This window comes from Equus asinus, chromosome 3 (genome assembly GCF_041296235.1).
Source record: "Equus asinus isolate D_3611 breed Donkey chromosome 3, EquAss-T2T_v2, whole genome shotgun sequence".
Taxonomy (NCBI): Eukaryota; Metazoa; Chordata; class Mammalia; order Perissodactyla; family Equidae; genus Equus; species Equus asinus.
In genome coordinates this window covers 107616203-107671308 of record NC_091792.1, presented here as the reverse complement: position 1 = coordinate 107671308, position 55106 = coordinate 107616203, and the positions used below count along the sequence as shown (strand labels likewise).

The 55106-nt window shown below is 35.3% G+C and overlaps 1 protein-coding gene across 1 annotated transcript; it reads left to right on the top strand.

Annotated features, from left to right (window-relative positions):
• The first annotated feature begins 16233 nt into the window (after positions 1–16233).
• On the top strand, positions 16234–43689 carry LOC106826096 (UDP-glucuronosyltransferase 2C1-like). The gene is made up of 6 exons (XM_014833251.3): positions 16234–17019; positions 22575–22723; positions 28425–28556; positions 35399–35486; positions 36846–37065; positions 41191–43689. Exons 1-6 carry the CDS (start codon positions 16296–16298, stop codon positions 41468–41470), a joined length of 1593 nt encoding a protein of 530 aa, XP_014688737.3. The 5' UTR covers positions 16234–16295; the 3' UTR covers positions 41471–43689.
• The last annotated feature ends 11417 nt before the right edge of the window (positions 43690–55106 follow it).

Here is a 55106-nt window from a genome sequence, read left to right as displayed (position 1 = left end):
CTGCATCAAGGTTGGCCTCAGCTGACACAGTTTCACAGAGGCTATGCTGCTGTTCCCTCCCAGGAACCAAGACACTGCACTGCCAGCACTCTCACAGCCACCTTCAGGTGAAAATCTTCTCCCACTGAAGCCAGTCTGAAAAGGTTGGAAGAGGTGACTACTCCTTGAAGTGCATAGAAATCAATGCAATGCCATCAGAAACATAAAATAAAGCAAGAAAACATGACACAACCAAAGGAACAGAGTGATTTTACAGTAATTGATCCCAAAGAAGTGGATATCTGTAAGTCATCAGAAAAAGAATTCAAAACAATTACTTAAAGGAAATGCACTGAGATTTGAGAGAACACAAACATACAATTCAATGAAATCAGATAAATAATGCATGAACAAACAAGTAGTCCAAAAAAGAGGATAGAAATTCTAAAAAAAGAACCAAACAGAAATTCAAGAAATGAAGAATACAATGAATGATGAAAAGATGTTCAACATCACTAATTATCAGGGAAATTCAAATCAAAACTACAATTAGATATCACCTCACACTCGTCAGAATGGCTATAATTAACAAGACAGGAATAACAAGTGTCAAAGAAGCTGTGGAGAAAAGGAAACTCTCATACACTGCGGGTTGAAGTGCAAACTGGTGCAGTGACTATGGGAAACAATATGGATATTCCTCAAAAAATTAAGAATAGAACTACCATAGGATCCAGCTATTCCACTCTTGAGTATTTATTCAAAGAATGCGAAAACACAAATGCATAAAGATACGTGCACCCCTATGTTCATTGCAGCATTATGCACAATAGCCAAGACTTGGAAGCCACCTAGGTGTCCATCAAGGGATGAATGGGTAGAGAAGAAGTGATATATATACACAGTGGAATAACAGCCACAAAAAAGGATGAAATCTTGCCATTTGGTACAATGTGGATGGAGCTTGAGAGTATTAGGTTAAGCAAAATAAGTCAGAGGGAGAAAGTCAAATACTGTATGATCTCACTCATAAATAGAAGACAAAAACAACAACAAACACATAGAGACAGAGAGTGGATTGGTGGTCACCAGAGGGGAAGGGCGGAGGGAGGAGGTTGAAAGGGGTGATTAGGCACATGTGTATGATGATGTATTATAGTTAGTCTTTAGGTGCTGAACATGATGTAATCTATACAGAGATGTTATATACCATTGTTACCACAATAAAAAATAAATAAATAAAATAATGTCTACTGCAAAAAGGAAATAGACTTGCTGTTTTAGGGGAAGGTATGCAAATTAGGATAGTCCTTAATTATAGACAATTGATAAAAATTTGAATGCTCATGGGTAGTTGTTTCCAGGGAAAGAAAGAGAAAAATCTAGACTTGAAGTAGATTGCCAAAATTTGTACAATTATCTATACCTCTGTTGACACAAATAATCCATAACCAATCTGCAAATCAAAATTGGGGTGAGTTTATTTCAAGCCAAAATATGAGGAAGGAAGGGCACCAAAGAAGTGGGGTGTGCAGAGTGGTTATACACTCTCAAAGAGTATGTTTTAAATATAATTGAATTGTCCCTTTTACAATAGTCACAAAACTGCTCTGTGGCACAGTGATTGATGGGCACAGCAGGGAGTAGATCTGCTGTCTTAGTAGACACAGCAGGGTGGCAGATCTATTGTCTAGAACTGGGTGGTCACAGGTGAGCACAGCAATCAGTTCCTAGCCTAGAGAAAGATGCTTATCCTTAAGGAAATGCCAATTTGGGGGAAGTTGCACCCTTATCTTAAGGCCATTTGTTCTTGACTTTGGGACATATGAAATGCTTAAAGCAGATGTACAATGCATATTCAATGGCAATGTCAGGCCTTTTTTGAAAAACAAAGTCAGGCCAAAGTAGGTTTACACCGAATTTCCTCATATACTCCAGTATATCCTATTGCTTGCCATTTTTATTTGTCACCTCTTTGTCAATGTGTTCCTTTGCAGTGAGACTTTGCAGTTCCTTCCATCAAAAGGAGGCCTATCTCTCTAGGCTTTATGACTTTCTTGGGGCAGCAGTCACACACAGGACTTGGTGTGTGTGGCAGTTCATGGGTATTCATATAACTCCATCTAGACTCAAAGGAAATTGATACATTTATAATATACAAAGTGAAGATGATTTGCCACATTCCTCCATATAGCATTTACTCATCTGTTGAAATTCAGTTTCACTGATTTTCTTGTGGAAAATTCTGCCCATCCATAGCAAATTGGTATTTATGTCTTTTGGAGTTACTTATGCTTTTCCAAGGTCTTTTTTCTTAACACCAGCCTTAAAAGCTATAATTCTACTTTATGACCAATATGCTTTCTCTCATAAAGAAAAATAACTTAGGAAAACCTCATAATTTCTCTCCATAATTAGATGTTTTCATCTATCTCAATTTGGTTGGCTTCATCCTCCTGGCGAAAGTAAATCAGCAACTCTTACACCATGTGAATGTGGATGCCCATGGAAAAGATATATGACCTCGTAATCTTAAAGAATCCTGTTAAACACCCTCTGGCAAGAAATATCTTTTCTTGAAATTAATAAGAATTTGCAGAAAGTATGATTATCTGAACTTACTCTGTGCTTTGAACAAATTTATAAGCAATATTCCCAGTTTCTCAGGTTCCCACTTAAGAGGAATTGAGTGGTTCCATTGATTGTCCTTTTGAAGATGGAATCTCTGATTCATTCACTAGATTGCATCAAAATGCATATCACACACTGTTTAGGCCCCTCCTACACTCCTTTGGCCCACTCAAGTTCACTTGCTGCTGTAAAGCAAGAAAGCTTGTCAGCGTGCTAGTATCTTTACACATCCCAGGTATGGGCATCTCTTCTCTGCCTGAGGCTTTCTTTGTTCCATGTGAACTTACTTGACTGCACACAGACAGGTATTAGGGTTATGAAAATGATAGTTTCTGAGGGTACTCCTAAAACAATGGGGCATAGCAGTTGGTGGGTAAATGTTGCAGTCTCACATACTCAACAAGGTTGATTCTGAGTGTTCCACACAGCTTCTCAGAGATTCCCCCAGGAGTAGTGAGCATAACCTGCTCACTAATGCCCCTGTGGGTGGCTTTCCTACCTTCCTTGTCTCATTTCCCAACTCTCTCGTTTTTATTTTTTAGGCCCATGTCCCAAATAAAGCATGTGATTAAAAAATAATAATACATAAAATAAAATGGCCATCCTTAATCTTGCCCCTCCAGCAGGATTTGACAACCTCCTACCTGGATCCCAAAGCTTCCATAAGAGCCCTTTTGTCCATGGTTGGCTGTCAAATTATTTTTATTGTGGGTGGACATGAGTGAGAGACTTCTTATTCTGCCATCTTGCCAACATCGCTTGCCTAGCTATGCATATTATGATAACTCTAAAATTCGAACAGAGTTTCTTAGATAGATCATTTTTTAATATAGCAAACAATAGCCCATTCTATTATGTATTGAGAAAACTACATCTCCAGAATCATGTTCACAGCTAAGTTCTACAATCAAAAATTATGTTTAAAAATAGAATTCTATGTAGATCAGAATTTCTTGCTGCAAAGAAGATTTAGAGTGAGAATTTATCTCAGATGAAAACTATTGGTAGAGATATATGAGACATTATCATGAAGAAAATAAGTGTTTGTGACTGAAGTTTGAAGCTTATCTGTCATGAGGATATGTTACAGAATGCATTTGGAGAAAAGTTGTTAACCAGCATAGGTGTACTTTATTCTCAAGCAATTTTTGTGATATTTATGGTTTGAAAAAATAAAGTTAATCTTTAAGAATGTGACGGCAGGTCAGCGTCATGGTGGAGTGAGTTTGCCCGGGACTCTTTCCCTTCCAACATACAACAATAAGGAGCAATAATACTCCAACAAAAAAATATCCTAATAGCACAGGAATCCTCGGAGACCCACAGCAGCCAAATGATGGAGGGCGGAGAGGCTGGACCTCCCCCTCAGAGGAACTGGAACGGGGTGAGAGAGAACTCCACTCCCTCTCCTAAAAACTGGGATCGCTGCCTTGGGAGGCTCCATCAGGGAAGGAGTAGGGGAGGGTCTGCCCATCTGAAGGATCACCCAGGACTCCCACTGCCATGCAGCCCAGACAGAATCCCTCTAATGGGGGAAAGCTTTCACATGGGGTGATCTCAGCAAGCCAAGATCCCGGGAGAGTAGATAGCAAGAGCTTATTGGGAAACCGGGTCTGTGTGCAAGAGAAGGTGCCCCTCCCTCCTCCAACCTTTGCTGTGCCAGGAATCTTGGCTGAAGGCAGAGGGCTCAGAATATGCAGCTCTTGACCCACATATAGTGGTGACAGGCTGTAAATGCAACCAAATAATAGCACTATGTGCAAAAACTGTTCTTCTGGCATCAAACAATTCATAAAAACTCCAGACCAGAGGGAAAATAAACACCCAGAATTATGCCCTGAGGACTCAGAAATAAGTAAACTAAACAAAAATGAATTCAGAATAGCTATAGTCAAAAAACTCAGTGAGGTAAAGGAAAATATAGAGAAACAAGTCAATGAGTTCTGGAATTACTTTACAAAAGAGAATGAAACTATAGAGAAAAATCAATCAGAGATACTAAAGATGAAAAATACAATGAATCAGATAAAACAGAATACAGATTCCCTGAGTGCCCGTGTGGATATCATAGAGAAGAAAATCAGCATAATTGAAGATAGACAGGTTGAATGGCTCCAGACGGAGGAAAAGAGAGAATTAAGAATAAAAAGGATGAAGAAAATCTCCAAGAAATAGCCAACTCAATGAAGAAATGCAATATAAGAATAATCGGAGTCCCTGAGGGCATCGAAAAGGAGAATGGAGAAGAAAATGTGCTCAAAGGAATAATAAAGAACTTCCCAAATCTAGAGAATGAGAGAGAAATATGTGTGGAGGAAGTTTTCAGGTCTCCTAGATATGTCAGTGTAAAAAGACCTACTGCAAGGCATACAGTAGTAAAACTGGCAAAAGAGAATGACAAAGAAAGAATACCCAGGGCAGCAAGGCAGAAGAAAATAACCTACAAAGGAACCCCTATCAGACTTTCAGTGGATTTCTCTGCAGAAACCTTACAAGCTAGGAGAGATTGGAATGACATATTCAAAACTTTAAAAGATAACAATCTTCAGCCAAGAATTCTCTATCCAGCAAAAATATCCTTCGGATATGTGGGAGAAATTAAATCTTTCCCGGACAAACAAAAGCTAAGTGACTTTGCAGCCACGAGGCCCGCCCCCCACAAGAAATTCTCAAGAAGGCTCTCATACTTGAAAAAAGGAAAAAAGGGAGAAAGGGGTTCATCTTTTTTCTTTTATTTGATTTCTGGTTTCATACATTGTGGTCGGAAAAGGTACTTAATATTATTTCAATCTTCTTTCATTTATTGAGGCTTGTTTTGTTTCCCAAAATATAGCCTATGCTTGAGAATGTTCCATGAGCATTTGAGAAAATATTCTGCTGATTTTGGATGGAATTTTATATATTTATTAGGGCCATCTGGTTTAATGCTTCATTTAAGGTCACTGTTTCCTTGCTAACTTTCTGATTGATCTATCCATTGATGTAAGTGGAATGTTAAAGTTCCCTACTATTATTGTGCTGCTATCAATTTCTCCCTTTAGTTCTGTTAATAGTTACTTTATATACTTTGGCGCTCCTGGGTTATGTGCATATATATTCATAAGTGTTGTCTTCTTATTGTAATGTCTCTTTTATCATTATATAATGCCTATCTTTTTCTCTTGTTATCTTTTTTCTCTTGAAATCTGTTCTGTCTGATATAAGGGTGACCACATCCACTCTCATTTGTTTGGAGTATCATCTTCTCTCTGAGCCTACACTTGTCTAGAGCTGAGGTGTGTGTCTTGGAGGCAGCACATTGTTGTGTCTTTTTTTAATCCATTCAGCCATTCTGTGTCTTTTGATTGGTGAATTTAAACTATTTGCATTTACAGTAATTATTGACATAGGAGAGCTTAATAATGCCATTTTATCTTTTTTTTTTCTGGATGCTCTACATTTTCATTTTCCTTGTATTTCTATCTGCCATTTCAATTTGTTGGTTTTCTGTGATGGATTTCTCAGTTTTCTTTTCATTTATGGTTTGTGACTCTGCTCTTACTTGTTGTGTGGTTACCATGAGGTTTGTATAAAAGATCTCAGGGATGAGATAGTCTTTTTTTGATAGCCTCTTATCTCCATTATCCTTAGCAGATTCCATCCTTTCCCTCTTTTCCTTCTATGTTATTCTTGTCACAAATTATTATTTTGTATGTTGTGAGTTTGTGTCCAAATTGAAGTGCTTATAGTTATTTTTGATGCTTTTTCCCCTTTATCCTTATGTTAGAATTAAGTGTTTCCTAACCTATTCTAATAGAGGGTTTTAATTTTCTAATTCTATTTATCTCCTTGCTCAGAGCTTTGTTAACCTTTGCCTTTTTGTTTCAGGTAGGAGGGCTTCTTTTAACATTTCTTGTAAGGCAGGTCTAGTGGCAATGAACTCCCTCAGGTTGCGTTTGTCTAGGACAGCTTTTATTTCTCTGGAGGGTAATTTTGCTGGATAGAATATTCTTGGCTGATAGTTTTTGTCTTTCCATATTTTGAATATATCACCCCACTCTCTCCTAGATTGCAGGGTTTCTGTTGAGAAATCCACTTAAAGCCTGAGGGAGTTACTTTGTCAGCTATTTTCTTGTCTCTTGCTGCTCTTAATAATTTTTCTTTTTCATTGACTTTTGACAATTTCAATATTATATGCCTTGGAGAAATTGTTTTTGAATTGATGTCATTAGGTGTTCTGTTAGCTTCATGTACTTGCATGTCTAGTTTTTTCACCAGGTTTGAGAAGTCCTCAGCTATTATTTCTTGAATAAGCCCTCAATCCATTTCTACCTTTCTTCTCCTTCTGGGATACTTATAATCCTTATGTTACTTTTCCTAATTGAGTGGAATATTTCTTGAAGAATTCCTTCTTTTTTAAAAAATTTTAGTGCTCTCTCCTCCTCTATCTGAATTATTTCTATGTTTCTACCTTTGTGCTCACAAGGTAGGCTTTTTTTAATATGCCAGAATTTAAGGGATAAGTGCCTCTTGATATATCTCAGGAAATCAAGGAAACAACAACAACAAAAACTCCAAAATGCATAAACAAATATTTGTCAGAGAACAAAATGATAAAAACAAAACCACTTAGGAATATATAGACTGAGGTAAAACACAAATGACATCATTATATCCATATCATTACCAATCAAAAGCTGCATGGCACTAGAAATTGTGGTCATAGACAAGATATGTATGTTACAAGACTTAAAAATGTAATAATGATAATACATTAAGCAAAAGTTAAGATGTGAGGTTTAAGAAACATGGATGGGAGGTTGAGATGCGACTTGCAAGTGAGAAGTCATTCTATAGAGACAAAAATTGGAAACATTGTACAAATAATTATTCTATTTTCTAATGTCACTATTTATTGATGGATTTACATTTAATAATGAGTAAGTGACTTTTCAATTAAAGAAATATTTATCCAAAGCCTGACAATTCTTTTAGTCTTATTCCTATTTTCTCTAAATATATTTATTTTGTTTATTTAAAATAAAACAACACAATTGATGTAATCATTTATTGTTGAAAATTTGTTTATTTATGATCACTGTTATTTTTATTTGAAATGAAACAGTATTACCAAGTAACGTCAAAATGAAAATATTTTTTCTGGCATTAGTGAGATATAATTGAAATATAATAATGTGTAAGTTTAAGGTGTGCAATGTGTAGAGTTGATATACATATATTGTACTATGATTACCACTGTAACATTACCTAGTATCTCCATCATGTAACACAGTTACTGTTTCCTTTTTGTGGTGAGAACACTTATGATCTATTCACTTAGCAACTTTTAAGTATTTAATACAGTTTTATTAGCTTTAATCACCATGCTGTACAGAGATCCTTAGAACTTATTAATCTTTTAATTGGAAGTTTGAGACCAAGTGATGGTACTCAATAATCAGAAGTCAAGTCATCACAATGATCACAATGAGCAGTAAGATCAGAGTGTCAGCCAGTCAGGCCAAACCCTTGAGAAACTGCAGATATGGTTATAGAGGCTAGGACTTAGACATATTTTGGAGGAGACCACTATTCAACCCACTATATCCTTGAAACAGCTTAGTCACAGCACTCCCCTGACTTTTCAGCCAAAGTGCAAATAGAAAATAATATCACAGTTCTGAAGATAGTGGAATTTAAAGATATTAAAGATTTAAAAGATGCAGGATGATAGACTCTATTATATCTCCAATAATTAACAGTCTGGCCACTGTAAAACCAACAGATCCTGGAGACTGATAATAGACTCTCGAAAACTCTACTTAGTTGTTGCTCCACTCTCACCCTCTATGCCAGATGTAGTATCTTTGCTAAAGCAGATTAACTCATCCTAATGCACATACCTGGTATGAGGCCATTGTTTTGGTGAATGCGTTCTCTTCCATTCCTATGTAAAAGGAGAATCACAAACAGTTCTCATTCTCTTGAAGCACACAATGGCATACATTTACAGATTTGCCTCAGGACTATATGAAATAAACTTTCTTCTCTTCCTTCGTAAGATAACCCAAAGACATATAGATTCTCTGGATATCCTTAATAAAATCACACTAACCCACTGCGTTGTTGATATCATGCAAATCAGAAAAGATGAACAAGAAGTGGCTAGTATTTTGGAGGCTTGTGAAGACACATGAACTCCAGAAAGTGAGAGATAAAGTCTATGAATATTAAACTATCTGCCACATCAATAAAACTGAGATCCAGTTGGTCAGGGGTATCTATCACTTCCAAATAGAGAATAGGTTTTCACATTTTGCCTGTCTCTCCACAAAGAAAGAAGTTAGTGAATTGTAGGCCTTTTCAGGAATCAAAGGAAGTATATTCCATACTGTGGCTCATATACCAGGTAACACAAAAGACTACCAGCTTTGAGTGGGCCTAGAGCAAGAAAAGAATCTGCAGTAGATCTAGACTGTGAAAGGCTGCGTTACCAGGTAGATATTATGGTATTAAAAATGTCAGTGGTGAGAGAAGATGTTGTGTGGAATTTATGGCAAGCATAATAAGAAAATTATAACTCAACAAGACAATGCCATCTGGAGTGCATTTGGAAAAGCACATCTTGGCATGCTACTGTCCATGTTAGAGATGAAACAGTCAATCATGGGACACCATGTTAATGCTCACCAGAGAACATCCATCACAGGATAGGCTATAAACAATATATTACTAAACAACAATAAACTGACTCAACCAGTTGACATTAGCTAGCCTCTATCATCAGCCATCCCAGTTCTGGCCCCAAGGGAAAATTAACAAAGTGTCCACTGTGGCAGAGAGTGGGGCTGTGTATGGACTTCCATTTATCAAAGCTGATCTAAGTACTCCCAATGCATGTATCTAGAATATCAAGTCTGCTAGCAATAGAATCAAACACTGAGTACTTGGTATGGTACCATTGTTTGGGTACACCAACTGGACACTTGGGGGCACAGTTTCCTAAATTGGATCTCTTTCACTCTGGATATTTACCCTGAGAAGAATAGACACATATACTGGGAATGCCTTATTATCTGCATGGGCTCTGTGAAAAGGTCACATTGCTGGAATTATAGCAGTTTAAACAGATGACGAGGCTGAAGGATATAAAAGCAATATTAAAGAGAAAATAGTTTAAGACCATGTGTGAAAATTGATTTTAACCTGTCAAAACAAAGCACTCTCTGAGTAGCTTAATTTTTCAGTAGAAAATATTGTGGGCTATTTTGAATTTTTAAATTATGCAGATCCTATTCTAGAAATGTAGTCTCTTCAAACTCCACTTTCTTTTCCTCATACAGCAATACCCTCAGTGTCTAATGGAGACCTGTTCCTTGCAATATAACCTGAGAAGTGGCTATAGTCAGAAAGCTGGAGTGATCTTAGGATTCACTTCATTAGTTTCCCCTCTCTTAGTTATCATATTTCTGTGATGTCTAATGTTCATTATCTGAAAACAATGTTTACATATAATTTGTCTAATTTTCCAGTTGTTTATGGTAGAGGATTAGTCTGGCTCCAGTTACATGATAATGGCCAGAAATGGAAGTCAAAAACTTAATTCTTAAGCATTCCAAACAACTTTAAACATTCTTTGGGTAGACAAACTAAAGAGGAAATTTCGGCCAGCTCAGTGGAATAGTGGTTGAGTTCAGTATACTTCACTTTAGCAGCCCAGGTTCCTGGTTATGGATCCCCAGCTTGGACCTAAACCACACCTCAGCCATGCTATGGTAGTGACCCACATGCAAAACAGGAAGATTGGCACAGATGTTAGCTCAGGGCTAATCTTTCTCACCAAAAAGAAAAGATAAAAAGAAGCAGAAACTGAGAAAGCTTTGTAAAAAGAAAGGAATTTTCATAATGTAGACATATAGTGAGTACTAAGGTCATATCGAAGACACAGTAAACCCTCTTATATTACCAGACTTACTAAAATTATGAGAACAAAAATAAGCACCATTTTTTTCTAATGAACAACAAAATGGTTAACACCCAGACCAGAATGTACTCAATAACATTGAGAGAGTGAGTGTCAAAATTCTTTAGCACTTCTGACGTGCATAACAAATATAATTTAGAAGAATGCTTGACTTAGGAAATTTTTTAAATATTCTGGCATTATTTTATAATCTCAATTTTTTTCCAGCTTTATTGAAATATAATTAGAAATGCCATCGTGTTATTTTGAAGCTATTTGATATATATTTCAAATAATTTCTACCCTAGCATTATTTAACATCTCTATTATGTCACATAAATACATTTCTTTTTTGTAGTGAGAAAATCTAAAATCTATTCACTTAGCAACTTTCAAATATGATATAGTATTATTAACAATAATCATTATGCTTTGCATTATATCTCCTGAATTTATTCATCTTATAACTGAAAGTTTGTACCGTTTGACCAGTATCTCATTTCCACAAACCCCAGTCCCTGAAAACCGCTATTCTATTATATATTTTCTGTGAGTTTGGCTTTTTTAGATTCACATATATGTGAAATCATACAGTATTTGTCTTTTTTTGTACAAGTTATTTCACTTACTGTAATGTCCTTAAGGTTCATCCATCTTGAGGCAAATAGCAAGATTTTCATCTTTCTCATGGCTGATTAATATGCTATTGTATACACATATCATATCAATTTTACCCATTCATGTGTTGATGGACACTTAGGTTGTTTCCATATCTTGGCCATTGTGAATAATGTAATGCTGTAATGGACATGGGAGTCCAGATATTTGTTCCATATCCTGTTTCATTTCCTTTGGATAAATACCCAGAAGTGGGATTGCTGGATAGTAGATTTAGTTTTAATTTTTTCAGGAAACTCTATACTATTTTCAATGGTTGCTGTACCAATTTATATTCCCAACAACAGTGCACAAGTGTTCTCTTTTCTCCACATCCATATTAACACTTGTTATATCTTTTCTTTTGATGATAGCCATTTTAACAAGTGTGAGTTGACATATCATTGTGATTTTGAGTTACATTCCTGTGATGATTAGTGATGTCAACCACATTTTCATGTATCTGTAGGCCATTTTTACATATCCTTTGGAAAATGTCTATTCAATTCCTCAGTCCATTTTTTAATCAGATTTTTTCTTTTTGGCTATTGAATTGATATGAGTTCTTTATATATTTTGGCTATTAACACCTTATCAGATATAAGGTTTGCGAAAATTTCCTCCATTCCATAAGTTCCCTTTTCATTTTGTCGATTATTTCTTTTACTATGTAGAACTAATTAATCTGATGTAGTTCTGCTTGTTTCTTCTTGCTTCTGTCACTTGTGGTTTGGCGTCATATCCAAAAACTGATTGGCAAGACAAATGTCAAGAAGATTTTTTTCTGTTTCTCCCTAGGAGGTTTCCAGTTTTTGGTGTTACATTTAAGTCTTTATCCATTTTGTGTCAATTTTGTGAGTGGTGTAGTATAGGGTCCAGTTTCTTCAACATGCGGTTATCCCATTTTCCAACCCCATTTATTAAAGATACTATCCTTTCCCCATTGAGTATTCTTGACTCCCTCGTCAAATATTAGTTGGCTGTATAGTCTAGGGTTTTTTTTTCTGGGCTCTCTATTCTGTTCCATTGGCTTATGTGCATATTTTTATGCCAGCACCGTACTTTTTGATCACTATAGATTTGAAGTATGGTTTGAAATCAGGAAATGTGATGCATTCAACCTTATTCTTGTTTCTCAGGATTCCATGGTTATTTGAAGTGTTGTTTGTCTCCATACAAATTTTGGTGTTGTTTTTCCTATTTCTGTGAAAACAACTTGGAATTTTTATAGGGATTGCATTTAATTAGATGGCTTTGGGTAGTATGGGCATTCTAACAATATTAATTCTACTGATCCATGTATATAGACTATCATTTCATCTTTTCTGTCTTCTTTCATTTCTTTTTAATGAGGCAATATATTCTGAGAAATGCATCATTCTGTGATTTTGTCATTGTTCACAAACATCACAGAGTGTACTTACACAAACCTCGATGGTATAGTCAACTACACATCTAGGCCATATGGTACTAATCTTATGGGACCATCATAGTATATGTGGTCTATCATTGACCAAAATGTTGTTATGGGGTGCATGACTGCATGCAGGTCTTTCATGTTACTTGTTAAATTTATTCCTAAGCATTTTATTGTTTTTGATGCTATCACGAATGGGAAGGTTTTCCTTATTTTTTTCTTAGATGTTTCATTAGCATACAGAAATGCAACTCATTTCCACATTGGATTTTTTTTTGCTGAAAATTTACTGAATCCACTGATAAATTTTAACAATTTTTTGGTGGAGACTTTAGTATTTTCTGTATGTAAGACATATCATCTGCCAACAAAATAATTTTACTCTTCCTTTCCAATTTGGATGCCTATTATTTCTTTTCTTTGCCAGATTGCCCTGGCTGCACTTCCAACACTATGTTGAATAAAGTAGAAAGAGTGGGCGGATGCCTTCTTTCTAGTTTTAGAGGAAAAGCTTTCAGCTTTTCAACATTAAGTATGATGTTAGCGGTGGGCTTCTCATACACGGCCTTTATTATGTTGAAATATGTTCCTTTTATACCCAAATTGTTGAGCATTTTTATCATGAAAGGATGTTTTATTTCTCAATTATTTTTTCTGCATATATTGAAATGATCATACGATTCTTAAAATTCATTCTAATAATGTGGTGTATCAAATTTATTGTTTGCTTCTGTTGAGCCATCTTAGTATCCCAGGAACAAATCTCACCTGATCGTAGTGTATGATCCTCTTAATACGCTGTTGAATTCTGTTTGCTAATATTTTGTTGAGAATTTTACTTCTATATTCATCAAGGATATTGGTCTGTAGTATTTTTTTCTCCTCTGACTGGATAATTTCAAATGACTTGTCTTTGAGTTCACAGATTCTTTCTACTGCTTGACTGAGTCTGCTGTTGATGATCTGTATTCATTTTTTATTTAATTCATTGTATTCTTTATCTCTAAGATTTCTGTTTGTTTATTTGCTTATCCTCATTAAAAAAATAGTCTTTAATATTTCTTCAGCTTTATGTTTGATTCTTTTTATGATTTCTGTCTCTGTTGAACCTCCCATTTTGTACATATATCATTTTCCTGATTTCATTGAGTTGTCTATCAGTGTTCTTTTATAGCTCACTCAGCCGCCCTGAAACAATTTAATTTAAATTCATTTCAATTTAATGATTTGCATTTCCCTGCTGTTGGTCACTAGGAAATTATTATACTTCTTTGGCGATGTCATTTTCCTTAATTTTTCATGTTCCTTGAAGTCTTGCATTGGTGTTCACATTTAAAGAAGCAGTCAATTCTTCCAGTCTTTACTGACTGTCTTTGTGAGAGAGATAGCTTCACTTGTCAGTCTGACTAGGAGATCTGAGGCTTTCTCAGAACTTTTCTATGGATATCCCTGCTCCACATATCTTTTTTCCACTTGAGTGGGATTTCTTCAGATTATATGCCTTCTCTCGATCTCACAAGGCTGGATCAAGTTTTGAGAGCATCTCACTTACTTTCCTTAGAGCAGAGCTTTCCTTAGAGCACAAACTCCAGTTTGTGAGAATTCTCCTAAACTTCCAAATTAGTCGCAGCCTTCTGCACTTGCTTACTATCTGTCTACAAAGGCTCACTCTCACCACCAATGGGAGCACACATCTGGAGCCATCGGAGTAATGGGAGTGAAGTGCATGAAGCGTGGGGGCCAGTTGGGGGTAGTCTGCAGGCTAGGTCTCCCCAGTGCCTTATGGGTAGACTTTCTAATGGAGTCCACAAATTGTTTAGTAGGAAGAATCATGAAGTGGTTTGTAGCATCCATTTGATGAGTTCTGAGCTCTGGCTGTGGCCCCAGTCCCTTCTAGCCCCTCAACTTTGCAGATCTCCTCAGTAATCCAAGTAAGACAGAAAGAAGTGGGCCTCTTGGGTAACATCTTGCATGGCTGGGGAGGTTAGGCACTCATTCACGGGATCAAGTTTTCTGCTGTAGCAGAAATCACAGGTCACTGTGTTCTCTCCTGGCACTGAATCATGCTGCCTTGGAAGAGGAGGAACACAGACAAAGAGAAACTGTTCCTTTTACCCTCTTCAATGCAACTATTCTTGGAATTATTTGCTCCATGGTGGGTTGAAACCTTTACATTGGACTCCTAGATTCCTAAATATATTTTCATCCCTGAGTGTCTGTCAAAATCAATTTTCTGTTGTTAGGATGACAGCAGAGAACTCCTAGTCTGCAATCTGCTGATATTACTCCAGAAAGAATTTCTTATAATCAAAAAGTTCAAAGGAAGCTAGTATGGATTAGAAGAGGAAAGTTGAACAACATTTGATTAGAAAACTACTCAGGATCTTGGAGACCATTTCATACAGTGTAGATTTTAACATATAAAAAGGAAAGTTATTAAAGTATTTTGCTCAAGAATGACATTCTCTGAAGTAGAGTTTTTTGAAAATCATAAAAGTTCCTGTGTGGAAATTGGGTTGCAGGTGTGCAAAAGTGAAGGCAGGAATATCTGAAGGCTATTGCAGTTAGTCTAGGTTAGATACAAAAATGCCCAGGATTAGATCAATTATAATGAAGACTGATAAAGGAGAATAGATTGATGTATAATTTGTGGGTAGAATCTATACATAGAGTGATCAGTTGAATAATTAATCCTATTTCTTATTAGCCAATTATTATAATAATAATAAAAATGATAGTGTTATCATATATTCCTATTGATTAATTGATTGAGGAAAAATCAACTTTTTAAGCAAAAAAATTATAGATGACGTTATTCTTCTAAATATAGTTGGACCCATTCATACTTGGTATAGTGGCTTCTAGGTGTGAGGATCCAAGTAAAAGAATGGAATTTTACACTATAAAAAGTCTCTTAGATTGATAGAGAAAAGAAATTAGAATAAATGTACTGGAAGGAAGGATAAGACTATTGTTATCTTCTTCATGACTTGCCTTTTCTATTCCAAGGTATCTTTTCTCAAAATAACTTTAATCTAACCTAGAATCAGAATTTGAACTCATGTCTGCATTAACAGTAAACAAAAAATATTCTTTTTCTCTTAAAGATAGATATGATTTAGCAGAAAGAGGGCTAAATTTAGCAGTAGAATATTTAGATTTAAATCTTCTCTCTGCCTTAACCACTCTTACAGAGCACATATTCTCTCCTGGCAGTAGATGATAGCCTTCTTCTTGTCTAGAATTTCTAGCAGACTTATCAATAAGAAAAATGCTAGAGAAACAATTCTGTTCAAATGAAACCAGAGAAAAATATACAAAAAATGCCAATCTTAATTGAATATGCATCACATGGTGATGGCTTTTCTTAACATCACTTAGAAATTACTTTAGATTTGTGTTTAACTTTAATCCTCTTTATTTTCATAACCTCTAAAAGAAGTTTTGAAACTCTGACTTTGAGTATTTTCTTCCTAATTTCTCTTGTTGACTTTATTGAACTTTTTCTTATCAAAGCAATTGCATTTAATTTTAATCAATAATACAAAGTATGCTGTTCAAAGTTCAGCCCGACCTACTATAAATTGTTGAGAGGGCCAAGGAAGAGATCTCTGCATTGTGAACTTCACACACTTGATTTAAGCCTATGTTTTGTTAGAGCAGGAGCTGATGATGAAGACTGCAAAAGGCTTCTGTGTCCTTTTCATGCTGCATCTGTGTTTCTTTGACTCTGGGAGGACTGGGAAAGTACTTGTATGGCCCATGGATTTTAGTCACTGGATCAATTTAAAAGTTATTCTGGAAGAGCTCCATCTTCGTGGGCATGAAATAACCATTCTGGTACCTTCACCAAGCCTTCTAATGGATCACACCAAGATTCCCTTTAATGTAGAGATCCTTCAACTTCCAGTAACTAAGGAAACTCTCCTGGAAGAGCTCAATACTGTTCTCTATGTAGCTGCTTTTGAACTGCCAAAACTTTCATGGTGGGACATGCAAGTAAAACTAACAGAAATGAGCAACCGTTTTTCAAGGACAGCCAAAAGAGTATGTGACAGTGCTATCACAAATAAGGAGTTACTCAGCAGGCTACAGGCAGCTAAGTTTGATATCTGCATTTCTGATCCTTTAAGTTTTTGTGGGGAGTTGTTGGCTGAGCTTCTCGATATTCCATTTGTATACTCTTTTAGGTTTTCTTTCGGTAATTTCATTGAAAGACTGTGTGCTGGGCTTCCAACTTCTTCTTCTTATGTTCCTGGTAGCACATCAGGGCTGACAGACAACATGACTTTTGTACAGAGGCTGAGGAATTGGTTCTTGTATGTCATGAGTGGCGTGATCTATTCGTATTTTCTACTTCCGGAATGGAATGAGTATTATAGCAAGGTTTTAGGTAAGAGAAATTTGTATGTAATAAGGATTTTTATTTTGTATGTAAAATGTAAATATTTATCTGAGTATATAAAAACTTTAAAAAGGTATTTTTAAGTGAGGACACAAACCCCTGTGGGTCTTGGAGTATCGAAGCTGTGGCTAAAGAGTGGCTAAGATGTTCTAAGCCAAAGTAAAGGATTCTTTTGTTTGTTTGTTTTAGATGTTAGAGTACTTACAATATATCAGAGAAGGAATAGTCTTTATATTTATACACAAAACCTGCTTGCTGCTACTAGTTTTTTCAGGTATCTGGAAAACCTACATCTAACAGTGTGATTTCCAACACTTTGGCCTCTTTCTCTCTTCTTTGTTTCTTTTGTACACCCTGTTTTATTTCTGATTAACTTGCTATTTCTTAGGCTTTCTGTTTGCATCCTATCCAGGCTTGGTGGCTTGGTTGCAGGGCTTGTCACATGGTGAGTAAAAAACTAGAAAATAAACGTATGTATGTTAGCTTCATCTGCTCTTGTCTCCCAAAAAGGGAAAAATTGGAAGATTTTTTTTGTGAAGGAACTTGTTTACAGATTTTTTAACTTATCTCACTGTTTTGTTGTTCTCATTCTATTCAAGAATGAATTAGAGGTCAACTAGTGAGCTTTGACCCTTTGCACAATGTTTCTCTCTATTTCAGCAAGTCCGTTTACCCCTTCTTTTTTCCTTTTACAGAATTGAGTTTTTCACTTCAAAAAAGTGTTCATATAATTGTCTTAAGAATAATTTTGCATAATCAATTAGTTATCTTTCAGGAATCAGTACCATATTTACATTTTTAGGGTTTTTTTGAGATATAATTGACATATATTACATTACTTTCAGGTGTAAAACAGTGATTTGATATTTGTATATATTGTGAAATAATGAGCACAATCAGTCTAGTTAACATCCATAACCGCACACAGTTACAAATTTTTTTTCTTGAGATGGGAAGTTTTAAGATGACTTTACTAGTAACTTTAATACAGTATTAATCAGTCTAGTCACCATGCTGTACATCATATCCTTAGGGCTTATTTTAGAACAAAAATTTTGTACCTTTTGAACACCTTCACCTATTATACCCACCGTCCAACTCCCATATGTGACAAGCACTAATGTATTCGCTGTATCCATAAGTTTTATTTTGTTTTGTTTTGTGTTTTTAGATTGCACATTTAAGTGAAATTATGCAGTGTTTGTCTTTCTCTGTCTGACTTACCGCACTTACCATAATTCCCTCAAGGTTCATCCATATTGAGGCAAATGGCAGGATTTCCTTTTTTCTCATGGCCTCATAATACTCCATTGTATATATACCATGTTTTCTTCACACATTCATCCATTAATGTATACTTATGTTGTTTCCCTGTCTTGGCTATTTTAAATAATGCTGCAATAAAAATGAGAATGCAGACATTTCTTTGAGATAATGATTGTGGAATTGTTGGATCATTTGGTAGTTATATTTTTAATCTTTTGAGGAAGTTCCATACTGTTTTCCATAGTGGTCACACCAATTTACATTCCCACCAATAGTGCACAAGGGTTCGTTTTTCTCCATGTTCTTGCCATCATCTGTTATGTCTTGTATTTTTGATGATAGCCATCCTAATGGGTGTGAGGTGATAGCTCATTGTGATTTGGATTTGCTTTACCTTGATGATTAGTAAGGTTGAGCATCTTTTCATGTACTTGTTGGCAATTTGAATATCTTCTTTGGATAAATATCTATTCAGGGCTTTTGCTCATTTTTTCATTGGATTATTTGTTTTTTCACTATTGAGTTGTATGAGTTGCTTATATATTTTTGGATATTAACCAATTATGAGATATACGGTTTACAAATACTTTCCCCTATTTCGTCATAAGTTGTCTTTTCATTTTGTTGATCATTTCTTTTGATATGCAGAAGCTTTTTAATTTTGTGTAATCCCACTTGTTGATTTTTAATTTTGTTGCTTATGCTTTAGACATCATGTCGAAAAAATTATTGTTGGGAACAAATTCAAGAAGAATTTTTGCTATGTTTTCTTCTAGGAGTTTTACAGCTTCAGGTCTTACATTTAAGTCTTTAATCTATTTTGAGTTAATCTTTTTGAGTGCAGTAAGATTGAGCCTAGTTTCATTCTTTTGCATGTGAATGTCCAATTTTCCTAGCACTGTTTACAGAAGAGACTGTGTTTTTTCCATTGAGTATTCTTGGTTCCCTTGTAAGTTATTAGTTCACTGAATAAGCAATGATTTCCTTGGGGCTCTCAATTCTGTTCCATTGGTCTGTGTCTGTTTTTAAGCCAGTCCCATATGATTTTGATTACTGTAGCTTTATAATACAATTTGAAATCATATAGTGTGATTCCTCCATGTTTGTTTTTCTTTCTCGGGAATGCTTTGGCTATTTGGATTCTTTTGTGGTCCCATATGAATTTTAGGATTGCTTTCTGTGTTGCCAATTTTAACAGAAGTATCTCTAATAGCTTATCATTAGTAAAGTCTTTATCCTAAAATGTATTAACATTTTCCTTTGTAGTTGTGATCCTTTATTTTCTAAAGCAGCAACCCTTCTCCTTTCTTCTGGTATGTGTTCTAAATTTTCTCTGAGAAATTATTTCCTCACCAACTCACAAGAAATATGAGTGCTTCTAATGAAGTATGTTGCCCAGGAATATGACAGATGTTCAGGAAGGCATACTACCTAATGAAGGCCAACACATTGCACTGAGACTTTTTCTGGATGTTCTGTGAAGGAGCAGGTGCTTATTCCTTCTAGACTTGACCCTAAAAAAATGCAGGTGGAGAATGCTGCATCCATCACTTATCCATGGTCAGAGTTCAAGTAGCAAAAGGCAAAAGTGAGAAAAGATAACTTAAAATCTCATCCTGGAGACGTTTTCTGAGTCCTGGATTAGGCAGTGACTGATCTACCACTGGATCTAAATTCTTTGTTTACTTCTGTTCTAGCAGTTTCCTAGTCAGTTTTGGAACCTCTTACATAGTGAAGCATGAATGATAGGGTATGACTCTGTCTCTGATTCTTTCCTAACTCTTGGCACTCTAGAATATTCTTTCTAGGAATATATCAATAATCTTAGAAAGAAAAATGAAGGCTTGATAAATAGAAGGAAAACATTTCTTGACTCTCATAAATTTAAAAATCCTATTAACTATATGTTATCATTCAGTTATTCAGAAAATAGAATCTTCTCTTGCTAATGTATTCTAAGTATATTTTTCAAATTTTTAAAAATATAACTCATATCTCTTATAGAATTATTAAGTGAAGCATGCCATAGATATGTTCCACTCATCGAGGAGGAAATCAAGAGATGGCAAATATGGTTCAAAAATATTTTGAGAAACTATTTATAAACATTTTGGGAAAAATAAGGAATGTTAAGCTAATACTACTAGGTTAGACACAAAACTGCTTAATGTCCTATAGGCAATAAAATCATAATTTGGAGGGTGATCTTTTCTACCAGACAGAAATATGCAAGTTAACACTTAATGTTACTGTATCTAGATTCAGAAGTCCATAGTAAATCAATACTAAACAACAAAGTAAAATATAAGCACATTTTCCTAAAGAATTGAAAAAGTCCTTCATTTGTTGTTCAACAATGCCCCTGCCTGGTATCAAATAAGCATGCTGTGGTTTCTTTTGATTTCCAAATTTGGAACATAGTCTCATAGGCTCTTTATCAAAAACCATTATGTTTTACTCTTCTTGTACTATGTTGTCTTCATTTCAATAAGATGCATTAAGCACAGTAGATTATTACTAAGTAAAGATTTAACAGGAAAAAGATATTATCTTGTTATGAAAGAGGGTGAATCAACTATGTAACTCTGCAATTCTACTCCTAGGTACATATCCAAGATAAATAAAAACAAATGTCCCTAAAAATATATACATGAATGCTCATAGGAGCACTATTCATAGTAGTGAAAGATGGAAACCCAAAAGTTCATCGACTGATGAATGGATAAACAAAATGAAGTATATCCATACAAAGAAATATTATTCGGCAATGAAAAATAATGAAGTAATGATAGATACTACAACATGGATGAACCTTGAAAATATTACGCTAAGTAAAAGAAGGTAGCACCTAAGACCATATAGTATATGATTTCATTTATGTGAAATCAAATAAGATTATTCTGGAATAGGGAAGTAGAAACAGAAAGTAGATTAGTAGTTATCATGGGCTGGGAAGAGGGGGAAATGGAGAATGATTGCCAATGGACATGGGATTTCTTCTGGGGGTAAGAAAATATTCTAAAATTAAATTGTGGTGAGGGTTGCACAACTTTATGAATATACTAAAAACTACTCAATTGTGTATTTAAAAGGAAGACTTATATGGTATATAAATTATGTCTCAATAAAACTGTCATAAAAAGAGTGATGGAGCAAAGCATCACACAAAGAGAATAAGATTATACCCATGGCCGACACCAATAAGACACCAAAATGGGATAAGTATTGAATACAAAACTGAATTATGAATACATTTGTTGTTAGCAGGCTCAAACTCATAAAGTATTGATACTTGCCTGTGACCTCTTATACAGGTAGATTGTCCTGGTCATTTCAAAATCCCTCATATTTTCTGATCAAAACTTTACTGCACTTAGAACACCAAAGAGAATATTCAAAAAGCCATATGGTGGGAAACTCTACAGTAGTTACAATTTCCTCATGTCAGTAATCCTGAATATATATTTTGAAAGGACGCTAAATCTCTGGGTAAGCTTTCTTATACCACGATAATTGAATGGAATTTAGAAAGAAGCACTGGCTGCAAACTAAGGAAAAAGATTTAATTCAGCATTCTTTTTCTGTTAATGTTTAATAGCTACCATGTCATTTGAAAAGTACCCCTTTTGTACTGTTTTACAAATAAATGTGTCAGAATAGCAAATATTTTGCCCGCAGATTATTATGCAGTGCTATATCTTCTCCAAAGAAGACAAAGTCTTGTGCAACAGGAACTTTCATTTTCTATAGCAAAGGAGATAAGCACTTTCAAAATTTATTAAAAGATTTCCATTCCTGGTAAGATGTAATTAGTTATGGAAGCACACTTGAAAACACTATAAAAAGCTAGATAAATTGCAAAAGTCATTTTTCAAAGATATCAAAAGGCTTTTGGAGCACCAAGGGTGAGATAACTTGGAATTGGAGAAGAGGAGGAGACAGAGCCACCGTGAGCTGAGGATCACTGCCTGAGTTCCCTGTTCCTGCTGGGAGCATTTGCCAACTCTGAGCAGGGACTAGGGCTCAGGCTTAGCTCAGGTAGGAAGACAATATTCCTGGCAGGCGTTTGGCCTTGTTCTAGACTGAAATCCTTGTTTGGTTATTCATAATCTCATTATTGTTTACTTTTCATTGGGGGGACGTCAATTGATTTCACATGGGTTACATAGGCCCAATATTGGTTCTTTAAGGATTTTTCTTAGAAAATTGGATGGTAAAGTATTTTCCAGTTAACAAATCAGTTTCTTTGTCCTCTATCACTCTTCATTTTTATTCAGGAAAACCTACCACAGTATGTGAGACTATGGGGAAAGCTGAAATGTGGTTGATTCGAACTTCCTGGGAATTTGAATTTCCTTACCCTTATCTACCTCACTTTGAATTTGTTGGAGGACTACACTGCAAGCCTGCAAAGCCCCTCCCGAAGGTAATTAAATGCCTTATGTTTGCTTCCTTGAGTATTTGTCTTGGGGAATGATTTCTGGTTTGTTATTTATAGTGTTTGACACTCAAACTGACAACATGGACATAGGAAATAGTGGACATTATCCTCTTGGACTATTATGCTGCCATAGGTATCTTATAACATTATCATGGCAATCATTAGTGATGTTCATCAAGTATGCCAGATATTGGATAGAAATGAAATTCCTAGCCCTGAGTTTAGTGGAACTGTGAAGTATTCTCTGGACAATGACTATGAGCTAAAGTGTCCTGGAGCACTTCCAGGCCCAACACTTAATTGGCAAGTCCATATACTCCAGAATTCTCTTTTCCTTTGTTACATCAACAGGCTGTGTTCCAAATACTGGCTACTCTGTCAACCTGAGTTCTGGATTAAAGAATATATGTACCAACTGCAGCTCAATAGATGGACTTATGGCATGAGGAAGAAAGAAAATGCTGTTTTAAGCCACTGAGATTTTGTAGTTGCATGTTATTTAGCATCACCCTGTCTTAGAAATGGACAATAGTGAGGAAATTATAATAATTTGAAAAGAGATCAAATAGAGATATGATGGTTTGTCAAAAAAATATGGCCGAAGTGCAGTAATAATGAACTGTTTGATTTGAATAGAAGGGAGAAATTATACTGGAGAAATAATCAGGGAATAGGTTGTGGAAAAAAAAGTGTGCAATACTAAATATTCTTTACTTCAAATTTAAGCTGAGTGAAGGACCAATGCATAATTTTAAGCAGTAATTAGATATGGCTTTCCCTTTCATATATCTTTGCTACTGAATTTTTTGTAATGGAATAAGATTTAAAGCAGGAAATGAGCTAAGATACAGATGCGATATTTCCTGCACGAAACTATATAGAAATTCAAACTACAATACGATACCAATTTTGTGTAGAAGTCGAAAGATTTAAGATGTATTTCAAAGAAAGTTAATAGGATTTGGTGATTGGCTGGAGATGGAGGTTAAGGGAGAGAGTTCAAGAACGAATCCTTGGCTTTTTGTTTCTTGGTATGTCTTTCTTCTATTTCTTTCTTTGTATAGGCAATTTAGTAGAAAATTTGGGCATTTATTAAGGCAAGGAACTAAAGAGGAACAATTGTGAAGGAAAATGATGCGTTCATATTTGGGCATGCTGAATTGGAAGTGCCAATGCAGCGCCTAGTCAGCGACTACTGAACACAAGTGTCCTCATCTCAGGGGACAGGTCTATGTGGTTTTTTAAACTTTTTAATTAATAGAGTTTTTTCCAGATCCATTTGCATTCATAGAAAAGTTGAATAGAAAGTGCAGAGAGTTTCCACCTGTCTCCTGTCCCCCTCCCACACACAGCTCCCCCACCATCAATACCCCACGCCAGTGTGGCACATTTGTTACAATCAGTGGACCAACAATTACACATCAATATCAACCAAAGTCCATGATTTACATTAAGGTTAACTCTTTGTGATGTACATTCTATACGTTTTGATAAATGTATAATGACTTGTATCCACCCTGATAGTATCATACAGAATAGTTTCTCGGCTCTAAAATTCCCTTGTGCTCCACTCATTCATCACTCCCTGTCCCTAAATGCTGTGAAATCACCAATTTTTTTACTCCCTCAACAGTTTTTCCTTTTCCATAAGAAGTGGTTTTAAATTAATGATGTCAAGGATTAAAAAGACGTGATTTTGTACAGATTAAGTCACCCTAGGTAAAAACAGAAATTGCAGAGGAGCAGAAGACTATGAGCGAGATGCCAAAGGCTTCTGTGAACAGGGGTGTTCCTGAAAGTCTGACAGGTGGCATAGTGAGCATGAGTAGTTGATAATACAGATTAAACACATAAGGACAAGGATATTTTTTAGAAGCAGAGGGAAGAAAATGGTTGAAAATGCAGGCAGAAAAGGGGAGGACGCAGATCAAGCCTCTGTCTGGACCCTGATGCAGGTAGGATAAAATGAGTAGAGTATAGTGAAAGGATTATAGGGCAAGACCCAAGTTTGTGGTAAGACAAGGAAGTATGTGAAATGTTCATTGAAGAGGCTGAAAATATTTGGTAATTTTTAAATCATGTAACAGAAAGTTTTACATTATCTTGTTATATGAATACAATAATTTAATTTTGACAAGTTGAATAATACTGGATATCCATTCTATATTTTCTAAACCATAGCTTCTGCTCAGAAAGTTATCCCTTACATATTTTGAGCCTTCTTCGTATTATTTCATACTTCTGGATAAAATATCTGTGTACCTCAAAGATTCTATTCTAAAAGCATAGAAGTAAATAGTTAGGACAGTGTGAGACTTACTTTTATGCATATATACTACATCTTAATAATTCAAATATATTCCAAACCCTCCTACTCCCTTATTGATCCAATAACACACACATATATCTATATATAACATAAGCCTGTGTGTATCTATTTATTTTACCAATGATGTGGCATGAAGGATATATTTAATGTTTCTTGTATGACCTTTAAGAATACCCAGAAAAAGTCAGAGCTTTAAGGTATTTCCGGTGAAATCTTATGTCCCCTGTCTCCTCTCTCCTCCCACCAAAGCACAGTGGAGCCTTGCAGACACTACAAAAGCAAAATCACCATCTCTGCATTCAAATAATGCACAGGATTTCACACTCATGAAACAATTTATTCCCAACTCCACGACGGCAGTAAAGTTTCATTAATATAGAAAGCATTTTTACAACATTTGATTTTTTGAATAATTCATGTTAAATTTTGGCATTAGAATATTTCAAGATTTTCAACAATATTCCTAAATCTAAAAAGCAGATTAAGGACAGCAGATCTTCATCTTAGATACAAATACAACAGCCAATGTGATGTGCAAAGTAACCCATATTAAGAGTGAAAAGTAAAGTAATCATGAGGTTTGAGGCTTTAATAGACAGAAACATGATGACAGAACCTGGTAAAACTTGAATCTTTCCACAAACAATAACCATATTTGTGTGCTGTGTTTGAGTTAGTGTCTGTACAATTTCATATGATAAATAAGTGGAAGCCCTTTTGTCAACTACATTTGTGCTATAATTTCTATGCAGTAAATTAGTCTGGATCATTTGTTTAGTCTCAACTGTCCACAGCTGCTTCTTCCCTTGAGTCAAAACCTTATCAGTAATCAGGCAGCTATGTCAGAGTAGTAAGATTCATTTAAACAGTATCCAAGGAATATCTTTGGAACAGGCTATTTTTTTCTTAAACTTTTGACCCCATCTACAGAAGTAGAGGAAGAGCCACACTCACCCGTGTCTAGGTGTTCTTCTCACACTCAGCTAAATAATCTGCTAGAATATGTGGCCTAATCAGGGTTCTACAGTAAGACTCAAATGGACTTTCATCTCTTCCTTCTAAGGGAGACATAGGGAAAGGTTGGGAAGAAAAGGGAAAAATTTCCCTCCCACTACAACATGAAAAAAAATGTCACTTTGATTTTGAATGCTAAAACATATGTTTGTGGAATCATGGAATTTAAGTTTTGTTTTTGTTTGCTTTGATTGAACCTCAGGTCCTCAGAATGTGTTAATCATACTCTCAACTCACACCTTTCCATAACCAGCCCATAGCAGACACTCCTTTTGATTTATTTTCCTACATTTTTCCTTTATGCTCTTCTCCAACATTACCCTACAATCAGTAGACACCTGGTCAAGTGCACCTAATATTTATTCTTTCATTCCAATTTATATAGGTAACTGTGAGTCTTTGAACAATATATAGCATTGATTTGAGTTTATGTAAGTGATGTTATGCTGTAATTCACATATTCTTTCTTTTATTACTCTATATGTTTTTTAAATATGTATCCAAGTTTCTATTTGTAAATGTATTTCATTCATTCTTGATGTTGCAGAGAATTTTGGTGTATGAATTTACCACATTTTGTTCTTTTGTTTCCCATAAAGGACAATTAGGTAATTTTATAATTACCTATATTTATAATTAGGTAATAAAAAATAATTTTAAAAAGATTGGTATCCTTACATATTAAGTCAATCCATCTATAACCAGAGTGTGATGGTCGATTTTATCTGTCAATTTGCCTGGTACCCAGAGATTTAGTCAAACATTTTCTGAATGTTTCTGCAAGGGTATTTTTAGATGAGATTAACATTCAAATAGTGGACTTTGAGTAAAGCAAATTTCTTTCCAGTATGTGAGTGAGTCTCACTCAGTTAGGTGAAGGCCTGAATAGAACAAAAGACTGACCTTTCCAAAGTAAGAGAAGAGTCTGCCAGCAGATGGCTTTCAGACTTGAACTATATTGGCTCTTCTCTGGATCTCCAGCCTGATGGTCTACCATGAAGATTTTGGACTTGTCAGGCACCATAATCACATGAGCCACTTCCTTAGATCTCTCTTGAATGATAGATAGATAGACAGACAGTAGATAGAATAGAGAGATATACACACATCCTGTTGGATCTATTTCTCTGGAGGACACCGACCAGTACACACAATATACCTCTCTATCTACTAGGATCTTCTTCGATGTCTTTTACCAGAATTTTAAACTTATTTCAATAAAAGTGCATGTATCTGTTCTCTTAAGCAGTTTATATTTTTAATTATTACAGTGAATGATGACATTTTAAACTTTCAGGTTGATCATTGTTATTGTGAAAAAATATTATTAATTTTTGTGTAGTGATTATAAATCCAGCCAACTATTATTTGTAATAGTTTGCATATTGGTTATTTTTGTTTCCCCAATATTGTCAAGTATATGTGTTCAAAATTTGTCTTGCCTGTTCAACCCTCAGATACGTTTTTTTTTTTTTGAATTTTTGATTGGCTTAGTTTGGATAGTACTTAAAATGTGGGGTGAAAAGATTTTTTTTTTTTACTTCAACATGATTAAATATGCAATTTGAATTTTGAATTCAAAGCCATACATATTTGGTCAGAAAATTATATGGTTACCTCATTCTTAAATGTGTTTCTAGAAGCTTATATAAAGTACAAATGGAACAAAAATGAAAGAAAATTTAAATTTACAAAACAGAAAAAAAAAGTAAACATACCTTTAGCATGTCATTATAATGGCTGATTCAACATAAAAATTAATGATAATCTTCTCAGTATCCAAGGCTAAATATGAAATGAAGTACCAGAGCTATTTATCTTAAGTAAGAGTCAAATGTTCTTCATTTGGAGCATTGTGGAGAGGATGTTAGAAGACAGTAGAGAATATTAAATGTGGTCATTGGCTTTTCAATCAACAAGCTTAACTTAGAAATTTGACTCTGCCACCTACTGCTGTGTGGCCTTGAAGAAAGTACTTAATCTCTCTGAGACAACCTTCTCATCAGCAAACGTACACATATCCCTTAAGATGACTGTGTACTTAAGTTAAATGATACATGTAAAGAGCTCAGCATCTGGTAGAAGATAACTAGTAGTCAATAATTTGTAAACACAAAGACATACCTCCAAAATGTTTGGACCATGCTTGATAGGAAACTTCAATTTAAATCATTTTTAATTTGCCTAATAACCAGTGATTTCAGGTCATATTACATACTTCAAAATGGTTACTTATTGAAAAGGCAGAACTGTTTTAATAAGTGAGATACATTGAAAAAAGTGCGTGATTATTGTATTCTCATAACTCTAGACTTTATATTACAAGGACTGTTTTCTTTACAGGAGTTAGAAGAGTTTGTCCAGAGCTCTGGAAAAGATGGAGTTGTAATATTTACCCTGGGGTCAATGATCCACAATCTCACAGAAGAAAAGTCTAACATGATTGCATCAGCCCTTGCCCAGATTCCACAGAAGGTCAGATAATCTTATTTTTTGAAAAGTAGCTTTTGTGAAATCCCTGAAGGTCTCCTTAAAAGTGTACTTAACCAGGCTGGCCCTGTGGTGTAGTGATTAAATTCACGCACTCCACTTAGGAGGCCTGGGGTTTGCCTATTTGGGTCCCGGGTGCAGACCTGTGCACCGCTCATCACGCCACTCTGTGGCAGGCATCCCACATATAAAATAGAGGAAGATGGGCACAGATATTAGCTCAGGACCAATCTTCCTCAGTGAAAAGAAGATTGGCGGTGGATGTTAGCTCAGGGTTAATATTCCTCAAAAAAGAAAAAGTGTACTTCACAAATGTAGGAAGTTATTGCTATTGTTACTGTTGATTTAACTGAGCCTTAAAGAAAGAGTTAGAAGAGAGAGAGTAAATGTTAGAAGAGAGTAGCTGAACACATTTGACTGTCTCTTGCTTTAAAACTGGAAATACTATCAGGAAAGCATATTGCAGTATTTTCTTTAAATAATGGCCTAAAACTAAATCATACACTGATCTTAAACAATCTGTCAGGTTTATGGCTAGGTTTTAAGACTTCCATATCATCTATCTTGTAATCTAATCTTGTTTTGTTGTTCTTGCTTATTTTATAAATCTAAGGCATACACACAAAGTGCAACTAACATGACAGAGAATAAAGGAAAAGATATTCAAAAACATGGCCTTAATTTACAGGTTCCTTGGAACTATATTTCCTCATAATTAATGGTTTTGGACCAGGCTCTGGTTGAGCCTGGAACTGACAGCTTAGGTTCCTGGAATACTCCTAAATAATGATTCTTCTATTTAAACAGTTAAATATTTTCAGTAAAATAGTAAAAGTTTAGTGCAGTTCACTCTATGATATTCCTACATGATATGATTTTTTTATTAACATTTTTCTTCATTATAACTGGGTAATGTTATTCTTATACTACCAGGGATACTTTCCTTTTCAGTTTTAGTTAAAATAGACAACATTAAAACAAATGACATTTTTAAGTTCTAAATGATCATAGCAATACTTGTGTTGATAACCAGATTTCTTTCAAAAGTTGTTCGTGGATCAGCACTCATTTAAATATTAATCTAAACAGGATCATCATGCAAATATTGAATTTTCTATTACATTAAAATATGATGCTTAGAGGTGCCATCAGGGTGAAGTAGGAAGGACCAAGGATTTATCTCTTCATGTAAACAACAATTATACAAGAAGAAACTGTTTGAAGTAACTGTTTGAAGTAAAATCGGAACAAAGAGGTCTAGCTGAGCACTTGCACCTTCCAGAGGAACATATGGCTGGTAAATAGTGATGAGCTAAAATTGGTCAATTTTAGCCTTCAGCATAGCAGCAGCTTCACATCTTCCATCATCCAAGCCCAGGGCAGGCAAAACGCCTGTATTTCAGGTATGATTTGGTGGAGCTAAGGTTGGCAGGAGACCATATACTCCAAATATTGAGGTTCTGTATTCCGATTGTTAATTGTTGCTTTTAATCACTGAGGTAGAGGCATGGAAGTTGGCCACAGTTGTGTCAAGCCTTACTAGCTGAAGCAGCTCTCAGGAAATTTAAAGGAGCAGCACTATTTTTTTTTCCTTTTTTCCCTCTTTCTCAATTGGGGAGCCAGATACCTAAGAAATAGGCCAGTCTAAAACAACCGCACATATGGTCAAATTTAGAAAGCCATGTGCATGTCCAGGGAGAGACACTGGCTCAGAAAATGTCAGATATGATGTAATATTTAACCTCAGGCTGATTATTGGCAAATAAAACCCATTCAACAATCAAAAAAGAAAAGAAAAATCAAGCCATAAGGAAAGGGAAGAATCATATTCCAGAGTTAATGTGTTATAAGAATCAAATGTCCAGGACTCTACAAAAATCATAAGGTGTACAAAAATATATGAAAGTATGGCTCACTCAAAGGACCAAAATAAATTAAGAGAAGGTATCCCTGAGAAAGCTTAGAAGTTGAAGTTACTAGAAAAAACTTTAAAACAATTGTCTTAAAGATGCTTAAAGAATTAAAGGAAGACATTGATAAAGAGAAGACGCAATATAGGAAAAGAATGAAAATATCAATAAAGAGAAAGAAATTATAAAAAGAACCAAAGCCCAAAAAAAATATTGGAGCTGAGAAGCACAATAACTGAAATGAAAAATTCACCTTATGGATTGAAAAGCAGATATGTGCAGGCACAAGAAAGAATTGGCAAACTTGAAGAAAGGATGATTGAAATTGTTGAGTCAGAGGAACAGAAAGAAAAACAAATGGGGGAAAGTGAGCAAAGTCTAACAGACTTGTGAGATGCCATCATGGTTGAAATGTCCTAAATTTAATGAGAGACATGAATCTAGAAATCCAAGAAGGTTAACAAACTTCAAGTAGGATAAACTCAGGGATCCACACCAAGACACATCATATTCAAGCTGTTGAAATGCAAAGACAATGAGAGAATCTTGAAAGCAGCAAGAGAGCTGCAACTCATCACATAAATGATCTTCAAAAAGATGATCAACCAATCTCTCATCAGAAACCTTGGAGACCAGAAAGCAGCGGGTTGATAATCTCAAAATGCTGAAAGAAAAAATTGCCAACGGAGGATTCTGTATCAGGCAAAATTTTCATCAAAAACGAAGTAGAAATTAAGACATTCCCAGATAAACAAAAGTTGGGGTAGATTGTTACCACTAAACCTGCCTTGCAAGAAATGCAAAAGGGACTCTTTTAAATTGAAATGAAAGATTGCTAGAGAGTGACACAAAACTATATGGAATTAAAAATCTGCAGTAAAGGTAACGACTAAGGCAATTATTAAAGCTAGTATTTCTGCACTTTTGAATGTAACTCCATTTTTTTACTTTCTCAGTGATAGAAAAGAAAAATGCATGGAAAACAATTACTAATCTTTGTTATTAGGAAAACAATGTATAAATATGTATTTTGTGATATTATTAACCAAAAGGGGGTGGAGGTATAAAGGAGAAGAGTTTTTGTATGCTATTGAATTTAATAACCAAAGGGTCAAAGAATAAATCACAGGGATAATGAAAAAATACTTTAAAAATGAATGAAAACACAACAAACCAAAACTTATGAAATGCAGTGAAAACAGTTCTCAGAGGAAATTTGTAGCTGCAAATGCCTATATTGAAAAAGAAGAAAGATCTAAAATCAATAACCTAATTTTACATCTTAAAGAATTAGAAAAAGAAGGCAAACTAAACCCAAAACTAGCGGAAGGAAGGAAATAATGAAGACTAGAGCAAAGATAAATAAAACAGAGAATAGAAAACCAATGGAGAAAATTAGTGAACCCAAAAGTTGAGTCTGAAAAGATCAACAAAATTATCAAACATTTAGCTAAGCTGGCAAAGAGAAAGAAGAAGATGCAAGTAAGTAAAATCAGAAATGAACATAGGACAACACTGCTAACTTTACAGAGATAAAAAGGATTATAAGGAGGATATTATGAATAATTGTACACCAATAAGTTAGACAATCTAGAAGAAATAGATAATTCCTTGAAACACACAAGTTTAAACTGACTGAAGAAGAAATAGAACATTTCAACAGACCTATAATAAATTAAGAGATGGAATTAGTAATCAAAAAATTCTCAACAAGGAAAAGTCACTGGTAAATTGTATCAAACATTTAAAGAAGAATTAAAGAACTGAACTAATCCTTTTCAAAGTCTTCCAAACATTTGCAGAAGAGGGAACACTTCCTAAATGGTTCTGTGAGGCCATATTTACCTTGATACAGAAGACAGATAAAGACGTCACAAGAAAATAAAATTGCACAGCAAAGTGCCTTGCAAATATAGTTGTAAAAGTCCTCAACAAAATATTAGAATATTGAAAGTAGTATTCACCATGATAAAATGGAATTCATCCAAGGAAATCAACGGTGTGTCAACATAAGAAATCAATGCAATGCATTACATTAATAGAATGAAGAAAAAAAAAAAACACACACAATGATTTCAACTTACATACAAAAAATGAATTTGACAAAATCCAATATTCTTTCATGATAAAATGCTCAAAAAACTAGGAATACAGGGAAAATTCCTCAAGATGACGAAGAATACTTTTGGAAAACCCACAGTTAACATCTTACTTCATGGGAGAAACTGAAAGCTTTCTCTCTAAGACAGGGAACAACACAAGGATGCCTGCTTTGACTGCGGCTATTTAACACTGTACTAGCAGTTCTAGCCTAGGATATTGAACAAGAAAAAGAAATAACAGACATCCAAATTGGAAAGGGAATGGTAAAACTATTTCTATTTGCAGATGACATCATCCTATGTAAGAAAATCTCCAAGAATCCACAAAAAGGCACTAGAACTAATAACCAAATTCAACGAAGTTTCAGGATGCAAGATTGATACACAGTAATCAGTTGTTCTTATATACACCATCAATGGACAATCTGAATGTGAAATTAAGAAAGCAATTCCATTTACAAGAGCAACTAAATGAATTAAATTCTTAAGAATAAATATAACCAAGGAGGCAAAATATTTGTATATTAAAACTGCAAAACATTATTCCTGCAAGACCTGAAAGAAGACCTAAATAAATGAAAAGTCATCCCATGTTCATGGATAGGAAGACTTAACATGGTTAAGATACGAACAATATCCAAATGAATCTACAGACTCAATGCAATGCCTATCAAAATTGCAACAGCCTTTTGTGTAGAAATGGAAAATCCAATCCTCAACCTCATATGGAACTGCAAGAGCCACAAATAGACAAAACAATCTTGAAAAAGAATTAAGTTAGAGGACTCACATTTTCCAACGTTAAAATTTAATATAAAGCTACAATAAATTAAACAGTGTGCTATTGGCAGAAGAACAGACATATAAACCAATGGACTAGAAGACAAAGTCAGAAATTAACCCTTGCATATATGGTCAATTGATTTTCAAAAAGATTTAAGACTATTCAGTGGAAAAAGACAGTCTGTTAAACAAATAGTGCGGGTAAAGTCTTGATAGTCACATGCAAAAGAATGAAGTTGGACCCTTACCTTACACTATATGCAAAAATTAACTCAACATAGGTCCAAGACCTAAACTTTAGAGGTAAAACTATGAAATTTCAGAAGAAAATATTGTAGAAAATTTTTCTCACATTGGATTTGGCCGTGATTTCATACATAATGACATCAAAATCACAGGCAACAAAAGAAAAAATAGATAAATTGGACTTCATCAAATGAAGAACTTTTGTGCATTGAAGATACTACTAAGAAAACAAAGTACAATGTCTACAGATTGGGAAAGATTTTGCAAATCATATGTTTGATAAGGGATTAATGTCACCAATATGTAAATAACTCCTTTAACTCAACAGTAACAACAAAAATCCAAAAATGGGAAAAGATTGGAATAGACACTTCTCCAAAGAAGATATACAATTGGCCAATAGGTAGGTCAAAAGATACTCAACATCATTAATCATTAGGGAAATGCAAATCAAAAGCACAATGAGATACCACTCTACATTCACGATGGTGGTCATTAATAAAAAAACGGAAAATAACAGGTATTAGTAAGATGTGGAGAAATTGGAACTTTTGTGCATTGCTGGTAGAAGTGCAAAATGACGTAGCCACTGTGGAAACAGTTTTGTGGTTACTGAAAAATTTAAACATAGAACTAACATATGACCCAGTAACTCCTATCTTAGCTATAAATCAAAAAGAATTGAGGCAGGAACTCAAACAGATTTTGTACACAATGGTCATGGCAGCATCATTCACAATAGAAAATGAATGGATACACAAAATGTAGTATATACACAGTTGGAAATATTATTCAGTCTTAAAAAGGAAGGAAAATCTAATACGTTCGACATGAATGAAGCTTGAGGACAAATGCTAAGTGAAATAAGCCCCTCAGAACAAGAAAAATACTGTATGATTTCACTTATATGAGTACATAGAGTAGTCAAATTCATAGAGACGGCAAGTAAAATAGAGGCTATCAGGAACTGAAGAGCAGGGAAATAGGGAGTTATTGTTTAACCACAGAGAGTTTATATTTGGGATGATGAAAATGTTTGAGGTGTCGACAGTGGGGATGGTTACACAACACTGTGGATATATTTAGTACTACCAAATTGTTTACTTAGAGTAAAATAATAAATATCATTATGTATATATTACCATAATAACAAAAAAGGCAATGTTGCTTCTATGTGACTACCAAGTATGTAACAAAGTTCAAAACACTAGCAAATTCTTAAAGTGATTGTAAGTAACATCCTTCTCCTATGCTTCTGAAAACTCCATTTAAAAAATTTCCTTTACCAAGGGGGCCAGCCTGATGATGCAGTGATTAAGTTTGCCTGCTCCGCTTTGGCAGCCTGAGGTTCACTGGTTCGGATGCGGGAGCGGACCTATGCACCACTTGTTGAGCCATGCTGTTGCAGGCTTCCCATACATAATGTAGAGGAGGATGGGCATAGATGTTAGCTCAGGGCTAATCTACCTCAAAAAAAAAAAAATTCTCTTTATCAGAATGGCTTAATAACACAAATATGTAATTATTTCAGATAAGACTGTCTTTGTTTTTCTTTATCTACTAAATGAGAATTCCTCCAATGATGATAGCCTACTTATAAGGATTATTGCAAATATTTGAAAACATAGCTGTAGTTTCAAAGCTTTAAAAACAACGATTACTTAATCACTTAAGGCCTCAGTTTACTCATCTGTTACATGGAAACATTGAACTAGATTAATTCTAAGTAACTGAATCACGTGATTCTGAAAATCTTCTATTAGAGTAAAGGTATTTATCTTAACAGGTTCTGTGGAGATACACAGGAAAGAAACCAGATACATTAGGACCCAATACACGGCTGTATGACTGGATTCCACAGAATGATCTTCTCGGTAAGATCAAAGAGAAGCAAAACTAAACACAATTGAATGACGGATAACCTGAATGATTACTCAATTACAAGTAAATCCAACAAACTTGTCTTCAAAACAAGCAGAAAAATCCCTTAATGTGATCTTCTTCACATTTATTCTGGAGCTTGTTAAAGAAAAAATTATTCATCACAGTTGTTAAAGACTGTAAGGCACAATTTATTTAAGACCATCGTGATGAGTATAAGTACTACTGCGATGGACTTTTGCAGTGAGGCAGAGAGATTGGACACAACTCTGAATACAACAAAAAATAGTAAGGATTTTATAGCCAAGCAGCAGAGTTGGGGGCAGGTCACTGGATGGAAAATTACACTTGGGAAACCTCAGGGGCATGGGGAGACCCTGGCTAAACTGACTTACCCAGATTCTTGCTGAAGGCAGGTCAGGGTGATCAGACATCACCTGAGGGATGCTGACAGATTAGGAAACTGATCAGATATAAAGAGTGATCAGATATTGAGGCTGGGAAATACTAACTAAACTGACTTTGTAGGATTCTTGCTAAAATTAGACAATGCAGAGCCCACACACAGAAGCCCAAAAATCATGGCCTCGTTGAGAGGAGAGTTCAGAGGAGCCTGAATAGAGTTTTGTCAAGGAGAAAATCTTTGTCAGGCTCTAACATTAATATGGAAGTTGTAATTCTCCCACTTATGATCCAATCTCTCCCTCCTCAGAATCAGAATCAACATACCTTTAGATCAGGCTCTCATTAAATTTGGCATAGAATATTTCAACACTTCTTGATTCTCTGCATCCATTTTCAACCACCTGTCTTCTCTCTGCCTCACTATAACTATTTGAAAATAAAAATATGACAAGTGTATTCATCATTTGTAATATTATAAAGGGCTCCTTGTTACTATAAAATCAAGTGGAAAATCCAATTTTCTTAAACACAGTACTTCAGGATCTTGCCCAAGTCTATCTTTCTAGCTTGTTATGCCAACATTCTCCCACTGAAACCCTGAACATCCTACCTTCTCTTCCCCATTCACACAAGACTTTAGTTTCTTCAATCCCTCCATTCCTTATTATTAATGTATTCCTTAACCCAAAAACTTGTCTACCTGGCAACTACTCTCCATCATTTAAATGCCACAGAAACCTTCTCAGAGGTTTTTTGGAATGAATTAATTGCTGGAATAACTAATTACTGCTTTCTTTAGAGTGTATAGGACTTTATATATGGCCTCATGGCACAGAATTCTATATTAGATGCTGCCTAATTGAATCAATGATTTATACAGGTGTCATGATTTTTCTGTTTCTGAAACTCTCACAACTTAGAATAATGATATATTTTTTTCCTGTTAGGTCATCCCAAAACCAGAGCTTTTATCACTCACTGCGGAACCAACGGGATCTATGAAGCTATTTACCATGGGGTCCCTATGGTGGGAATTCCTATGTTTGGTGATCAGGTTGATAATATTGCTCGTATAAAGGCCAAAGGGGTAGCTGTTGACGTAGACATGCGTACAATGACCAGTGCTGATCTGCTTAACGCTTTGAAGTCAGTCATTAACAACCCTTCGTGAGTACAGAATATATTCTTTACTGAGAAGTATCTAGTATTTTTAAAGAAATAAATTGTTTCATTCAATTTTAAATTGATTTCTTTTAAGTAATCACCAGCACATAAATAATATCAAATACAATTGTCTTTTACTTCTCAAATTCTATGGAGGCGTTTTGGTTGACCTGTTGTTAATGGGTAATAGATTACAACCTAATAGAAACACTAAATTTACTTAAAGAAAATAAGCTATTGTTTAATAGACACAAATCTTTATTTTTTTAATAATAATAATTATTTCTTAAAAACTGCCGAAATTACCATTATAAAGAATTTAGGCAATATAACAAAAAAACAGAGAAACAAAAATTGAAAATCACTTATCTCTCCTCATGCAGCTATAACCATTTACCAATAGAGAAATAATACTTCAGATATTTCCTTTTGAAAATTTATAAATAAAAAACAAAAAAGAACTAATTTTATAAAACTTGGATCATGCTGCTTTTTAACAAAAAATATTCTATATTGCTATATTTTAATATAAAACAAGAGAAAGAAAATAGAGTAAAATTGTGAGGTCCAAATGGTGACCAAGAAGACCCAGCTTCTCTGTCCCCTGACAAAGTCAATAATTGGAAAGCTATTCATGAACAAAATCAGCTCCAGGAGAGCTCTAGAGTCCATTCAAGAAATTTTAGCAAAGAAGTGAAAGAAGAGAACTGAGAACAATCTCCCAAGAAGAGAAGGAATACAGCTTTATTTTGCCTATATCATTCCATACCCAAGGCAGCATTGCTCAGTGCCAAGAGGGAACTTCCCAGCTAGAAAGAGTTCCTCACTGGGAAAGGAAGAATGAGTTGAGCAATCAGCTTCTCAGGCCTTTTGGGGCACAGAAATAGAAAGAAAAATCTTCAATTTATATGAAGATACTAAACACCCTAAATAGCCCAAGGAGTTCTGGGAAAGAACAAAGCCAGAGGCATCACACTTCCTAATTTCAAATAGTAATAAAAAAAAAAAAGTGATGGTTCTGGCAAAAAAATAAAAGACACAAAGACCAATAGACAGAATTAAGGGCCCAGAAATAAACCCTTGCATACACAGTCAACTAATTTTGAGAAGGTAGCCAAGAATATTCAGTTGTATTAGAATAGTCTCCTCAAAAAATTGTGCTGAGACAACTGGATATCACATGCAGGAGAATGAAACTATACATCTTACACCACTCACAACAATTCATTAGAAATGGATTAAAGAACCAAATATAAGGTCCCAAACTGTAGAATTCCTAGAAGAAAACATAGAGGAAAAGCTCTGTGTCATGAGTCTTGGCAATGATTTTTTGGATATGACACAAACAGCACAAGGAACAGAAGCAAAAATCAACAAATGGGACTATGTGAAAGAGGAAGCTTCTGTATGGCAAAAGAAATGATTACCAAAGGAAAGGCAGCCTATGGAATGGGAGAAAATATTTGAAATTATATATCTGATAAGGAGTTAACATCCAAATATATAAATAACATATATAACTCAATAACAAAACAAATAAACAAAAAAAAAAAAACACACAGAAAAATGAGAAGTACTGAATGGACATTTTTCCAAAGCATACACATAAATGGCCAAGAGGTACACTACAGGGGGCTTAACATCACTAATTGTCAGGAAATGAAAATCAAAACCACAATGAGATATCACTTCACATCTGTTAGAATGGCTGTCAAGAAAAGATGGGGTATAACAAGTGCTGGTGAGGATGTGGAGAAAAAGAGAACACATACCCACTGAGAATGTAAATTGCTACAGCCTCTATGGAAAACAGTAAGGAGTTTCTTCAAAGAATTAAAAATATGACTACTATATGATTCAGCAATCCTACTCTGGGTATATATCCAGAGGAAATGGCAACAGGATATGGAAGAAATATCTGCACTCCCATGTTCATTGCAGCATTATTCACAATGGCCAAGATATGGATACAACCTAAGTGTCTGTCAATGGGTGAACAGATAAAGAAGACGTGGTATATGAATACAATGGAATATTATTCACTCGTGGGAAAGAAGGAACTCCTGCCATTGGTGACAACATAGATGACATTAAAGCCATTATGCTAAGTGAAATGTCAGGCAGAGGAAGACAAATACTTTATAGTATCCCTTATATGTGTAATCTAAAAACACAAACCCACAGAAACAGAGAGTTGACCCTGGTGGTTACCAGGACCTAGGGTTGCAGGGAGTGGAGATATATTGGTCAAAGGGTGCAAACATAAATGTGTAGGTTGAATAAGTTCCAGGGATCTTTGTACAGCATGGTGATTATAGCTAATAATACTCTATTACATAGCTGAAAGTTGCTAAGTGTTTAAATCCTAAATGTTCTCACCACAAAAAAGAAATGGTAATTATGTAATGTGATGGAAGTATTAGCTGATGCTACATTGGTAGTCATATTGCTATATATAAATGTAACAAATGAATGCATTGTATACTTTAAACTTACACATTATTATATTTCAATTATATCTCAGTAAGGCTGGAAAAAATCCTTTCATTTTGATGTTACTTGGTGATACTATTTAATTTCAAATAAAATAACTGCGAGCATAAATAAATAAATAAATTCTCAAGAATAAATGATTACATTAATTATGCTATGTTAGTTCAAATAAATCAAATAAATATATTCAGGGAAAGAAAGAAAGAAACTTTAGTCAAGTTAAAAGAATTGCCAGACTTTGGATAAATATTTCTGCAATAAAATAGATTCATTACTTACTAAGAATTACATACACACCCATGAACAAAAATTGACTTTAGAGAATAGAATAATTATTTCTTAAATGTTTCCAATTTTCATCAATATAGAATGACTTCTCCCTATAAAATCATTTCTCAACCTACCGCCCACGTCTCTTAAACCTCACATCTTAATTTTTGTTTGACATATTATCAACATTACATAGTTAAGGCATATAATGTACACATCTTGTCAATGACCACAATTTCCAGTACTCAACCATTCTTTGGTATTTAAATGGACTTAATGGTGCCATTTGTGTTTTACCTCAGTCTTTCTATTCCTGAAGTGTTTTGTTTTTATTAATTTGTTCTCTGACATGTATTTTATTTATGTCTTGGAGCTTTTGTTGTTTTTGTTTCCTTGTTTTCCTGAGATATATCAAGAGGTACTTATTCTGTAAATTCTTGCATATTAAGAAAAGCCTACTCTGTTTTTTAAAAAACAAAAGCCAAGAGGGCTTTGTATAGATTTTTTTGCTCACAATTCTCTTCCTCAGAACTTTTTACATGTTGCTCGACTATTTTCTACAATTTAATGTTCTATATTCTCCTCAAATGATGATTGCACTTCAGTGTAGAAGAATAACCTCCCTCCTTCACCTCCTTCACAAATCCATGGAAATCCTTCTTCTAGATCAGCCACCCAAAACCTTAAACTAAAACCCCTCTCTGGTATTTTGTTCCTTGAGTGAAGTGAGAAGGGTTAGTGTTCTCGCTATTGCCCTTGTCCCTTCTCACCACTGGCACTTGCAACCATCTGTAGCTTGAAGCAGATTTCAGCATCTACTGACTCTCAGGCCCTACTTTTTGCCTGTAGGCTCACATTAAGCTATTTAGTGTGGTGTGAAATATAGGGGTCATGAAGACCACAGACAGAAGCCAGTACCTGCTACTGTTGAGACTAGCTTATCATGAACACTAACACTCCAGAACAAATCTAGCGGGATGTAGGGGGTCTCTTTATCATAGACCTGCTACTCAATGCTACTTCCTATCACTGTCTTGTTCCTAAAATTACACTGAGCAAGTGAGATCAAAATTCTGTATTCTCAATCGACACAGTCTACATTCCTGTTTCTAATTAGAAATTATTTTCTCCCCTACCTCCAATTATTACTTAGAATATGAAACATCCAACGAATTCCAGCTGATAGGCCACCATATCTAGAAATATCTCAAGAGGAAATTTACTGTCATATGCATTCTGTGCTCTTGGCTATATCACCTATGACATATTTATTATATAATCATGTAATATACTTAATAATACATAATTTGAAAAATATGTTCTTAATGAATTTTTCAACTTATTGTCTATGTATCTAAACTTTAGCTATAAAGAGAATGCTATGAGGTTATCAAGAATTCACCACGATCAGCCTGTGAAGCCCCTGGATCGAGCAGTCTTCTGGATTGAGTTTGTCATGCGCCACAAAGGAGCCAAACACCTGCGGCCAGCCTCCTACGATCTCACCTGGTACCAGTACCATTCTTTGGATGTGATTGGGTTCCTGCTAGCCTGTGTGGCAACTATTATCTTTCTGGTCACAAAATGTTGCCTGTTCTGTTGCTGGAAGTTTGGGAAGACAGGAAAGAAGAGAAAGAGAGAGTAGCTTCCCATGAGTTTGTCTGGAAATCTTGATAGGGTCCATCCAAATTAATCTAGCCAGTCACCTGAACAGATTCCTTTACCACTCTTCCAAGTTCTTGTCCGTTCCTTGGCTTATCAAGTCAGAGAACATAGAGTCCCCTAAGGAGTTTGCCACATAATTTAGAATTAAGGTTTAAAATAATTTAGTCTTTAAAAAGAGGAGATAAACATATAAAAGCATGGGAGTTGCTACTATTGAGATCTTAGTGCTTTACTTTATTCATTTCAGTTCAGCAAATTGAGATGCTATTTGAGGTCTTAAGAACATAATGATTAATTCTATGTTCAATATCAATCATATTGAACATTTTCTAAATGTTTAACATCATTTTCATACCCATATGTTATAATTACTGCATATTCTCGAAAACAAGAAGACAAGGAGTAGGATGGAGCAAGCTGTAACCAGAGTGTCCCTTCCAATAACAAATATCAGGAGACTGTCAGGGTTTCTACTCTGCTGTGAAGTATGTTTTATGTCACCAATTTACTTTCATATTACACGTCTGACTTTGTCCTCCTTGGAATATAAAACATTATTTTTTGTCTTCGATTTGAAGATTGCCTTTGATTTGGAAACTAATAGTGACATTACTTGATTTGTATTGTAACACTTTGTGGCTCCAGAAAACTAGCTGATTTTGACAAGTTGGCATGATTGATGGTATGGTGGAACAAAAGGAAATTATTGAAATTCAATACATACCTTTTAAAGTCACTTAAATTTAAAAAAGAATTCTTTCCTACGTTAGTTTTACCTATGATATCCATATTTGGAAAGAAGAGACAAAACTCCTAACTACACTGCAGATACTTGGGTGGGAAAAATGCATTTCTCAGAGATGCTATTTGTTATGGGGATGATTTGGTAAAATTCAGTGAGTTCCTGATTAGATGGAGAAATCATCTAATCAGGAACTCACTGAGTTTTACCATTTCTTCATCTTCCTTTCCTCTATCACTTCTGCTCCTCTCATGAACTCTACTGTGACCACTACACCAGGCACAAGTAATTAGGCTTCTTGTTAACTAGCGTTAGCAGAAATCTGCAGTCAACTTAGAGACATAAATTGAATTTGACTAGAAGTAAGGCTTTCTCTTCCTTTCTTTTCTAAAAAGACCCTCTTCAAATATATTTTCCAATTCTTCGCCCTTGAGTTCAAAGAATTATTCAATCTAGCTGTGATAGAGTGATCTATTAAGCGAGTTCAGTAAGTGATTTACCACAGAGTTTAATATTTATAACCCAAAGCTTAGTAGACCTACAATTATAGCTCTGTCTTAGAGCAATATGAATTTATTAGGAGGATGCCTGTTTTTTACATGAATACTAGCAGAAATAAGAGGCAGATAAAAAATTTATTCTCAGGAAATTAAGTATAAAGAAATATAGGAGAAAAAAGATATTTTCTCAATTTATGAAGATTTGAAATAATTGAATAATTATAATGTTTTCAAGTATAGAGTTAAAAAGTTTAAACACTAATGTTGCTTGGTTTAATATCTAATTAATGTAATCAAAGCAATAACTTACAGTGTTGCTGAAATATTAATTCTGGCAATAAGATAATGTTCTTTAATATAATAGTCTTTAAAATCATAGCTTAATCTTTAGTTATTTTATGTCAAAGTCTAGATATCCTTTCACTTTTTCATTACTTTAAAATAATGTAACATAAAAGAATTAAAGTAAACTCGAGATTTGATACTTTGTTAGCAATTTCTGAGTTTGTTCAAAAGAACTACCCTAAAAATAGATGATATACCTTATCTTGTAGAGACAAAAGCTTTTCTTAAAAACAAATATTTACCTATTTAATCATCTACGCATCATTATATTAAATATATTAACATTCTAGTAATAATTTTTGATATACCGAGGCTAAACCTTTGTAGTGTATTATATTTTATCCAGTTTAAGTTTTAATAAAAACACAATTTTCAGGAGTTTAATGACTTCTGACTTTCCTATTCAGTTAAAATAACATTTTAAATACTTTATCTTTGAACTACTTACAATTCCTATGTGACTGTATTATGAAATTCTACTCAAGTTTCTTCTGCATCATAAAGTAACTGAAAATATAACAAGTAGATGTAAATATTTTGTACACACTCACATGAAAATATATGTGAACAAAAAGTCATGTTCTGCATGTTATGAATAAAAACTGATTTGTATTGTTGTGTGCTTGGACTTTTTAACTTCCTTGGCTTTTACAATGAGGGAAATATTTGTTTCTGTCATGTGTTACATATTTTACCACAAATAATGGTTCTCCTGCAGACCCAGATCTACCACACTCGCTAAATCAGTGGAATGGTATCCATGATATTTAAAGTATTATACAGCTGGGACTGAGAGGAGTCTTCTGCCTATGGAACAGAGAACCTAAGTTCTGCAGTGGGCACTGAATCACTGCCTACCTTCTACTTCTCACTTTCATTTTCTCCCTGGGTTCTTTGCTTCTAAATCCCACTCCAGTTCTGCCATTGTTCTGGATTATGGCTATAAACCCAGCCAAAGAAGCTGAAATCCTAATCTCTCACTCTCAGTGCCTGCAAATCATTTCCCCCAAAGACGATCCTTTCATCCACTCTGATGAAATCCCCTCATAAATGATACCAGTAACCCATATGATATCATGAAATGAAGGCATCTTTCACCATTAAAGCAACTGTCAGATAATAAAATCATGATCATTCCATGAAGCAAAGCCACCCAACTGTCCTAGAGATACATTGTGCTAATTAAAATGCCTCATTGGAGCTCCTACCTCCTTTCGAGGAAACTCTAGACATAGGGTCTCAGCTGCAGGTAACGGTGGAGTTGGTGGGGGGAGTATTAAAAATCTCCTACAGAGTTGGAAGAAAGTAGATCTTTCTTCTTTTTTAATATAAAACTGATATTTTATGAGTAATTAGTATGAACTGGAGGAGGATTCACTTTCCAGGTGTCATGAGGGTGTTGCGTGAGAGGTAGAAGAAACAACCTCTGTTAGTATTCCTCCTGCACCATCACTTTCCAGTTAGTGGTGACTTTCCATTCCAGATGTTCATAAAACCCAATGCCAAACACCTGGAGAATCCTTAAACTTAAAATGTGATTTCATCCATGCCTTTATATGTTTAGAAGACTAGAAGAGGAGGACGCTGGTCCACAACTAGTTACTACTCTTAGGTCTCAAAGACATAAATTAAGCAGATTATCTGCCAGATTTTTTTACATAGCAATGACCCCACTACCAAATCATGTCAATCCTAAAAACGTTATGAATGCAGACCTGACCATGGACCTGTCCCTCATTCCTGAGTCCATATAACAGATTGCTATGAGGTGTTATTCATTTTTTCTTCTTACTGGAAAATACAATGCTTATGAACCACATGTTCCAAGTTCTTCCACTGAGCACGTCTTAAGACATTGCTCCTCTAATTGCTTAGCTGCTTTGTGATGTACTATTTTATATCAACATAGATCAGAATTTGATTCCAATTAGAATCCCAGATGAGATCTCTTTACTAGATTAAATTAAGCAGGGCCTATTAACGATTGTGCTTGCATTTGGGAGAAAGAAAAATATTTAGATCTTCTAAAGGTTATTTGATAATCACTTCAAATTGACTAATCTCTGTAGACCCAAAACACCACTATGGTACAAAAGAAAGAGTGAGAACTCATAAGGGTCAAACAAATAGTAAAGATTTCCCCTAAGTGCTTCTTACAATGGATTTAGTAGAACCATGAAATCATCTTATATTATTTCTCTGATCCCACAATGTAGATACACTTGATATCTGACAGAATGTCTTTTTGGATCACCTCACTTGCGTGGTAGCAGCCTCGTGGTTATCTTCGTGGAGGTCTAGAGTCTAGCACTAACTCTGGGCCAATATAAGGGTAGTGACTAACTAATGATTTATGATTTGTTGTTTAAGTTTGAAGGTCTTCCCTCTCTTTTCCCATTAGCCTCCAAGGCCAGTTTGTTTATTGATGGCTTACAGCAACTGATGCAACCTACGAGATGGGCTGGTTTGGTAAAAGGACTAGAGGAGCACAAAGGACCAAATTAGCCATTTTTTCTTGTACAATCAAGAAAATTCATCAAACAAATCTTGGTGGTTCATATCCTAATGCAAAGTGTGTCCTGTAAAAATAATAGAGAAGCCTGAAGATCTGTGCCTGGAAGTCCCTTCAACCCTTGGGTTCACCTTTACTCTCTTTCTCTAACTAACTCTATAAGCTCTAATTTTCCTGCATTTAAAGCATTACGTGAGTATTCTTTATAGAGTCCTGTGAGTCCTTTCAATTATCCAAGCTAGAGATCTTCATGAAAGGCCAAGTGGAGGCCACTGGAATATCCTGCCACTCACCTTCCATCAAGATAATAAATCACAAGCACTGGCATAAGTCTCAAGTGTTTTCAGCTATTCATGCTACTATCAAAGACTAGGAAGATACAGAGGATATGATCCCTGTCTTTTAACACACCTATTATGAGAACTAAAAGTTAGACAGGTCATGGAAACAACTATGATTTATCACAAACCTAATTAGTTAGTGATGCCAATCACAGGTGCAAGTTCAGATGTGATATTTTTAGTGAGGCAAATCAAAACAACTCCTGGCATCAGGTATTTAGCTATTAATCTGGAAAACGCTTTTCTCACCTATACCTACCAACAAAGATAATCAATGCCTGTATTTACTGCGGCAATAGATACCAGTTTACAATATTCAAAGTGTGAAGATATTTTGGACCTACATAAATGCGTATCAGAGGTCATTCACTACAAAAGAAACACTTAGTCATCCGAAGGACATGACAGCCTATTCTGTGGATTTCAGTCAGCTTCTTCCTCTAGCCTACCTGCTTCTCACAATTACAAAATGGCCCTGGTAACATGGGCTACATAAATGTACATCCATTTTTAGAAGCAAATTTGCTTTTGCCACTGCGTGTGTTTAATATTCTAATAGATAAAGCCAATATTGAGCCTCCAATTGTCGAGCATCATTTCCTGAGGGGACCAGCCATGCTGTGAGTATTAAAGTGATACATTGGACCCTTTCCAGCCTGCATAGGGAGTTTTTGGTCCTCATAGGGTGATACACATATTCATAGTACAAATTTGCCCTTTCCTACCTTCAGTTTTTCTTCCAGGACCACTGCTCACTAACTTAGTGACTGCCTTTTCCCTTGTGATGGTATACCACACATCACCTCTGAATAGGGAGCACAGTTTACAACAAAGGAAGCATGAAAATAGACTAACTGGCCTTAATATTAGTGTTGTACTGAGTTTTTGATGTTAATTTTACTCAGATTGTAGCAAAACTCAATTAATTGAGAGGTAGCATAAAGCAGTATATCTAAGAAATCACACAAACCACATAGTAAGCACTTACAGTTAAAAATTTCTTGCCTTCAAATGATAAGTTGATAAACAAACAAAAAATATGGGACAAGGGTGTAAGACTCAAAAATCTCCAAGTTGGTCTCACTGCCATGAATGAGAACAGGTGTTTTCTGCTTACTGATGTTTCTTAGGGAGACACAGAGAGCCAAGCACCTGGACTGCTAGATGGGAATGGCTTCATGATGGTATGGCAGGTTGGGCTTTTGTACTAGTTAGGCACTAGATGTTCTTGTATGTTCTTGTGACATTTCACATTCTTTGGTTCAAAATTTTTTAATTGAATTAGCTCATTAGAGTTTCTTCGTTATTCTTAAATGTGCTTGTCATATTCCTAACTGTTCAGTGAGAGGTAGTTACTTATTTATCAGGATATTCAGATTCACTTGGGGTAACATAAATCAGTAAATGAGCTTAAGGCCAAATTAAGTTTACTCCTAAGGAATATTCCACATAAGGCAATTATAAATAAGATCCTTTTGCTTGAAGAAGGAATGCATTCATCAGCAAACAGTCCTGTAGTTTTAGAAGTTGAACCTGGACTCTGTCCTCTACCTGAACCAACAGACAAAGAAAGAAATTTAGGATGTTGCTAAGCAATGAACAAAGAGCACTATTTTGGGAATCCAGGAGATTCATTTGGGATGTCTGTTAATAATACCATGCCCAATAGTACCAAACAATGGGAAGCCACAACACCCAAAAAGGCCAGTATCACTAAGAACTGGGCACTTATAACTGCTACCTTCTCTTGACTTTAGATTGGGGTGGTATCAGCTCTTTCAGTTGTGAGTCCAAAATTTCTGCACTATCCTTTGATGATTCCCCTAAATTCTGATTCCATGTACAGAAACAGCTACAGATTTGATATTAAATTTTGAAGTATGTTTGCAATGAAACTGCTGAAAAGAAGCAAATATTGAAGAAGACATTAAAATATTATGTGAGGCTGTGCCATTTACACAAAATATGTATCTGTAGTTAAAGGCACTACTACAGATAATCAGTGTGTTTAAAGAATAAATCTCCTCCTAAGAAAATTTATATTTTAAATTTTATTACAGTACATTTCTGCTGTTCACAACAAAATAATGCTATTTGGGAAAGTCACTTGTTTCACAACTTAACGTATTTTTTTGTAATGGCTTTAATGATGCCTTACTTAGATGTTCTCCCTCCATACGAAGCCTTTAATTATGCATGTTACCAATCTAGTTTATCCAATGAGATTAAAGTCTTTGAGTGTTTATTCTTTCAAAATATATATTTTACTTATATCTTCCCAAGTTGAAACAATAAAAATATCTAACTTCCTTTAAGAAATGTTGTGTTATTGAAAGAATTTTTGAAAGACAGTTGTATATGCAGCTATTATTCCACATAAAAAAAGATTTCTCATTCTTTCTATATTTTCTCAAATACCTTTCTTTCTTCTCTCTCATATCTTTAATGCATAAACATTGAGTCTTTCAGCAGAGGTGATATTAATAATATATTTTCCTCTACATTCAAGTTTAGAGAATATATTTTTGTAATCTATAACAAAATATAAAATTATAAATGTAGATGCTCTGTATTGGGAAGAATTAGAAATCATCTCACAAAGATTTAACAATTTCTCACAAAAATCATTTTATGCTAGGAAAGTTCTATAATGAGGAAACTGTAAATATCTCAATTGATCAAGAAGTTCATAATCTAAGATCTACAATGACAAAATAGTCTACTTCTAGCAGCCCAAATTTATTTCAAAATAAAACTCTAATGATATGTAACTGTCAGGAAAGTTTACAACAGGATTTGCATGAATTCATCTAAAAACTATGGAGCAATTTTAGAGAAAAATAATATCTTTAAACTGAAACACATAAGTTTGATATATTTCCTAATTAAAATTATTAGTAAAAATTATTTCATTCAAACATAAACTATAATAAAATCCAGAAGATAGAGGACGGCTTTTTAATACTTCTTTGCAATATTTGTTAAATCTTTGTTAAAAATCTTTGTTAAAGATTTTTCCAATGATTATCCTTAAGCACATCTTTTTTTTTTTTTTATTAAAGATTGGCACCTGAGCTAACAACTGTTGCCAACCTTTTTTTTTTTTTTTTTCTGCTTTATCTTCCCAACTCCCCTCCCGCCCGCCCCCCGTACATAGCTGTATATCTTAGTTGCTGGTCCTTCTAGTTGTGGCTCATGGGACGCCACCTCAACGTGGCCTGACGCGCAGTGCCACATCCATGCCCAGGATCCAAACCCTGGGCCGCGGCAGCAGAGCACGCGAACTTAGCCACTCGGCCACGGAGCCAGCCCCTAAGCACGTCTTCTAAATATCAATGTGTTATTAGGTTGTTTCTTTTTTTTTTTTTTTTGAGGAAGATCAGCCCTGAGGTTAACATCTGCTGCCAATCTTCCTCTTTTTGCTGAGGAAGACTGGCCTTAACACCCATGCCCATCTTCCTCCACTTTATATATGGGACGCTTACCACAGCATTACCATGCTTTACTTGCCAAGTGGTGCCATGTCCGCACCCAGGATCCAAACCAGCAAACCCTGAACCGCAGAAGCAGAACATGGGAACTTAACTGCTGCGCCACGGGGACGGCCCCCATTAGGTTATTTCTCAACCAGTCATCCTTTAACATTTCTTGCCTCTCTAAAGTGGTGAGGAATTTGGCAAAATTCCATTCCATGCTGCAAGAGAGAGTTTTGAATGAGAAGTATATGTAAAATTACTGACCTTATTAAAGAATATAGAAGAACTAGCATATTTAATGAAAAAATGTACTTACCCTTGAACATACCTCATATAAAATTTTCCATAGACAAAAAAAACCAACAAAATAGGCATAAAATCCAGAAAAAAATAAAGAACCCTACTTAGGTCTTTTCAACTACACACACACACACATCACTCCATGATATTGTGGTTTTGATTTCTTTCTCTTAATCAGATATTCTAAAGAGCTCTAGAGGACCATGACCATGTATGTGATTGACTAGCCACCATCTAACATACCGTACACTATTCCCTAAAACTGGGGTTAAAAATGTGAAACAATCATTACTCAAATAATCAAGTGAAGCATTTCAAATAATCTATTCTATTTTCCTACCTTTGTGCTTTTGCTCACATTATTTTTGTTGTTAGAAATTTTATTTCCCTGTTTATGTACAATATTGCCTCATCTCACAGGAAAAGATGCTAAAATCATTCAAGAAAAAAATCATCCTTTTCTTCTTTCACATTTATATGTCTCAGTTTGTACCATTTAAAACTGACACGTAATGAAGAAGAAAACAATGTATTTCTTTCTATGTTCTTTTTCCTTAAGATTTTAAATTAATGCTAGTATATTACTTTAAAAATTCCCTAAAACAATCATTCTTCTTAATCATATTTGTTATGAACCACAGAAGAGCTAAAGACATTTGACCTACAGCCAATAAATTCATCCGTTATCAATAATAGTCTCCCAATATTGTTGGGTGCTTCCTGGCCTAAATGTTAATCATTTTGTTCTTTGCTAGAAAAAAAAAAGTACTCATTTTGTTCTCTTAATTTTACTAAGTCTGGAAAAACAAGAGGGTGCATTTTTTCTAATATATATGTTCAATAAGTCACTAAATATCTATATTAAGATCCTCTTCTTGTTACAAAATTTCCTCAGATTCTGCTTTAATTTATCTACTCAAGAGTAGTCCAAGATGTTTGGACTGCTTAAGAATAGGTATTAACTTCCATTTCTGGCCCTCACTGTGTAACTGTGGCCAGGCTAACTCTCTACCATAAACAACTAGACAAGTGGACAAATTACATACAACAGCTATTTTCAGACATTGAACATTAGGCATCACAAAACATGATAACTAAGAGACAGGAAATTGATGAGGTGAACCTTAAGATCACTCCAGCTTTCTGAGTATAGTCACTTTCCAGATTACATTGTGAACAACAGCAGGATCTTCATCAGAAACTGGGGGGATCATGGCACGAGGAGAAAGAAAGTAGAGTTTGAGGAGACTAGACATCTGGAGTAGGATCTGGGTAATTTGGAAATTCAAAAACCCTGCACTATTTTCTACTGAAAATTAAGCTGCTCAGAGAGGACTTTGTTTTGACCTGCAAAAATCAATTTTCACATATGACCTTAAACTATCTGGATTTTTAACACCGATTTTATATCTCTCAGCCTCCTCAACTGTTTAAACTGCTAAAATTCCAGGTTAATGGAACGTGACCTTTTCTTTCTTATCTGTATATCTGACTTATGCAGATAAGAAAGATAAAGAAATTCTCAGTATGCGTGGTTATTCTTGTCAGGGTAAATAGCTGGATGGAAGATATCCAGTTTTGGAAACTGGTCCTAACTGTCCAGACAATGGTGCCATATAAGGGACACAGTGTTTGATTCTATTGCTAGCAGATTTGAAAACTTGACATTCAGTTTAAGGAGTAGTTAGATCAGCTTTGTTAAACAACAGCACATACATTTGGGTCCATGCATAGTCTCACCCTTTGCCGCTATGGCCACTTGCTAAATTGCTCTTGGGGTTGAAACTGGGATGGTTGATGATAGAAGCTGGCTGAGGTCAACTGGCTGAATCATTTTGCCTACTTTATTGTTTAGCACCTGTTTCGTGGGGAATTCTCTCTGGTGAGCATTAGCATGGTGTCCCATGGTCAAGTGTTCCATCTCTAACAGGGCCCTACAGCATGTGAGGATTTGTTTTTCCAAATGCATGTAATTATTCAGTCTAGATGGCATCATCTTGCTGTGTTGTGGTTCTCCCATTAGGCTTGCCACAGACTCCACACAGCTAGTGTCGATCGTTCAATGCCCTTTTCATGGCCTATTTTGTCCCTAGGGCTGTGTGCTCTATTACTGTATCCATAGCTTTTCATTGGTTAGAGGTGCTGACTGCAAATCTGATCTTGTTGTTCACTGTGATCATTGTGACCACTTGAGTTCTGATGATTGAGTACTGTCACTTGGTCACTTGTATTTTTGGATTGGATTCTGATTAACATCAGTGAGCTCAGTTTTATCACTACCAAAAAGCCTGTGCCTCAGAGGACAGCCACACTGAGCGTTCCTGATAACGTCTGTAGACAATCATCTGGTAGATTTTTCAGACTAACATAGCATACATATCTAATATATCAGACTGGGCCACTTCTGAGGACTCGAAGGGTTCAGGAGAATCTGGGATTATGAGATTCTCATGTACAATTAATGATTTATCAGACGCCTTAGGATTCTGCTCCTTCTCAACCAGAGTCTTGATCTTGGTAAGAGATGAAACTAGATTGGGAATTTAAGTACAATTGGAAATGGTTTATCTTTAAATGATACAGCATTTCTGGGGGCCTTCTGTAAGAGATGAGAATCTCTTTATATGCTGCCAAGGGGGCTTCTATGACTTTCACATTTAGGCTTAGGTTGTTGGTTAATAGTTTTCATTTTTCCATTACACAAACGTCTCCAAACACGAACTCAGCAGAAACAATCATCTACCTCCATTTTCCTCATAATTTCTACTTTTCCCATATTTATCAAATACCTGATATATTACAACCACTAGTGATTTTCCTCCCAACAGTATATAGTCCCAATTCACTATCACTCAAAGTAGTAAAAATTTCATAGTTACCACAGTTCCAAGGCTAACTGTATTCCACCTACTACCAGTGAGTCCTTACTACAACTTGTGGTTAATGATCCAGCTCCGAAATCTGATCTCAGTGTCTGCTTTCTTTTTTCGCCCTTGATATTCATGATCAAAGTTTGAATGCCCTCAAGAAGCAGACTCTGAGCTGGAGAATAGCTTGTAGGGAGATTACTAAGGAGCGCTCTTGGAAACAAAGTCTGTCAGAGTGAAGGGTAGGAAGACTGACAGTGAAAAAAATTGGAACATAATAAAGTTTCGGCATAGGTCTCAACCAACACTCTGGGAGCTCTGAAGCTAAAGTCACCTTTAAGAGTTGGCCTAAAGTGAAATGAGGAAACCAGGCATCGGACATGAACTTCCCTAGGAAGGCGATATCGCTTTAGACTAGATAGTTCTCTTCAGCAGAGGCAGCCCTCAAGGACAGCTGGTAGATGAGGGACGCCAGCTGACAATCTTCTTATCAATTTGGGAATAATTTCTATATTCCAAAAAGGGGAATCTGGGTAACACATCAAAACATCCACCAAAAGACATTACCAAGATTGAAGAACATAGCAACTTTGCTGGCAATGTTCTGCTTAGAATCAATGATCAAATTCATTTTAAGAGACATTCCCTCTCATTTTAGGTCAACAGATTATTAACAGCATGAAAACAAATCTATCCCATGACATGCATCTATCCCTTCCTACTTCTAATTTGATGGGAGTTTCTGGTAAGATTTTTTGTAGATGAAATTTACCTGGATTACAAAGGCAATCTACAAAACAAAATTCAAAATAAGGTGCTTAGAGGATAAATACTTTCTAAGAGTAAGAGTCGAAGAAGGAAGAGTGACATAAGGAATATTGCAAATGTTCAGAAGAGAAAAAGATCATAATTTGGAGGCAATATCTTCAAATAAAGGAAAGAATCTAAAGTGGTACTCGACAGTCTCCGTTGTTTGGGTAAAAAGGAAAAAAGAGAAGGAGTGTATACAGTCAGAAAAACAAAGACTAGAGAAATGAAATAGAGTTAATATAACAGGTTTAAAAACATGGAGGAGTAAGTTCAGAAAGCTTGCTTGGAAATGCTCAAATAAATCAGAATAGACTTGTGCTGACACAATGCTGCTTTCTTATCTGGAGACTCTGTACCTGCAAGATAATGTCCTCTTAGCCTAGAGGCAGTAGAGTTTACAATGATGCAGGGATTTTTTATATGCAGATACAAGCTCAAGATCATTTACTCTTTTCTTTATTTGCTTTGCAAAACCTCTACTGTGAGCTCTTTTAATCATTGTGAACTTGATATGTACCAGTTATATTTTAACTACTTAATTGGTTCTTTCCCAGATGTAGATGAGAGCCACATTGAAGTTCTGAGACGTTTATAAAGAAAGAGTAAACTTTACCAGGATGTCTATGAAATGAGCCTCACTTTTTGCACTGTATTATTGTTTAACTTGTGGGTTCTGTGGAAAGGTGCTGGTGTGGCCAATGGAATATAGTCATTGGATCAATTTAAAGATGATCCTGGACAAAGTTGCTCAGAGGGGCCATGAGATGACTGTTCTGGTATGTTCAGCTTCTAGCCTCATGCATCCCAATAATCTACTCTTAAATTTTGAGCAAATTTACCAAAGGGGACATTGTGGGCCTATGATTCAAAGATGAAAAAATAAATTATGAATATTCTGATTATATTCAAAAGTTCTGTGAAGGATGCAGTTTTGAACAAGAAATTACAAGAATCCAAATTTGATATTGTTCTTGGAGATGTCATTGCTCCCTGTGGTGAGCTGCTGTCTGAACTTCTTAACTTACCTTTGGTCTACTCTCTTCAATTTACCACTGGTGATACATATGAAGAAGTCTGTGGACAGCTTTCATTACCGCCTTCCTACATACTTGTCATATCAGAACTTAGTGACAAATGCCATGTATGGAGAGTGTGACAAATATGCTGTATTTCCTATTTGTCCACTTTACATTTGAGATCTTTAACAAGAAGCAGTGCGATAAATTTTGCAGTAAAATATTAGGTAAGTCAGTGGTTTATTTACTACATTTTCCCTACAGTAGATGGAAAGGCACCTTACTTTCTTCGTGTGTGTAAGAGTGTATATGTGTATATTGTCGACGAAAATAATCCATAACCAATCTATAAATGAAAATTTGGGTGAGTTTATTCTGAGCTGAAAGCTGAGGACCATGGCCCGGGGCCTTCTTCCCAAAGGAAGAAAGGGCACCGAAGAAGTGAGGTGCACAGAGTGGTTATATACCCCCAAACAGGGTGTTTCACATATGATTGAAATGTCCCTCCCACAATAGTCACAAGATTGCCCTGTCGGCACAGTACTTGATGGACACAGCAGGTAGTGGATCTGCTATCTTGGTGGGCATAGCAGGAGGCAAGTCTATTGTCTCAAGCTGGGCGGTCACAGGTGAGGGCAGCAATCAGCTTCTAGCCTAAGGAAAGATGCTTAATCCTTAAAGAAACGCCAACATTGGGAGGGTGAGGA

Bases quoted from the DNA above. Each gene is read 5' to 3' on its own strand.
- LOC106826096 (XM_014833251.3), top strand. From the start codon at position 16,296: ATGATGAAGACTGCAAAAGGCTTCTGTGTCCTTTTCATGCTGCATCTG. The intron at 17,020-22,574 runs GTAAGAGAAATT...ATTTTTATTCAG, and splicing joins GTATTATAGCAAGGTTTTAG to GAAAACCTACCACAGTATGT. The intron at 35,487-36,845 runs GTAAGATCAAAG...TTTTCCTGTTAG, and splicing joins TCCACAGAATGATCTTCTCG to GTCATCCCAAAACCAGAGCT.